At 51.7% G+C, this 70,253-nt stretch overlaps 2 protein-coding genes across 2 annotated transcripts; both read left to right on the forward strand.

The window, feature by feature from the left end:
- Window positions 1-19,324: 19,324 nt before the first annotated feature.
- SCN4A (sodium channel, voltage-gated, type IV, alpha subunit) lies at window positions 19,325-49,315 on the forward strand. The gene is made up of 25 exons (XM_006886283.1): window positions 19,325-19,597; window positions 19,680-19,798; window positions 19,918-20,007; window positions 20,722-20,850; window positions 21,218-21,309; window positions 23,857-24,171; window positions 25,116-25,179; window positions 25,417-25,558; window positions 27,148-27,357; window positions 27,836-27,989; window positions 29,957-30,195; window positions 31,744-31,917; window positions 33,139-33,495; window positions 38,133-38,609; window positions 40,742-40,877; window positions 41,303-41,457; window positions 42,176-42,349; window positions 42,849-42,971; window positions 44,346-44,624; window positions 44,913-44,966; window positions 45,224-45,361; window positions 45,904-46,008; window positions 46,766-47,036; window positions 48,000-49,148; window positions 49,239-49,315. Exons 1-25 carry the CDS (start codon window positions 19,325-19,327, stop codon window positions 49,313-49,315), a joined length of 5,496 nt encoding a protein of 1,831 aa, XP_006886345.1.
- Window positions 49,316-57,104: 7,789 nt separating this feature from the next.
- Window positions 57,105-60,175, forward strand: CD79B (CD79b molecule, immunoglobulin-associated beta). Its single transcript, XM_006886409.1, has 6 exons — window positions 57,105-57,174; window positions 57,728-57,778; window positions 58,833-59,144; window positions 59,422-59,540; window positions 59,933-59,974; window positions 60,077-60,175. The coding sequence occupies exons 1-6, from the start codon at window positions 57,105-57,107 to the stop codon at window positions 60,173-60,175; spliced, it is 693 nt and encodes a 230-aa protein (XP_006886471.1).
- Window positions 60,176-70,253: the final 10,078 nt, after the last annotated feature.

Here is a 70,253-nt window from a genome sequence, read left to right on the forward strand (position 1 = left end):
GAGTAGGGCAGTCCCATCCCACTGGGTGCCCTTCATAGTAAGGGGAAGGATGTGTGTTTCCTGATACAATCTGAATAGAAAGGGAAAGTGTGCGCCCTTCTACAAAGTAGACAACAAAGCCCCAACCCCACCCCACCCCCCTTGAGGACCTGCCACTTACAAATTGCTATGACAAGGACCGGGAGGACCCTGGGGGGTCAAAGCGGCAAACCAGGCCCCCACCCTGCACCTCAGTCAGGTCCACTAGTGATCATCTTCCTGAAAGTTGCAAGTTCCTGATGGACCTAATCTTGGGGAAGGATCTGTTTTCAGACTAGCTGGTGAGTAGTGGGGAGCAGACACCCACTTTGGGTGAGAGCAAAGTGGCCCATGAAGTGTAGGGCCTAGGGTCCTCCAAGGGCCCACTGATGTCAGAGCTGGTGAGAAGGCCCCTAGTCTTTCCTGGAGAGGTTTTATCCTAATGCCATGACCCCAGCTCTGGGGGCCTGGCAGGGGCCATGGGCTCCAAACCCCACTTCCCACTGGTGGCCGGAAGAGGAGTGTGTGTGTGTGTGTGTGTGTGTGTGTGTGTGTGTGTGTGTCTGTCTGTCTGTAGGTCGCAGAGAGGCTGAACAGGTCAGCTCAGGCAGGAGGCTCTGAACAGCTCTCCTCTTCCCTTGATGGGAGGACAAAAGCTGTCAGCTATGGGTGGACGAGTGGTGGTGGGGGAGGGGTGCAGGGAGGATGTAGAAAGAGCAGAGACCCCAGGTGGGACATCTCTGAGTGAGGCTGTCATAGGAATGGGCAGGGGAGAGGAAGGCTAGGTCGCATTCAGGGGTGCGTCTGCCCAAAGGCAGCCTGGTGAGCTCAGACGGGGAGAAGAAGGGGTTCACACTGTGGGAAGGGCTTTGCGTGTTCTCTCACTGCCATCAAGTCGATTCTGACTCCAAGTAATTCTCTGTCTGGTTTCCAAAGCTGTAAATCATTACAGGAGGAGACTGCCTGTCTTTCCTGATTTTCCCTCAGAGCAGTGGGTGGATTCGAACCACTGAGCTTTTGATACTGACATGTCGTCACGCACTTTGCCACGTTGTGGGGAGCTCCCTAGGAAGAGCTAGCCAGCTAGCCAACCTCGGGCAGGAAGCACCAGGCCTGGGTGGAATGAATCAGCCCGGGGTCCCCACCCTTTGGAGCAGCTGAAAAATGACTCATAGCAGCAGTGTGTGTGTGTGTGTGTGTGTGTGCATAAGAGGGCAGCGGTGGGGGTTGGGGACAATATGAGGGTCATTTGGTGCTCGGGGGAGGCTCCTTATCAAACTGTAACCCACCACCCCCAGCCCAGACTCCCAGGGGGGCTGACCCGATCCTCGAGGGCTGCCGTCCTTCACCCAGCCCACACCTTTCTTTCAGGGGCTTGGCCCAGAGACTGTGATCTCTTGCAATTTGGAAAGGACAGAGGGGGAATGCCAGGGAGTAATCAGGGCTGAAGAAGGGCTGGGTCATGGGCAAGGGGAGGGAAGCCATGCCCAGCTTAGTTCACCCTAAGGGTTAGCAGGAGGAGGTGTTTAAAGTGACCAACACGTGGTGTTGGTATCAGAGCACCTGCGTTCGAATCCTGGCTTTCCACTTGTGAGCTGGGATGATGAACAGGAAGCACCTGGCATCCAGGAAGCAGCAAATGCACGTACCCACTCCTGTTTATAGTCAAGAAACAGCTCATAGGCCTGTTTGCAAAAACGCAAGGGCGTGAACAGATTGATATTTGGGTACCAGAGAGTTGAACCCTTCCCATCTGAATAGGCTCTTCCCCAGCTGACTGGGGCCTGGAGTTCTGCATCGTGTGATCGAGTGCTTTGATTGAAAGCTCTTTCTTGGAAAGGGAGGCCTCTGATAGTGCAGTGGTTAAAGCATGTGGCTGCGAATCAAAAGGTCAGAAGTTCAAACCCACCATCCCCACTGAAGGAGAAAGCCGTAGCAGTCTGCTTCCATGAAGACGTGTCGCCTTGGAAACCCTATGGGGCAGCTGTGCTCCATCTTACAGCGTTAGCTTCGGCTCCGAGACGAATGGCTTTTTCTGGGTCAGGAAACCCAGTCTTGGCAATTTACTCCTGAGGGGAAAAAGCAGATGGGTTGGGAAGGGGTTGGGGGAGGGGCTGCAGTATACAAACCGCCAACTCAGCCCATAGGGTGGATTATTTCATCAGACCCCGAGCCTAGCAGGTTCACACAGGTAAAGTGGTGGGAGGACAGCTGGCAGAAGGCAGAAGGATGGAGGGAACCAGCCCAGGTTCTTGGAGTGGCTTCGCCAAGGGGCAGAGCTGGTTGTGGGGGAGGGGTGCTGGCTATATGCTACCCAAGAATCATCCTTTAGCAAAATCAATTGGCCTCCGCTATCATTCTCACTAGGGAGCTCTGGTGGCTTAGTGGTAAGGAATTGTGCTGTCAATGCAAAGGTTTGAGGTTCAAATCGACTAAGTGCTCTGTGAGTGGAAGATGGCCAGTTTCCTCCCACGTGATTTAGTGGCTCTGAAAACTTGCTGGAGGGTCAGCTATGTATGGGTGAGTTCCAACTCGACAGCACGCAACAACAGTCATTCATTCTCATTACGAAACTCTGTTGGTGTAGATGGTAGGGAGTTGCACCGCCAGCAGCTCTGTGGGAGAAAGGGAATGGTTTTCTCCTGTGTGATTTAGATGCTCTGAAAGCCCGTTGCAGGGTCAGCTGTGAGTTTGTTCTGAGTGAGCTATCATTCTGGTGAGGAAGCTCTGGTGGCCTCGTGCTCCCTGTGTGGGCTCAGGAAGGTGGGCGGTTCCAACATTCCCACCAGTCTTTGGGAGAAAGAGGGACCCTGGACCCTCATAAAGATTTACAGCCTTGGAAGCTCAATGAAGGATCATTAGGAGTCAGAATTGGTTCAATAATAGTGTGTTGAGTTGAGCTGATTTGATCATTCTAGTTAGAGGTCTCGGTGTGGTGGGTAAGGTGCTGTGGTTAATGTGCAAACCCAAAGGTTAGTGGTTTGAACCACCACCCTTTCTCCACAGAAGCAAGATGTGTCAATCTGCTTCCATAACTATTTATCACCTTAGGTGGGTCAGAGACCTAGAGGTACAGACCCAAACCATAAAGATCATAAAAGACAAAGCAGGACCAAGCTTAGAAGGCCTTGCTCATGGTATAGAAAGGCTGACAAATACAGCCAGAAATACACAACCAGGAGAGGATAGAATTGAAGAGTGGGACCTTCTAAATAGTAAATCCATGTGCACATCAAAAACACTTACCAACAGAGTGAAAAGAAAACCTACTGACTGGGGAAAAATATTTGGCAATACCATTTCAGACAAGGGTCTCTTCTCAAAAGTTTCCAGAATCCTTCAAGGCTTCCACAAGAAAGACTGATAACACAATTACAAAATGAGCAAAAGACAAGGGAAGACTTTTAACAGAGGGAGATATTCAGGTGGTCAACAGACACTTGAAGAAATGCTCAAAATCACTGGCAATGAGATGCAAATCAAAACCACAATGAGATACAATCTCACCCCAGTAGCAGTAGAAAAGTTTAACAGAACAGCAAGTAATAAAGTTGGAGAGGGTATGGAGAGGTAGGAACTCCTATACACTGCTGATGGAATAGTAAAATGGTACAACCCCTCTGGAAGGCAGTTTGGCGTGTCCTCAAAAAGATGAACTTAGAAATTCCATATGACCTAGCTATTCCACTGCTTGGAATATACCCCAGGAAATTTAGAACTGAGGCCCAAATGGAGATTTGTACAACAGAGTTCATAGCAGCATTATTGACCTTCACGAGAACATGGAAACAGCTCAAATGTCCAACCACAATCGAATGGATTGAGAAATTGTGGTACATTCACATGATGGAATACTATGCAGCATGTAGGAGCAATGATTTTGAAAATAATTACCTAACTTAGGAGGGACTGGAGAGTATTATGCGAAGTGAACTAACTCAGTCCCATATGGACAAATACTGTATAAGACCATTATTGTAGAAATAGAAAGATAACTAATAAAACGTGTATGAGGATCCAAGGGGAGGGAGAGAGAAGGGGTAGAGGCGTGAGGATGGGCAGGGGGCGTTAGTCATAGGGTCACACAATTTGATGGCTGGAGGGAGGGTGGCAAAGGAAATGGGAAAGATATGGTGTGGAAAACAATGTATACGAACTTTGTAAGCAAACCGATATAAAATGAAAATTTTCTTTTAAAAAACAGTTTATCACCTGGGCTGTTCTTCTCTGTCTGCCCTACTGGCCTGCTAGGAGTTGGAATCTAGTCAATGTCCATGGATTTGGTTTTGGGTTTGGTTTTTTATTTTTGTTATTTTTATCCCTTGAGCAGGACTAGTATCAGAGTGGTTGAATCAAGAACCAAAACAAGAAGGCTTGTTCTGATCCAGGGAAGCCCACGTGGCGAGACAGTCAACACAGCCCACCCCTCGCTTCCGCTGGTTTCTGAAATTCTCTGGGCCCCTGAGTGTCTGAAGAGTTCCACTCGGAGCTTCCAGCTTCCGGCCACCCTTCAAGACCTCAGGGAGCAGAGTTACTCTGTAGAATGATGGGCCAGAAAGGGGGGGTCCAGCTGGAGTGACTTCCTCCCAGCCCCTGGCCTGCGAAGGCCACAGCCATTTTCCCTCATCAGACCCAAAGGGCTGGCAGAGAAACGACGTACGGAAAGGCCTGGGGTCATGGGCATTGACCTCCCAATCCTGGATGCGGGCCATGGCAGGAAGGCAAGGATTTGGGGACTAGGACACCAGATGTCCGGTGCTGTCTTTGCTTAGGAACAGAAAAAGGTGGGTCTGTTTAAATCTTCCAGAAAGTTCCAAGTCGGAACTTCAAGGCCTACTGGTGAAGTTCTAAAGAGAGGCTGACAGGGGCTGCATGTCATGCTGGGTAATTTAGCTGCCAGTCCACAGAGACATGAAGTAGCCAGACTGTGGCAGGTGACCAGTAGTTTTGCTAGCAGAGAAGGGCAGCCTTGGTTAGCAGGACAGGGACTGGAGGCCGAGCTAGGCCAGCTAGCTGTCACCGTTTCTGCATCCACACATAGAGGCCCTGGACTGAGCAGGAAAGACTGTGAAGAGGTCACAGCCACTCACAAGACAGGAGAGTTTGTCTCTTGGGCTTTTCTATCCAGACCAGCAAGACAGATTGGGATCACTTAGAACATTTAAAGTCTATCTAGTAGACTAGGTGGCTTTCTGGATGTCTGAAGACCCCTCCTGAAAAGTGTGTCCTTCTTGGGACACCTGAGGAAAGACGTGCCAAGAGGGAAGGATCTAGCAACATGTGAGGGTTCAGTTCTGAGATTTGCCTGGCCAACAACTGGGGACAACCAGGATCAACTTTGTTGTTATTAATTAGGTGCCATCAAGTTATGTACAACTCACAGTGACCCCGTGAACAACAGACCTGAATCCTCACATCCCTGACATACATGAGCCCATTGACGCAGTCACTGTGTCAATCCGTTTTGTTGAAGGTCCTCCTCTCTCTCCTTGACCCTCCACCTTTCCATGCATGACATTTCTTTCCTTCTTACAACATGCCCAAGGCATACGAGATGAGGCTTCCTCATCCTTGACTCTGTGGAGAAGTTTAAAGACGAAGGTGTGCCTTATTCACGTCATGGTCTCTTTCAATCACTTGCTATGCATCTGAGAGCTGGACAATGAATAAGGATGACAGAAGAAGAATCGATGCCTTTTGAGTTGTGGTTTTGAAGAGTGTTGACATCCCATGGGATCACAAAAGATGAAGTAGATGAAGTCTTGGAGAAAATGCAGCCAGAGTGCTCCATAGAGGGAAAGCTTCGTCTCCCATACTCTGGATATGTTTTAAGAAGAGACTATTCTTCGGAAAGGGACATCGAGATTCCCTTAGTTAAAGTGAAATTGAAAAGCCAGCTCACACATTGCCATCAAGTAGGAAGTGATGCATAGCTGACCGCCCTTCGGGTTTCTGAGACTGTAAATTGCACAGGAGATTTCTCATCTTCTCCCATGGAGTTGATGGTGGATTGGAACCACCAGAGAGATGTAGTATTTGAGCTGGCAGCTCAACTCCCTTCAGAGCGAACAGAGCATCTGCAAAAGATCGGCAAGGAAGAGGTCCAGTGAACACATAAGTGGAAGTAGGCATAAAATCCAAGCCCTGGATTAAAATACAAAAACCAAATGCAGTTGATTGGCTGGGGAATTCTCTAATTTGGCCACAACTCAGAAGAAAAAGACTCAATGATTAGCTGATGCAAACTGTACCCTGTAGTCGGACGGCTGAAGGTATGATTGGCATTTGGGGATGAATGGATTTTTACGAAGGGTGTCCAGGCCGGGGAGAAAGGCCTCTGTGGTCAGACTATATCTGGAATTGGGCGTTCCGATCTGGCAGCTCCACAGACGGGGACAATGCTGGCTGGACGAGATCCACAGAGAGGCTGCTCACCCTCCAGTGTCCTCACCCTCGGCTCCCTGCCTGCAGACAGCTGGGCCCCGCCTGGCTCCCCCACCCCAGAGTCTTCTGAATCCCACTTACTCCCTCTGGGCCCCCAAGACAGACTTTACCCACCACTTCCGCCCAAACTTCCGTTCTGACCCAAGGTCCGTTGAGGCTTCTCACTGGCCAGAGGCTCTGGCCCCGGCATCCAGGAAGCAAAGTTTTAGCCCTGGCACAGCCTCTCATTTGTCATTCTCTAAAATGATCCCATTTGCTTCCCTACTTGTTGTCTGCCTTCCACCTCTGGAATGCACACTCCATGCGGACAGGGGCTCTTAGCCACCCGGAATGAGTCTGGTACCTAGAAAATGCTTGCTGAGCCCACCGCGACTGCTCTGGAGTGAGTGGTTACGCAGCTCTAAGACTCAGTTTCCCCATGTGTAAAAGTAGAGAATCGAAATTGTTCACTTCTCAGGTCCTTGCAATTTCAAAAACGGTGGGAAATGGTGCCTAGAACTCCCAGGCCAATAGCTGCCACATCTCAAGCCAGGGCAGGGGCGGGAGTTTCTCTCTGGCTTTTGGAGGAGAGAAACTCTCACTGGTGGTATTATCAGTGAGAAGTCATTTGGACTTCTGTGCTGGTGGCACTGTGACACTGTGGGTGCCTTACCATTCAATACAGCCCAGATGCTATCTCATTCCTCCCGCAGGACCCACTGAAAGCTGCACAGCCGTCCCATCTATAGATGCTGTTGTTGTTGTTATGTGCCATCGAGTCATTTGTGACTCATAGCGACCCTATGTCCAAGAGAGCCCTAAACGCCGTTCTATCCTGTGCCAACCTCGCTGTCTCAAACACATTCATTCCCACCACTCCACTCACAGAATCGATCCATCTCATCGAGGGTCTTCCTCTCCTGCGCCATCCCTCCACTCTCCCAAACATGATGTCCCTCTCCAATGGGATCATCTATTCTAGATGCACACACACACACACACACACACACACACACACACACACACACAGTGAGGGAGAAGTAGATTTCCCAGTTCATTATGGTCCTCCCACTCAACGCTCCTCCCACGAGGAGCTCTCAACAGCCACAGGATGACAACCAAAGTCCCAGACTCGGCATTCAAGGCCTCAGTCCAGCTGCCCAGGGCAACCTCCCTTCTCTGTGTTTCATGTAGACTGATGATGTAAGTTTCCCTGTGACCTCCCTCTACCTTTGCTTTGTTCTCTGTACCTGGGATTTTCTTGCCGTCCATTTCTCTCTGTTCATAATTTTTCTTATCCTTGCAGACCCAGCTGAAAAGCCACATCTTTCCTCTCTAAGCTCAAAGTAACTGCTAAACCTAAACTCCCACAGAAGTAAACTCTATGTAGAGCAAGCGTCACTGAGCTTTATGTCACAGTTGTATGTATCCATTAGGACACCAGACTGATGCATCTTTGTGTGCTATCCAAGCCTAGTACATGAACTTACAAAAGAATGAACTGGTTAGAATGCACTTTTAGTCCTCAAAAGGCCTATACCCAAGGCTTCGCCTATTCATCTAGGCATTCATTTCTCGAGTGTTTATGTATGCTTCAGGGAGCTCTGGTGGCTTAGAGATAAGCAATTGTACTGCAGCGTCAAAAGTATGTGATTGGAGCCCACTGGCTGTTCCACAGAAGGATGAGTCATCTCCTTCCTGAGAACTCCAGCCATGAGCCTCTGAAAACCTACTGGAGGGTCAGCTATGGGTCTGCTGCACCTTGATGGTGCCCAGTGTGCTCCCCATTGAGCTTGACCTTGGCCAGGATGATCTTGACCAGCACAGTTCTTGCTCTCTGGGAAGTTTGTTCTAGTGAGGGAAACAGACAAATTAATCAAATAAGCAAACAATTACAAATTGTGAGAAATTGTGTCAAGGATATGGAAACTGATAGAGAATCAAGGAGATGGTCTTCTGAATGAGACAATGAGGTGGCTTAGACCGGGCAGATGAGAAAGAGCGGCCTGTGTAAGGAAGGGAAAAGAGAGTTCTGTAGAGCAAGGGAGGGGCGAGCTCAGTGGTCAAGGAACCAGAAAAGGAGACCAGAAGGCAAATCTGTGAGGGCAGGCGGGGGCTAGATCACCAGGGCCTTGCCGGCCACTGTAACAAGTGTTAAAGTGCAACAGGAAGTTGTCGGACAAGTTTAAGGAGAAACAACGTGACTGCTTCCTTGCTTTTCAAAAATGGTCTGCTTTATAGAAATGGCTGGGAGGAGCAACAGCAAAAGCAGATTGTAGGAAACTGGCAATGGTGAGAGATTATTATGAAAGGCACTAGGAGACATGGGGGGAAATGGAATATTTTGAGGATGGTATTAACAGAAAAGATAGAATGTAGCTATGTTTTGAAGACAGTGTTAGCTGTTGTTGTTGTTGTTAGGTGCCTTCGAGTCATAGACAACTTATAGCGACCCTATGAATGAATGGCCTGAGCACTGTTTGTACATAGAGTTTCCGGAGGCAAGTCATTTCGGAAGTAGATGCCGCTCCTGCTTCCAGATAGTATTAGTAGGAAACAAAAATCCTCACTACTGGTCCATTAAGCAACATGATGACAAATAGAGACAATACTGAAGTTGCCAAAGATTTAATTTTTCATAGATGCACAATCAACACCTACACAGGCAGCAGACAAGGAATTAAGTGAAGTTTCTCTTTGGACAAATATGCTGCAAAAGATCTCTTTACAGTGTTCCAGAGAGGTTACTTTGAAAAGTACTTAGTTAGAGGTAAGAAGCTGCGCTGCTATCCCAAAGGCGCACGGTTCGAATCCACCAGATTCTCTGCTAGAGAAGGAGGGGCAATCTCCTCCTGTGCCAGTCGGATCTGACTCAACGGTACTCAACAACCAGAACAACAAAGAAGTAAATGTAGATAAATAGTCGATATTTCCCTAAAAAAAAAGAAATCCATACTTGATATAGTCTTTTCAGTTGCCTCGTATATCCAGAAGCTGGGTAATGAATGAGGAGGAAAAAACAAAGAATTGATGGCTTTGAATTATTATGTTGGGGAAAAAATATTGCATATACTGCGGAGTGCCGTACATGAGCAAGTCTGTACTGGAAGTATAGCCAGGGCTCTCCTTGCAGGTGAGACCCACGTGTCTCACGTGCTGTGGACATGGTATCAGCACGAGCCAGTCCTTGGAGAAGGACAACAAGCTTAATAAAATTGTGGCTCAATGAAAAAAGAGGAAGAGTCTCAATAAGATGTCCTGGTATGCTGACTCCAACTATGGGCTCACACAGCAAAGATTGTGAGGCGACACCTGACAGGCCCGTGTTTTGTTTTTATATTGCGTCAAAACTGATAAAATGACACGTAAGAATAGCAACACTGATAGAATGTTGAACAAGCTGGACATGTAGGGTGACAGAACTGGTGAATTTAAGGAGACAGTCTAGTCTTTTACTTGACAACTAGGTGGTGACTGTTGTTGTTGGGTGATGAATCTTTTCCAACCTATGGCAAATTCATGGGATGAGTAGAACTGCACCAGAGGGTCTTCTTGGTTGTAATCTTTACAGAAGCAGTTCATCAAGTCTTCCTCCCACATAGCAGCTGGTGGGTTTGAAAAACTAGGCCTTTTGGTTAGCAGCCAAGCACTTACTTGTGGTCACATCAAGACTCTTGAATTAGGTGGGTGAAGGTGTCATTTCTGAGTTGGGGAAAAACTGTGGTATTAACACAAATGTTTCATTCCAGACAGGTTACGTTGAGATATCTGTTAGTTACTCATGTGTAGTGATCCACTGGGCATTTGGTATTATAACTCTAGAGTTCAAAAAAAGAAGACTGAAGAATTGCTATCTTTAAGTTGTAATGAATGTTGAGTATTCCAACAACTTCCAAAAGAACAAACAAATCTGTCTTGGAGTGAATGCAATCAGAACGCTGCTTTGGTGCAAGGATGGTGGGGCTTCATTTCAGCCACTTCAGGCATGTTGTCAGGAAGGGGAACTTCCCAGAGAGAGAGACAGCAAAAAGAGGGAGATCCTCAGTGAGATGTCCTCACGATGGTGAGAACACGGCGGAGTTTGTGAGGATGGCTCGGACCTGGGCAGTGTTTCCTTCTACTGCACACAGGTTGCTACAAGTCAGAATTGACTCAACAGAACCTAATAACAACATAGCATTTTTCACCATCAGAGGAACGATGCCCTCCAGGCTCTGATAAAAGCCCAGGAAACAGAGTTTGTTTTGAGAAAGCAGGACGAGCCCAGGAAATTGGGGAGGCACAGCCAGAGAGGCAGGAGGGAGACCAGGACTGTGATTACGTGGACGCTGAGAGAATAGAGCATTTCTGGAAGGGGGCTGTGGCCAACTGGGTTGAATGCTTCTGAGAGGCTGAGGGAGGTGAAGACAGAAGGATGTTCATTGAACTTGGCAGCAGGGAGGGTGTTAGTGACTTGACAAAAGCCATTTCAGTTTAGTGGGAGAAACGGAAACCAGGTTGGAATGGGCTGAAGAGTAAACAAAAGGTGAGGATGTCAGGACAGCTGGTGTAGACACCTTCCAGGAAGTTTGTTCATGAAGCAGAACAGGAAAAAAACAGGGCAATAGAAGAAGGGAACTATGAGGCAAGAAGGGTAGTTTTTATCATCACTGGTGCTATTTTAAACAAAGCTGGCACAAGAGACTGCTCATAGATGGGGTGAGACAGATGAGCCGCTGAAAAGAAAATTGGAGAATGTGCTCCTTGAGAAAGCCCGAGAGATTGGAGTCCTGAGCCCGATGAGGGGAGGCTGGTCTTTGATGGTAATTACGGTTCTAGCATAACAGGATGAGGGCAGAAAGACAATAGAGGCAGTAATTCTGTGGATTTGAAGGCGTTCCTGTTTCCTCAGTGAAAGTGGCATGAGACCACCTGTTGGGAGCATCATGGGGAGAAGGATCATGAGGGAGAGGGTAGACAGTGGGTGAGGCAGAGCCTGGGAGTGGTGATACTGGAAGTGATAGGACTTCTGGTACACTTAAAGAAGAAAGGGGCTGAGGTGGGCTGTCCCTCTAGTTTAATTTCTCTATTTGTATAATAAATAGCAGATGTTATTGTTGCATGCCGATGAGTCGCCTGTGACTCATAACGACCCTGTGTACAAGAGCCCTAAACCCTGCTCTATCCTGTGCCAATCTTATTGTCTCTGACACACTCCATTACCCCAGTCACTGAATCAATCCATCTCATCAAGGCTTTTCCTCTCCTGCACTTTTCCTCCACCCTCCCAAGCATGACGTCCCTCTTCAAGGACTGGTCCCTCCTTGCAACACGTCCAAAGTATGTCAGACGAAGCTTCAGAATCCTTGCCTCCAAGGAGCTGCCTGGTCTCACCCTCTCCAGGACAAACTTGCTTGTTCTCCTGGAAGTCCATGGTATATTCACTACTCTTCTCCAGTACCACAGCTCAAAGGCATCAATTCTCCATCTATCATCCTATATTTTTATTTGTGGTCTGATATTGCTGTTGACTGAGCACTGGGCACGTGGGTGGCACGAAGAAGGGAGTGTCCCACTTGCTGGAGGAGGTCTTTCTCGTGTAGATTGAGCCTGTAAGAAAGATGGTCTGTTCTTCAGAGAGGCAAAATGAGGCACTGGAGGTCAGTGATGGAATTCTCACCTTTCACAAAGGAGACCCAGGATCAATTCTTGGTCCAGTGTACATCAGGAACATCTTGTTCTATCACAGCTTATCAGTCCGCAGAAGCTGACGTTGCTCTGACGCTAAACAGGCCTAGCTGAGGTTCTAGCCTGAGGCAGACTGGAAGAAAGGCCTGGAGATCTACTTCTGAAATACCAGCCAATGAAAACCCTCAATGACTCACAAAAGTCCATTCAGACAAAGTTCTGTTTGTTTACATGGGGTTTTTTTTGGTCTGAGATTATTGCTTTTATTCCTTTAAGTGAAAGTTTACCAAATCCTACTGGGTGTTCATTCACTCATTTTGCTTTATAATACTAATTACAATTGATATAATTAAATAATTATAATATCTGATCAACCCTATTGAATATTGCCTTTCCCTTCACCCAATTTACCTATTTATTAATTTTTTCCCCTCTCCCTCCCTACTCATCCCTGTTAACCATCTAAGACTGATTTTATGTGTAAACTTCTTTAGCTCTCACCACTGGACCAATTGGCAGCATCAGGATGGATGGTGAAGAGATTGAGATTGTACACAGCTTTAGTTTGCTTGGCTCCATAGTCAACACTCTTGGCACCAGCAGCCAGGAAATTAAAAGGCACATTGCCATGGGAAAGTCTGCTGTTAGGGACCTCTCCAAAGTACTGAAGAGCAATGGTGTCTCTCTGGAGAATAAGGTGCATCTGATACAGGCCACGGTCTTCGCAATCACTTGTTATGCATCAGAGAGTTGGACAATGACCAAGGAGGATAGGAGAATTGATGCCTTTGAGCTGTGGTGCTGGAGAAGAGTATTGAGAATACCATGGACTGCTAGGAAAACAAACAGATTTGTCCTGGAAAGGGTTAAACCGGGTGGCTCCTTGGAGGCAAGGATTCTGAGGCTCCGTCTAACATACTCTGGACATGTTGTGAGGAGGGACCAGTCCCTGGAGGGGGACATCATGCTTGGGAGGGTGGAGAGAGAGTGCAGGAGGGGAAGGCCCTCTATGAGGTGGATTGATTCAGTGACTGGGATAATTGGGATGGGAGTGTCAGAGGCAGTGAGATTGGCACAGGACAGAGCAGAGTTTAGGGCTGTTGTACATAGGGTCGCTATGAGTCGCAAGCGACTCGACGGCACATAACAACAACAACAATATAATAATTGTCTTTTTGAGACTGACTTAAGCCTATCAGCACAGTTTGTTCTAGATTCATCCATGTTGTGCAATATTTCTCCAATTCTTGATTATTCAGTGATGCATAATACTCCATGGCGTGAATGCGTTATAGTTTCTTTAGTCATTCATATTTTGATGAATGACACTTGGGTTCCTCCTCCAAACCCTTTGATATTGTAAATAATTCATTAACAAGCATGGGGGGTGGGTATATCAGTTTGTGTGACAGCTCTGATTTCTTAAAGATATATACCTAGTAGTGTGATCGCTGGATCAAATTATACTTCTATTCCCTACTTTCTAAGGAAATGTCAAACTGCTTTCTATAGTGGTTGTACATTTTACAGTCCTCCCCAGCAGTGTATAAAATTTCCAATCACTCCACATCCTTCTAGTATTATTTGCTGTTTGCAGTTTCATTCAACATTGCTATTTCTACTGGGGTAGAGTGTTGATACCTCCCTAATGAACTTGAGCATTCTTTCATGTGTTTATTGACCATCTGAATGTCTTCTTTGGCAAAGTGTCTGTTCATGTTCTCTGTAAGGACACGTTCTGGCCAGTGATTTGTTCCATTAGGGACCATGAGTTGGGGGCCAATTCAACTGCAGCTCTAACAGGGAAACAGAGACAGGGAGTACTGTGGCTGCATGGAGCCTGTAAGCACAGTGGTGGGAAACAGTCTGACCCACTTCTGAAAACAGAAGTCAAAAGTGGGTGCATATGCAGGAGAAATGGTAATGAGGTAGGGATTGAATTATGTGAGGCCTTCAGGCCCAGGATGAGGGATTTGGACCTACTGCTGAGCAATGGTAAGCCACTTCTTAGAGTTAAACAGGAGGATGACATGACTAGATTTGTGATTCTAGAAATGTAGAGTGTGGGCTGAAGAGGAGTGGGGCTTCAAGCCAGTTCTTCCCTGTTCAGTCAGTCATGGCTGACAAGGTGAAAAAGGAGCAGAACCTAATTTTTAAATTTTGAAATTCAGCCAGCCATTGTCATCAAGTCAGAATTGACTCATAGCTGATCCTTCAGTGGGTTTTCAAGAGTGTAAATCACACAGGAGGAGATTGTGGATTCTAACATTTGAATTATCAGTACAACTCCTTGCCCACGAGGCCATAAGAACATTCTAAATTCCAATAATTGGAATAATAACTGGAATAGAAACAATTATTCATCAAAGTCCTGCAATGAAAGATTCAAAAGAAACCCTTTTCTGAAGTACGAGATTGAATTCTTGCAACAGTTAGCTGCTGTCTTTGATCAGGCCACCGTTATTTCCATCTCTGTTAGTTAAGAAATTTGGGCACAATGTGATAGGCATGTTGTTGTTGTTGTTGTTTGCCTTCGAGTCAAGCATAACTCATAGCGACCCTATGAACAAAAGGCCTGAAGTCCCTCTACACCTATGGACATTTATCAAAGTTCATAGAGTTTCTGGAGGCATGTTGTTTAGGAAGTGGAAGCCACTCCTGCTTCCAAACCTGTCATAGAATGATATTGGTTGAGTGGCCTGCGATGCATAGTTACTTACAGCAACAGGCATACTGCCCTTATTTTCTCAGAGAAGTTTCTAGCAAGGCCTTGGCCTGTCATTTTTTCCATTCTGTCTTTTACACATTTGAGTGCAGTCTAGGTTTGCTTCATCATCCATAACTAAACTGAGAAGATGTAGTTAAGTGCCATCAAGTCGAGCATGATTCATAGCAACCCTACAGACAACAGATCTGAACCCTGTCCTGTCCTGTCCCTTCCTCATCATCTCTGCCGCACCAGAGCCCATTGTTACAGTTACTGACTGTGCCAACCCTTCTTGTTGAGGGTCTCCTCCTCCTTCACGGACTCTGCACCTTTCTGAGCACGTGTCTTTTACCAAGGAAGAAGTGGTTCAAAGTCCTGTAGAGGAACCAGGTGGGAGACAGAGAGGAGGAGGAGGTTGTCTGAATGGAGCAGACGAAGGTGAACTAAGGCAACAGGAGCTGTGGAGGGTAGAGGATGAGGTGGGTGCTGGGGAGGACTTGTCAGCCGACTGGGGGACTTGATCCGATGTACCACTCCAGATACTTTTGGAAGCCAGCAATCACAACCATGCCTCGATCAACCCAAGAAATGAACAATTATTCCTGCACAGATGAAGAATTCCTGGCATCAGGTGGCTTCAGAGTTGGTGAAGAGGGTGGGGAAAGAGGTATTCAGAGAGAGGAGTCCCATTTAGGATCAGCTGAGGAAGAACCGAGTCCCTGGGTGATGCAAATGATTAAGGTGCTTGACTGCTAACTGAAAGGTTGACAGTTTGAGTCCATTCAGGGATGCTTCAGAAGAAAGTTGATCCACCTCTGGAAAGTCGGACACTGAAAGTCTATGGAGCACAGCTGTACTCTGTCGCACAGAGGGTCACAGAGGGCACTCTCTCTGTATTCTGTCGCACAGAGGGTCACCATGTGTCCGAGCTGAATTAACAGCAACGGATTTTCTCCAGGGAACAGCAGGAGAGGCAGATCGGCTGTGACATATGTGGGTCTGAGCCAGAGTCTGGAGAGATGTGTGTGGGTCTGAGCCGAGGAAGGCATGGGCAGGAGAGACCTGGAAGCACTGGCATGTAGCAACCCCCGGCCTCTAGCTGAGGGACAGTGGCAGAGAATAGACACTAGCAGGCAATCACACTGCTACAGCATTAATTACAGGTTTACTAGGGGCTACCCTGGTGGTCTAGTAGTAAGGCGCTGTGCTGCAATCCAGATCCTGGGGGTACGTAGTTCAAATCCACCAGGTGCTCTGCAGGAAAAAGATGGGCAGTCTCCTCCTGTGTGATTAAATAGCCTCTGACAACCTGTTAGAGGGTCAGTTATGATCGGTTCCAATGTGATGGTATACAACAACAAGGGCTGTGGTGGTCTAGTGGGTAAGGAGTTTCATTGCTAAGCCAAAGACAGGCAGTTCAAATCCACCAGCTGCTCCTCGGGAGAAAAATGGACAGTTTCCCACTCACACAATTTTCAGCCTCTGAAATCCCAATCCCACTGGAAGGTCAACTATGAGTCGGTTCTGGTGACTGGATTTAGGTTGAGCTGAAGGACTGTGAGGTTTGTGCCCTACCCAAAAGGGGGCTTGACTTGGTAAGTCTGGGGCCATCTGGGAAGTGGGAACAAGTGTGGCCAGGACATGCAGACCATGAAAAGGCCTGGGAGGTCCCATGGCAGGGAAAAAGATGCACAGGTAGAGGGTCCATGCTATTAAATGGATGCAGGCGTGCAAAACAGGTCCGGGGAGCAAATGCCTCCAAGGGGCAGTGAAGGAGGTACACAGGGGTCAGGGCATGGAGCCACACTCTCCCTTCACACAGAAAGGCGGTGAGAAGTGAGAGACATGGAGGGATGGCCAGGAAGGCTGGCTGAGAAGAGCCCCCTGGATCTGTCACAGGAGCCCTCAGTGCTTGGGGAGGGCGGTTTCCAAAAAGCTCTGAGATCAGGAGCTGGACTGTGCACCCTGGTGTTTTGAGTCCCACCTGGGCTCCAGGGGAGGAGGGCTTGTCAGAGAGTCACCAGCAAGCAGAATTGTGAAAGGAGTGGTGGACAGCAGTGTTGGGGTCCCTCTAAGACCATCTTGCAGGTTGATGTTTTCTGTTTGGTGACAGTGAGCTTGGGTTTGAGAGTTAGGCTTTGTAAGGGTGTGGGCCCTGGGGATGAAGTGGGTGACAGGGCTGTTCCAAGTGGTGGGGACACAGCTGTTAGTGTCTGTGTGAGGGGTCATCCCAGCTGAGAGCGAGTGAGTGAGAGAGTGAGAGAATGAGAGTGTGTATGTGTGTGTGCTGGATGTCATATGTGCGCTCCGTGTGGCATGTCTGTGTGTGTTGTGTACTTATGTGTTGTGTGTTGACTGGGCTACTTGTGCATCTGTTGTGTGTATACTCTGTTTGTTGTGCATGTACCATAAGAGTGTGTTATGTGTGTACATTGCATTGTGTGTTGTGGTTTTTGTGTGCTGTGTGTATCATGTGTGTGCTGTGTCGTGTGTGTGCATTGCATGTATATATTCTGTTGTGTATGGTGTATATTCTGTTTGTTGTATGTGCTGTGTGCTATTTATTGTGCATTTTTGTTGTCTACTCTGTATATATGCCTCTGGAAACTATGAACTTTGAGAAATGACGATAGTTACAGAAAGGCTTCAGGCCTTTTGTTCACAGGGTTGTTATGAGTCATGCTCAACTCAATGGCAATCAAAAACAACTGTGTAGATGTATTCTGTTGTATATGGGGGGTCCCTTGGTTGTGTATGTGTGTGGGTGTTGTGTGTGCTGCGTGTATATGGATTCTGTTTGCTGTGTGTGGTGTTTGTGCTGCTTGGTGTATGTGTTTGTGTGTTTGTGTGTCATTTGTTGTGTACCATGTGTGTTAATGTGTTCTGTTCGTTATGTGGTGTGAATGCTGTCTGGTTTGGTTTGTGTCTGTGTGTTGTGTGTGTATTCTGTTGTGTATGGGGGGTGTCCCTTTGCTGTGTATATGTATGCTGTTTGTTGTGTACAGTGTGTGTGCTGTTTGTCGTGTGTGGTGTGGGTGGGTGCTCCGGCACACCTGATGTGGCCAATGAGCCGCTGAGGGACAGGGTCAGCAGGAATGAGCAAAGTCATCCCGTGGAAACACGACTCCCGGGGTGACAGGAGGGAGCAGCTGGGAGCAGGCACGGGTGGGCGTGGTCAGCTCTGCCCAATGGCTCCTGCCTCTCCCTGGGCCACCCCTCCCACCCGCTGGCCAAGCCTGAGAAAGTAGCCACGCTGGGCAGAGCAGGGACACTTCTGTGGGCATCTGGGCCTGCTATGAGGGGGCTGCCCCCTGGGGTAGCTGTGACAGGGTCTAGGGGTGGGATAGGGTCTTTCTGAGCATGCGACAGGACCCAGGGGCACTCCATGTTTACCTGCTGTTGTGGGCCATTCCTCCAAGGACGTTTGTGATACATGTGGCCACTCCCCCTCCTCTTACAGAGCTGGGCAGAAGGAGAGAGGGGCGGGGTGGCCTAGGGACTGACCCGGGACAGTGGCAGTCCCCACAGGCTCCTGGTGGTTGTCTCCCTTCCCATGTCTAGTTCACGTAGGACCACCCACCACAAGTTGCAGCCTGAGCCTCTGAAATTGTCTCTTTGTCCCCCTGTCTCTGTGAGGCACCCTCTCTCTGTGAGCCCCCCTGTCTGAGTTCTCCTAATGTGGCCCACACGCACCCTGTATCTTCTGGTTCCAGCTCTCCCTCCTCCCTGCTGGTCAGAGCCCACATGCCCTGCAGGTGGGTGTGCTTGGCAACCTGTGCAGGGCCCAGGGCCCTCTCATCCTCCTACTCCCAGCCCAAACTTCCCTAAAGTCCCACATCTTCCTTTTCCTTCCCTCCCAACCCTGGGATGGTTTATACAGGCACATGTGCCTTGTTTCTTTTCCTGTGCTGCTGGCAGACATCACTAATCGATCCCAATGGTCTTGGTCTTTCCCCCTAAAATGGAAAGCAAGTTAAGGTTTCCACTCAGAGTTCCAGATAACCAGCACTGGCCTACTCAAGCTGAGCCTCAAGATGAAATTCTTGTCGACCTCATTCACTCATTTCTTCCTTAGCTCTGCCTGCAGAGTTGGGGTAACTGTGGGCACACCCAACTGTATAATTAGTTCTCTTTCTTCCTGTAGGCTGAAGCCAAGCAGTTCCTGGAGTTCAAGCCAAAGAGGTGCTGGAAGACACTAGGGCTTTCTTTGGCTTCAAGTCTGCAGGCCAAAGAGCCTCTAGCTTGGTTGTTCCTGAGGGCAGCCGTCCCTGCAGCTGGGGACCGTGCATACAGGGTCCCAGGAGGGATGCTCTTGTGTCTGGCATCTGGACAGCACCAGCAACCTCACTCTGCAGGCTCCACTCCAGCTCCAGGTGGGGCCTGCGTGGCCGCCCCAGCCCTGCCCCAGGCAGCCAGGAGGTGAGTGGCGGACAGCACCGTGGGAGTCTGCACGCTGCAGGTGCCCCAGCCACCCGCGGCCCTCCTGGCCCCTGAGCGCAGGATGCAAAGATGGCCAGCGTGTCTCTGCCCACCTTGGTGCCTCTGGGCCCCGACTGTCTGCGCCCCTTCACACGGGAGTCCCTGGCAGCCATAGAACAGCGGGCCAAGGAGGAGGAGGCCCGGCTGCTGCGTAACAAGCAGATGGAGATCGAAGAGCCAGAGCGCAAGCCACGCAGTGACCTGGAGGCCGGCAAGAGCCTGCCCCTCATCTATGGGGATCCCCCGCCGGAGATCATCGGCATCCCCCTGGAGGACCTGGACCCCTACTACTGTGACAAGAAGGTTCGGGCCTGGGTGGGGGCCCGCTGTCGGTATCTGTCTGTCTGTCTGCTCCCCGTCCTCATGGCTTCTCTCCCTGCCACAGACCTTCATCGTTCTGGACAAGGGCAAGGCCATCTTCCGCTTCTCCGCCACGCCTGCGCTCTACATGCTGAGCCCTTTCAGCCTCGTCCGGCGCATCGCCATCAAGGTGCTCATCCACTCATATCCTGCCCGAGTGGGGCCAGCGTGCGGGCAGGGGGGGCAGGGATGGGCAAAGCCGGGGACTCCATGTGCCTCCCCCTCCCACCTGCTCCCTCACTTTCCTTGACCTTCCCCCCAACGCTGTTCAGCATGTTCATCATGATCACCATCTTGAGCAATTGCGTGTTCATGACCATGAGTGACCCACCACCCTGGTCCAAGGACGTGGAGTAAGTAGCGCCCCACCCCCAGCATCACAGACCTGCGCGCAGCCCCTTCCACGCATGCGCACCTCTGAGGCTGGGTGGCGTGATGTGGCTCTAGTCTCACAACATGTCACATACTATCACCCCATCAGTGTCCTTGACCTCCAGGGTGATACACACTGTCATCTGTTGCAGACCGAGGGTCCCAAAGAATGGAATAATTTTATAATTATTAATAATGAGACAAACAGCCAGGAATGAGATAGAGCAGAGAGCATAAAACAGGGGGCCAGCAGCTCTCGACTGAAGACCCCAAGCCATGTTTTCTCTGTGTATTTATTGATAATCTGGGGAGGCAAATAACAAAAGGAATTCCTTGTAAGTGAAGGCGAATTTTTCTCTATTGTCAACCTAATGCTCTAGCTCAGGAAGTATTTCCCAGGAAGTAACACTTACTCTGTAGGGGGGCGCTAGCTGTCTCCTGTCTGCAGGGAACAAACAGCTCATTTTCTGGGATCTGCCACAAGAGAAATCCTAACTTATAAATCCGTGATTCCTTTAATTCCTGAACAAGGGTTTTCATATACTATTTGGCATAAAGTCTGGCTTCACATAGTCATCGCATCAACGTCCTCAGCTCCCTCAAAGTCACTTGTCACTTCTGAGAGGCCCACCCCTGCGCACACACCTGTACCCCAGGCGTGACATAGCTGGTCCTGGCGGCCGTCTCCCTGCCAGGTACACCTTCACAGGGATCTACACGTTCGAGTCCCTCATCAAGATGCTGGCCCGGGGCTTCTGCATCGATGACTTCACATTCCTCAGGGACCCCTGGAACTGGCTGGACTTCAGTGTCATCATGATGGCGTGAGCAGGGGCCCAGGGGGAGGAAAAAGGCCAGAACCCAGAGGGCATCTGGCTGGAACAACCCTCATAGAGAGGGCAGGCTGCAAAGGCTTCCTGCTCGGTTGCTCAGGTTATAGGCTGTGCAATTGCAGGAGCTGCCACCCCAGGCCCTGCACCAACGGCAGGAGCTGGGCTCCTGTCACCCTCTACCCCCAGCAGCAAAGCTCCTGAACTTGAATCCTTCCCAGTCTTGGGCCCTGGTAGGAATCCTGGGGTCTCTGGACTGCCCCCAACAACTACAAGGTTTTCTGAGCCTAGAAAAGTCTGGTTTCTGCCCTGCCACCCCCTCTGGTGCTGACATAGCTGCCACCCGCACCTGTCCACCCAGGTACCTCACAGAGTTTGTCGACTTGGGCAACATCTCAGCCCTGAGGACCTTTCGAGTGCTTCGGGCCCTGAAGACCATCACGGTCATCCCAGGTATTGGGGGATGGAGGGACTTAAGGACCCTGGGCCAGCAGGCCACTTGCATGCTCAGGCCTGGATCCTGACACTCACACCCCAGGATCCTGCCCCAGGATCACATCACAGTCCCAACAAGAGGGCATCGTGGCCAGAGAGGAGAATGGCCCAGGCTAGAATGCCGCCTGGCAAGGCGATTGTGGACACAAGCCCCAATCTCACTGTGTGACCTTGGACAAGTGGTTAACCTGTTTGTAACTCAGTGTTTTTGTTTTTTTTATAATCTGTAGAAAAGAAAAGAAACAAATATAACAAAATCACACAACCATAAACCTATTGCTGCTGGCTCACAGAGGCCCAACAGGATGGAGTAAAATGACCCCAAAGGGTTCCTAATGCCTTCCATCTTTATAAGAACAGATTCCCACGTCTTTCACCCACTGAGTGGCTGGTGGGTCCAAACCACCGCCAGGTGTTTTACCCACTGTGCCGCCAAGGCCCCATTTGTCTGTAAATGATACGATGCCCACTGATTGGGTTGTTAAGAGAGTCAAGTGCCTTCCTATCCACAAGGGGCTTACAATAGTGTCTGACGTGTAGGCTGTGTTATGTGCGCATGCTCAGTTGGGAACGCACCACCCAGCTGCTGAGCTCGGAGGCCGGGGCAGGTCCAAAGTAATGCATCAGGAAGCATGAAACAATAAATAGCATGTGGTTCATCTAGACCCTCAAAAAAGCCTGTGGAGAAATTAGAGATGCTGCAGTTAAAGGAGGGAAAGGGGACAGGAAACAGATGCCAGGAGGAGACGGAGCCGTTGAGTCTTAAAGCAAGATGGACCGCAGCGCTTACCTGTGGCCATTGAGTCACTCATGGCAGCCCCACGTGGATCAGAATGGACCTGCTGTCCATGATGGGTTTTTCAGAAGGAGATCACCAGATCTTTCTTCTGAGGCCCCTATGGGTGCACTTGAACTTCCAACCTTGCTGTTCATAATCAAGTGCAATAAATATTTGCACCACCCAGAGACCCCAGAAAGTGCCCCAGAGTCATTCTAGTCCACAACCTTTAGGTTGGCTGAGGCAGGTGAGACGCTGAGACGGGATGTGCTTCCCAGGGGCCATGCAGCACAGAGAACCTGGAGCCAAAGACACAACTTCCATCCCAGGGCCGGGGAAGGTGTTTAGGGGGAGGCTGCCAAGCGTTTGTTTCCCACATCAGGATAGAAAAGGAAATGAACTCAGATTGAAGAGGCACCAGGATTTGGCCTAAAGAGGAAGTTATGGCCCCTCTGCAGAGGATATGACCCTGCCACTGGACTTCTTGAAGCATTTTTGTGTTTGCACAGACTTTTTGCAGTCTGGTCAAGGTCATCATGAGCTTCTTGGAGCGATCCCCACGGTTTCTCTGGAGTCAGTGGACATTGTAAGATTGATGCAAAAACCACCACAACTGACTCAAACAGTAAAAGTGCAGAACTGGGCAGTGTGCTGTTGTGCTGCACACAAGGTCTCAGGAGTGAGAAACAACTCCAGGGTTCTCAATTAAACACTCAATTAAACAAAGTTCAACAGTGTTCGTTTCTGCAGGACTTTGCAGAACCTTTGATGAGATACTCTAAGTGACCATTCTCCAAGGATGGACTAGAAAGCACAGCCTTTCCTAAAAACGCTGAAGCCCCTTTATTCCGCAAATAGCTTGAGGGTTCTGTGTCCTACGGAGCATTGTGAGTGCCGACCAGCGCCATTGAGTAAACTTCACTGAGTGCCCTGGGAGGAGTCTCTAGGTGGTGCAGACGGCTAACACGCGTGGCTGTTAACCCAAAGGTTGGAGGTTTGAGCCAACTGAGAGGTATTCTTAAAAGGAAAAAGACCTAATGACCTGAAAAAATCAGCTGCTGCAAACCCTATGGAATATGGTTCTAATTCTAGCATTCATGGGTTGCCATGATGAAATCAACTTGGTGTCAACTGGTTTTGTGTATCTTTGTGGGGTTCTAAAGTCCATTCCTCCAGTGGCTGAGACACTTGACAACTTGAAGGCTCTCCAGTGAGAACAGGGAGCCCTGAGGATGGAGTCAGCAGTGAGCTGCATTGCTAACCCTAAGGCTACACATCAGTAGTTCAAATCCACCAGCTCTCAGGGAGAAAGACTCCAAAGGCCACCTCCTCCTGTTATGGTTTACAGCCTCTGGGGTCGCTGTGGGTCAGAACTAACTCCAGGACAGTGAGTTTTGAGTTGGAGAGTGAGAACATAGAGAATGAGGAGTTGTTCCTTTGTTGTTATTATTTTTTGACAAAACATATACAACCAGGCATTGCACAGTGCACTGACATTGGTCATATGCTTCCAGCTGTGTCTTCTTTCTCACCAATCTTTTCTGAACTGCTGCAGCATCCTGACCCCAAACTCACTGCAGGAGGGCGGGGTTAATTTAGGAAGGCTTCTGGGAAGTGGTGCCCAGTAAGCCGAACCTTGGAGAACATGGAGGGAGGGAGGAGGGAATACATTTTCTACCCTGTCTTGTCCTCTTGTGACTCGAGTCCCTTATCCGGTCTGTCGCCAGGGCTGAAGACGATCGTGGGGGCTCTGATCCAGTCGGTAAAAAAGCTGTCGGACGTCATGATCCTCACCGTCTTCTGCCTGAGCGTCTTTGCGCTGGTGGGGCTGCAGCTCTTCATGGGAAACCTCCGACAGAAGTGCGTGCGCTGGCCCCCGCCCTTCAACGACACCAACACCACATGGTACAGCAATGACACGTGGTATAGCAATGACACGTGGTACAGCAATGACACGTGGTACGGCAATGACACGTGGAACACCCATGAGAGTCTGGTCAGCAACTTCACCTTTGACTGGGATGCCTACATCAACGATGAAGGTAAGGGTGGTGGGTGCACAAAATAGACACAGCCTGTCCCAGCCTCTAGGGCAGCCTCCTCCTTAGTCTCTTCTGAGACATATTGGACCCAGGTTCTTGACAACACAAGGTTGGTAGTTCAAATCCTCCTCCATGACACAGTGGAAGAAAGGGCTGGCAATCTGCTTCCATAAAGATTCAAACCAAGCAAGCTCCATAGAGCAGCTATTTTATTATTATTATTATTATTAATATTATCATCATCATCATCATCTGTGCTGTCAAATTAGATCCGACTGGTGCAGGAGGAGATTGCCCCTCCTCCAGCGGAGCATCTGGTGGATTCGAACCACACGCTTTCGGGGTTGCAGTGCAGCTTCTTGCCACTAGGTGACCAGAACTCCCTGAGCAGCTGTATGTTAACACCTGGGGTTACCATGAGTCGGGCTTGACAGCAAAGTTTTTTGTGATCCTTCATCACACTATTTGGTGACCCCTGGTAGGGTCACCACTAGGCCCACATCACAGGCCCACAGCATATTCACGTATCCATCACAGACACACACATGATTAACATCCATTCTCACACAGCCACTGAGTCCACACAAGTTAGGAAAAGGCAGCCCTTCTCAGCCCGGCGTCCTGCATTCCCCAGACTCACCTCCAGTCAGATGTCCTGTGCAGGTTCATGGCAACGCCATGCACACATGGACATGACCTGCCCATCTCATTCTGTGCCCTAACTCAGCAGTCACACTAGACACTGGGCTTGAAGCTGAGCGACCTATCATGTACCCAGAGGCCAGTCCTGTGCATGGAACTAGGGGCTGCCCTAACAGAAGGGAAAGGGGCCCCTAGGGATAGGTGGTCCCCACAGACCTGCCCACAGAGAAGCAATGGGTGTGGGTGCGCATGGTGTGTGCATGGAGGTAACACAACACCGTTGTGGCTTCTGACTCCCAAAGCGAACTTCTATTTCCTGGAGGGTTCCAACGACGCCCTGCTTTGTGGAAACAGCAGTGACGCTGGGTGAGTGACGCCAGTGAAGGGACACTCTTGGGGACCTAGGGAGATAAAAGCAGACTCAGGAGAAGGACTTAGGTGTTTGGGAGTGTAAGAAAAGTGTCACAGCTTTGATGAAACACTTCCCTGCTTTCAGGGGTATAGACTGAAATGGAAAGCTTTTTCTTTTGGGATTCCCCATCTCTGTCCACCAGCTGGGTGTGTCCCCTCACATCCTAAACTCAGGCCCTCTCCCTTCCCTAGGCGCTGCCCTGAGGGCTACGAGTGTATGAAGGCTGGCCGGAACCCCAACTACGGCTACACCAGCTACGACACCTTCAGCTGGGCCTTCCTAGCCCTCTTCCGCCTCATGACACAGGACTACTGGGAGAACCTCTTCCAGCTGGTACAACTGCCCATACCCTGCCCCCAGCCCTACAGCCACCCACTTCCCAGATGGCCAACCCCCCAACAGGGTGGCCCATGGAAATCATTCCCAACTCTGCCATTCAGAAGGCAGGCAGGTCAAGTGGGGTCCACCAGGCACTGTGGCAAAGCTAAGATTCAAGCTGACCCCCAAACCCATGTTCATCATTTTTCTATCCTGATTCTCCAATCTGGGGGTGACTGGCTGGGGTCTTCCAGATTCTGAGCTAGGTTATCAGAAAAGCCTAGATTCCAGTGGGACAGATCATTCAATAAGCCGGGTACACAGGGCTCATATGTGCATACTTCCTAGTCTGTAGTGGACAATCTCACATGGATTTGTTTCATTACATGCTTTGGGATTGTTGGGTTTTTTTTTTTGTAAGTTGTTCATTTTTTAAATTTTCTACTAGTTTGTTTATAAAATTCTAATACATTATTTTCAAGAACAAATTCTTTCAATTTCCCTCACCCCAACCCATCAATTTGTACGATCCCATGATTAATTCTCTCCCTCTGCTTCCAACCTCTCCCACTCCTCTTGGATCCTTATTCTACAATAATGTTTTTTTGGGGGGGTTTTGTTTGTTTGTTTGTTTTAATGTGTGTACCGTCAAATTGGATCTGACTGGTACAGGAGGCGATTGTTCCTCCTTCTTCAGCAGAGCATCTGGTGGATTTGAACCACGCACCTCTGGGATTGCAGTACAGTTTCCTGCCACTAGGCCACCAGAGCTCGCTACAATAATGTTTGTATACAATATTTATCCTGGTGGGACTAAATTAGTTCACTCAGCATAATCCTCTCTAGTCCCTCCCAAGTTAGGTAATAATTTACAAAATCATTGCTCCTGCATGCTGCATAGTATCCCATTGTGTGAATGTACCATAATTTCTCAATCCATTCGTTTGTGGTTTGACATTTGGGCTGTTTCCATGTTCTTGCTATGGTGAATAATGCTGCTATGAACATTAGTGTACAAATCTCAGTTTGTTCCTCAGTTCTCATATTCTCAGGGTATAGTCCAAGTAGTGGAATAGCTGGGTCATAGGGAATTCCTACGTTCAGCTTTTTGAGGAAGCGCCAAATTGCCTTCCAGAATGGTTGCACCACTTTACAATCCCACCACCAATGTGTAAGAGTTCCTTTCTCACTATATCCTCTCCAACACTTATTATTTGCTGCCCTGTTAAACTTTGCCACTGTTACTGGAGTGAGATGGTACCTCATTGTGGTTTTGATTTGCATCTCTCTTATTGCCAGTGATTTGGAGCATTTCTTCATGGTGGAAAAATGTGAAAATATTCACTACAGGTTAATAAGCACAAATAAAACCATTACGTACCTTGTTTATTGAATAACTCAATAAGCAGATTTGAAGCTCCCTGCAGTGCGGCTGAGCCTGTCAGAGATGGTCACATTCTGCCCCAAGGGTCCTCAAATCCCCATGCTCTGTGAGGGGCCCTCTGTTTACCCATCTGGACAAGGGATATGTGGAGAAGAAAAGTGAGTGAAAGGGGACGGGACAGAAGCGGTACCGTGTGACTTCCCCTCATCCCCTCCCCCAGACCCTGCGAGCGGCTGGCAAGACCTACATGATCTTCTTCGTGGTCATCATCTTCCTGGGCTCTTTCTACCTCATCAACCTGATCTTGGCAGTGGTGGCCATGGCGTACGCTGAGCAGAACGAGGCCACGCTGGCCGAGGCCCAGGAGAAAGAGGAGGAGTTCCAGCAGATGATGGAGAAGTTCAAAAAGCACCAGGAGGAACTGGAGAAGGTCTGGTCCCAGGGAAAGGAGGCCCAGGACCCAGGTCTCCCACCCTTCAGCCACAGCTGCTCAGCCCCAACTCCCCACAGGCTGAGGGTGAGGGGAGCAGGATGTAGGGGGTTGACAAGTAGAAGGCCCCAGCTGGACGCCTTGATGCCTTCGCTGGCATCCATGCAGCAGAAGGGGCATTTCCTTGCTCCATGGTTCAGCATCTAGGAAGCTGGGGTTGAGCACGCTTAATTCAAATATTAAGGCTTTGTGATTCTTTCTGACAAGTGCATGGGTTCAAGGATGGACAGGCTGGTCCTGGTGAGGCCCAAAGGGCCGCTGCCCATTTACTCACTGTCTCAGAGCATCAATCCAGAGGTCAGTCCCTAGCCCTGGCCCCGGCTAGGCTTGGCACAGGCCAAGAGGGGCCCGAGTCAGGAAGCTCAGCCCCCTGGCTCAGAGGTGAATGTCATGCCCACCTGTTTTTACTGGTCTTCAGGCCAAGGCCGCCCAGGCCCTGGAAGATGGGGAGGCAGATGGGGACCCCGCCCATAGCAAAGACTGCAATGGCAGCGTGGACAAGGCACCAGGGGAGAAGGGGCCCCCGAGGCCGAGCTGCAGTGCAGACAGCGCTGTGTCAGACGTCATGGAGGGTAAGTCCCCTGTGCCCTAGCCCGTCCCACCCAGTCTGCCTGCTGGCCAGGCCGCTGGGCTCTGCAGGGCAGGGTGGGACCAGATTTAGGATGACAGTAACTCAATCTTGGCGTCGAAGAAACGCCATGATAAATATAGCACTGGCTTCACCTGCAGCTCTGGCTGTTAGGCCTGGCCACGGTAGGAACTGGGGGCTTCCGGGAGGGCTCGGGGATGCCAAGGCAACGGGAAGGACAGGCTAATAATACTAACCAGGAAGGCCCGGCCTCCGGGCACCGGAGATGCCACTCAGGCATCTATCCTCTGGGTACACTAAATGTCAGAGTCCCCCCAGGTCGAGGCACACACGTCCCCCCACGCTCCCAGCCCCAGGGTCAGGAGAAGAATAGAATGACGTCATACAGGAAAGACAAACACCCAGGAGACTGAAGGAGAGAGACGTGGGTGTGTCTGGACAAAAGGGAGGAAAGAAGGAAGCATGGAAACAAGGGAGGGAGGGAGGGGCAGGAAATGAAGGCGAGCAGGAAAGGTGGACAGTCTGACCCAGCCACACCCCTGCTCCCAGAGTGGGGTGATGGCCAACAGCTTCTGTTCCCCTCCCCCAGGCCAGCTTGCCTCACCTCAAGAAAGAGTTGGGGTCTTACAGTACTCTGTGCAAACCTCCCAATGGCACCATCCTACCTGACCCTGACCTCTTCTCTCATCGAATGTCTGTCTGTCTGTGTGCCCTGAACACTGAGGCAGGGCTGGCCATGACTGGAATCTAATGGGGTGTCCCAGGCCTCAGACACTGGGCACCTGCAGAGGCCCTGGCAGGGAGCAGAGCAGGGTCACAATCAGATCAGTAGGCCTGCAACCTTTCAGAGAGGGTCCTGCCACCCCGAATTTCCGGTAGGGATGGGGTCAGCCAGCCCCAGTCTCCTGCTCTTTTCAACCCTGGGCCTCCATGGGTCCGGCGCTCCCGGGCCCACTCCATTGGGATCCATTGGGAGGTGCTCACCACACACTTTTCACCCATGTGTTCTCATTACATGAGGCCCCGACACAGCAGGGCAAGGCTCCCACTCCGCAGGGTCCCCAGACTGCGTGGGAAGGAGCGTGGCTTCCTGTTGGCCTTCCTGAGCTTCCAGGGCCTTAGAGTTGGGAGCAAACACAGGGATGTTTCTCAAAAGCCACTCTGGTGGCAAAGGCTGGACTGGTTGGGGCAGTCAGTCTGGAGGGACAACAGTGAGATGGGAGAGGGCCATGGGGGCTGGTGAGGTTTCAGTCTGCCCCTGAGGGGACCTGCCCAGGAGCAGGTAGAAGTGGGGACCGAGCCCACCGGGCTCCCTCTCTCACCTCTCTGAGGGAGGCTCAAGGAGCCAACCTGAGGTCAGGAGCTTTGGTGGCCTAGTGGGTAAGGAGTTGTGCTGCCAACCCACAGACACATGGTTCAAATTCATTAGCTGCTCTGTGGGAGAAAGATAGGCAGTCTCCCCCTGTGTAATTTACTGCCTCTGAAAAACTGTTGAGGGGTTACCTATAGTAGGTTCCCGTGAGGGTACACAATACCAACACAAGGCCAGGATCACAGGCCCTGGGGGAGGTGGGGGAAGTAGAGTTCATCAGGGGCGGGGCTCTGTGCCAAGAAGGCAGGTCTGGGGCGGGGCCTTCAGGATTAGACCCCCATATGGGTGGGGCTTATAGGGGCGGGGCTTTGTGGGGCTTCCCTGAAAGTCTTGGCTTGGGCATCCCTGCGAGGGCGGGACTTTAAGGGATGAAACTGATGGACAGAGCACGAAGGAGTGGGCCCATCAGGACAGCCCTGGGGAGGGGCTGGAGGTAGACTTACCTGGCTGAGGGTTGGGGGTGTTGGCGTGATGATGCCAAGGGATGGGGTTTGGGAAGTGGGACTGAAGGTGGGAGCGAGGGTCGTGTGAAAGCACTGGACCCCTGATCCGTGTCTGCGTTGTGACCCCACTCCCAGAACTGGAAGAAGCCCACCAAAAGTGTCCGCCGTGGTGGTACAAGTGCAGCCACAAAGTGCTCATCTGGAACTGCTGCACTCCGTGGGTGAAGTTCAAGAACATCATCCACCTGATCGTCATGGACCCCTTCGTGGACCTGGGCATCACCATCTGCATCGTGCTCAACACGCTCTTCATGGCCATGGAGCACTACCCCATGACGGAGCACTTCGACAACGTGCTCACCGTGGGCAACCTGGTACGCTGGGCACCTCCAAGTGGGCGATGATGGCTAGGCTGTTTGGAGAGGCAAGCCACCGCTGGGGGACATGCGGGATGGGTGGAGGGATGGATGCATAGGGGACAGGAGTTGAGGGACTAGAGGCTTATGAGTAGACATAGGGGATGTGGAATGGGCATTTCAGGGTGTCTGGGAGCAGGGAGAGTTGGGGTGGACTTCCAAAGGTCAGGTCCTTAAGGGTGGGTCTTGAGCCAGAAGACAGAGCTCCCTACGTCCAGAGGTTGTCCTGGAACCTGGAGGTGAGGCTGCCCAGGCCCATGAAGCCCAAGCTCACCCTGGAGGCCTCTCCCACTGCTGTTGCCACCCTTTCCGGGAGCCCCAGGCCAGCTCGCCCTGCAGCCGTCCTGCCCCTCTATTGTTGACATGCTCTGATCCTCCCGTTTATCCCGGCCCATTAGGAGCATTAGCACCTTGTTTCCAGCCCCTGGTGGAGCCGACAAAGGGAGAAAGCTACCTCCCCAACAGCCTGCCCCTGCCCAACCCTGCCCTACCCTTCCATTTCCCTCTGCAGTTCTTCTAGAATGACAAATGAGCGTGTTTCCTCCCCCTCCGCAGGCTGAGAGGAGCCTGACTGGGGCTTGGGCAGGACCACTGGGGCTTGGGCAGGATGACTGCAGATGGTGGAAGGGGACTGAGGCCCCTGGACTCCCTCTGAGCATCAGGCCGGTCCATCTGCAGCCAGGAGGAGCTGGAGGGCAGGGGTGGGGCTGGACTGGCACAGCTGCTGGGGTGTGTGATGGGCCTGGTCTCCCTCCACCCGCCCCCTGCCCACACTGCACTGCAGTCTGGGCACCTGCTGTGGTCAGGGACAACTCTGGGAGGGGCAGGGACCCAGTATGTGCCCAGGCAAGCTGGGGCCATGGGGCAGCTGGGGCCTGGCAGAGGGGGGCTGTGCCTCCCTCAGATCCCAGTAGCCAGGGCTGGGGGCAGCTCAGGCCTTCTTCTCATTGATCACAGGCTTTGACCCCCTCCATGTCCACCAAGACTTGTCGGGTTCTGAGACTCCCCTTCACCAAGGTAGAGGTAGAGCCAGAGCACTAAGCACACCAAGAACTGAGTTTGAGGCCAACTCATTGTCTATGGTCTGCTTGAGGTAGAACTGGCCACAGAACTTCTCTGAGCCTCAACCTCTCCACTATAAACCCAGAACGACCATCTCATCCAACCTCACAGAGACTGAGTCACAAATGAGGTCACAGCGTGAGCCATAGTGAATAAACGTTGACCGTTGTGATTACATGAGGCCTCAGGAAGCTAAGTGACTTGCCCACGGTCACAAGGCCAGAAATCGGTGGCTACATGTCTGCGTTGCCCTGACCTCTGTATTGTGACATTATTCCACCCCACCCCCGTATGTGGCCTGTGGGTACCACTCCTTGCTCCCTTAGGGCTCATCTGTCACCCCTTCAAGCTCTGCCAGGAGGCAGGAGGGAGGCAGGAGGCAGGAGCCACCCAAAGCCCTGTGCTCCCCAGGGCTCTGTGACAGGCCCCCTACCTACCCTGCAGGTCTTTACGGGCATCTTCACAGCCGAGATGGTCCTGAAGCTGATTGCCATGGACCCCTACGAGTACTTCCAGCAGGGCTGGAACATCTTCGACAGCATCATCGTCACCCTCAGCCTGGTGGAGCTGGGCTTGGCCAACGTGCAGGGATTGTCTGTGCTGCGCTCCTTCCGGCTGGTACTCGGGGAGCCCCTGGGGCCAGGCTGAGGGGGGTGGGCTCAATACGTTCAAAGAGTGGGGTAGGAAACCTCAGGAAGCCAGAGTCCTGGGAATTAAGGCCCCTCTACATGTAGGTGGACGAGGCCATTCCTCAGAGACATAATAATGCTTGGAAAGGTGGAGGGAGGAAGAGGAAGACCCAGATGAGATAGACTGACATGGTGGGCTTTGCTGTGTCAGAGATGATGAAGATGGCACAGGACAGGCATGCTCAGGTCAGGTTAGGTCAGGAGAGGTTCAGGTCAACTCTTCAGAGGGTCGCTAGGAGTTGTACTCAACTCAACAGCACCTAAAAACCACAACAACAGCCCCGTGGCTGGAAATGAACCACCTCTCTGGCCCTTTCCTACCCGAGCACCAGGGAGAAAGGAGGCCTCCCCCTCATCACACACGACTGCTGGGCTGGGGGTTGGGGGCTGAGGGCAGTGAGAGCCCCAGGAGCTGACACTGGGGTTTGATTCCACGACTGTCCTTGGACAGGAGTGAAACAGGGACTTCAGCCCCGCAGCTGCAGTTCCAGATGCTCGTCAGGAGTGGGGTTCTTCCCATCACCGCACAGGGCACTCCTAGCCCTTTCCCTCTATCATGCGAGCTTTCAAAGTATAGACAAAGCGTCATTCACCTCCACGGACTTGTAACCCCACTTCGACACCATCCACATTCTACAGTGCTTATTTCATCCATCCCCAGACTTGTTTTTCATATTAGTTCTCTTTATTTTCCATTTTTTTTAGCCTCTGAATTTTCTTTTATGTTATTTATTTAATATTTTTTTTCATTTCCATTCATTCATTGTTGCACACTTTCCTCCCTGCTCGCCCCTCCCCCCCCAGTTTGCTTTTCTCTTTGACAAGTAAAAAAAAAAAATAATTTTTTCATTGTTATACAATCCCCCCCTCCACAGTCCACTCCACTTATGGGCAGTAAAAGCAAATATCAACATATCATTTCTCTCACAAATATTGCAATCCGCCTCTTTAACCAAAAAGGACTTTCTTTTTTTCCCTGAGCTAGAAAAGGTAGAGTCTGACTGTTCTCATTCATGGAAAGGCAATCTGAGGCCTCAGCTCAGCTCACTTGGGGGCCTGGTAACTGAGCTAACTGAGCTAGTGGGGCTTCCTCGAGCTGGGCCTGGGTCCCTGGGCCTCCCTCACCCCTCCCATCCCCCTTGTCGGGCAGCTGCGGGTCTTCAAACTGGCCAAGTCGTGGCCGACGCTGAACATGCTCATCAAGATCATCGGCAACTCGGTGGGGGCGCTGGGCAACCTGACGCTGGTGCTGGCCATCATCGTGTTCATCTTCGCCGTGGTGGGCATGCAGCTATTCGGCAAGAGCTACAAGGAGTGCGTGTGCAAGATCGCCTCGGACTGCAGCCTGCCCCGCTGGCACATGCACGACTTCTTCCACTCCTTCCTCATCGTCTTCCGCATTCTGTGCGGCGAGTGGATCGAGACCATGTGGGACTGCATGGAGGTGGCCGGCCAGGCCATGTGCCTCACCGTCTTCCTCATGGTCATGGTCATCGGCAACCTTGTGGTGAGTGAGGCCAAGCCCTGGGGCACCCACATATGCAGGCCGTGGCCCCCTGACTTTATTTCCTTTAAACCCAGTTCTAGGGTTTGCTTTCTATGAGGTTGAACTGTGAAATTGTCCATGTTTGATGTTTTCAACAACCTCCGTGCCTCAGATGGCAACTCTATATGGTTTAACTCAGTGGGCTTTCCATTTCCTATACTTAAGAGTGTCCTGAGGTCCCTGGGTGGTGAACTTACTCTCAACTACTAATAAAGGAGAGCTGTTCAACCAGCTCAGTGTGCTGAAGAAGAAAGGCCTGGTGGTCTGCTGCCACAAAGATTACAGTAAAGAAACCTCTCACCTCATTGAGTAGGAACCGACTGAGAGCTGACCCTCCAGCAAGTTTTTCAAGGCTCTAAATCATGCAGGAGGAAGTTGCCTGTAATTTTCCCTCAGAGCCCGAGAGACACTGCCTTTGGGTTCGCAGTGCAGCTGGGGATCTCAACCCTAGGAACTCATGGGGTTGTTCATCAAGCGTTGGGATAGATTTGATGGTGGTAGGTTTGGGTTTTTTTATTTGAAAACCACCCAGGAGCTTCTCAAAAGAGACTGTTTCCTGGGCCCTGGTTTGTTGATTCTGGTGAGGACCCACGTGTGTGTACAGCAGACCTGCCCTGGAGGACCTTCAAGCCTGAGACCTTTCAGAAGCAGACCACCAGGCCTGTCTGAGGCTTGAACTGCTAAACTTTCAACTAGTAGTCAAGCGCTTAACTGTCTGTGCCATCCAGGGACCTTCCAGAGCCCTCCCTCCAGAAGCTTCAATGGGGCACCTCTGGGATGGGGCCTGGAGGTCTGCATTTCTAACAAGCTTCAAAATGACGATGGTGGTGCCACTGGTCCAAGGCCACACTGAAGTTAACCCTGTTTAAAGGAGGAGGGTGGTTGGAAGACCCTTAGTGGCAGAGTGGTTAAAGTATTTAGCTGTGAACTGCAAGGTTGATGTTTTGAATCCGTCAGCTGTGCCAAGGGAGAGAAGACCTGGCAATCTGCTCTGATAAAGATCTCAGCAAAGGAAACATGAGGGCAGCTCTGCTCCATCCGAAGGGGGTGCTGTGAGTTAGAATCAGCTCCACACACACAGCAAGCTGATGGCTGGAGGCAGGTGGATTCATTTTCTCATTCCAGCACCTTCTAACCCCAGTGCTTCCACCATCAGCAGCGTGATCTTGAACCATGGCTGCTTTCTTCTGAGAAGAGCCAGGTTCTGTAAATGTGAGTGGAGATGATGGTGCCTTATGGGGTCCCTGGGAGGACTTGCCAGGCTCGTATAGAACACCCTTGTCCCACCTAATAACCTTCCCCTGAGATTCTAAAAGGAAAGAAAAATTAAAGAAGGAGAAGCAGGCTCAGGGCTTTGGAGAATCCATAGGTGGCATCAATAATGCCCGTCTTGCCACCTTCTCAGGTTCAGGGCTCGGCATGTGGGGCATGTGGGGCTGGAAGGCAGGGAGGTGAGGGGTAGGGAGCAGAGCTGGGCCGGTCCAGCTAGCAGGCTTTTCTGTGGTCAGGGCCCTGGGGGCTTCGCTCCTCCCTCTGATGACTGTCCCACCCCCTTCCTGAGGTGGGAGGGTCGAGGGCCACAGTGCTGTGCCGGGCTGTCCCCCTGTGGTGCTGGCACTGCCCTCGGCAGTGGGGGAGGGAAGATGCCTGTGGACACTGGGCTGCTGGCTCAGCGCTTCTCAGATGTCGGTAAGCTCTGGCTGTGGCCAGGGGTGAGCAGTGACTTGGGGTCACCTCGGATGCAGGAGATGATGGGAATTGCACCCGACTCTGCAGAAACAGTGAGGGAGGAGAACTCAGACCAGCTGTCCCTGAGGAGGGGGTCTCGGGCAATGGGAGGGGGGAGATGGCCAGGCAGAGCTTTGAGGAAGGATTAGGGTGGCAAGTGGGAGTCCCAAGAGTTGAACAGAAGGCTGTGGAAGTATGGTTAAGATTTGGGGGTGACCTGGAGGGTCTCCGAAAGGCCTCTGACTCTACATGTGTGAACACGAAAGCATTTCAAGCCCCTACTTTGCCATAAGCCCTGAGCTTGAGCCTTTATTTTCTCATCTGGAAAATGGGGGTGATAATAGCAGGGACCTACTTCACTAAGTGGTTTATGACCCATATGGTTGAGAAGGGGCCCATATGGGCTCATATGTCCCCTGTGGTCATGTTGCAGGGGTGCTGGAGGAAGGCGACAGTGCAGGGGCGTCCTTTAGCACCAGCCATTGGCGTAACTTCACCTGGATTGGGGGCTCCTGCCACGTGCTTGGCTCTGTGCAAGAGCTTTAAATGCCTCATCCCTTAGCCTCTCAATCCCACATGGAAATGTTGTCTGCACAATCCACATGCCCCTGCCCAACGCCACGCCATAAGGGAGACACGGACCTGGGACTGGGACCCCAGTAACAGCAGCAACAACGAGAGCAGTAACAATAGTCATGGTCAAATCCATGTCACCCAGAACCAGGGTGACAGCTGGCATTCCTTCAGCCTTTTCGCCAGTGTGCTGAGCACTCTGTGTGCATTGATTCACCGTCCTTGCGGCCACCTTACGGGAGACGTGCTCTGTGATTCGTTGAGGGCGCCAAGATCTAGACCCAGCATCTGCTCCATAGTCCATAACCACTGCCCTGCCCTGCCACTGTGTGTGCCAGGCCTCCGCCCCTGCCCCCCTGTCACACACACATGCAGATCGCTGATGCCCCTTTCAGGAGGGCAAGGAGTGGCCACGGGAGGCAGCACTGTCTGCTCCTTGGGCACTGAACCCTGTCCCCACCCCCAGGTCTCAGGGAAGCAGATGACTGCCAACGGGTAGCAGGGCGGCCAGCCAGGCAGTGTGGGGACCCGTGCCCTGAGCATCCATGGCACTTGGGCACTTCCTGCAGGCTATTGTGAAGAAGAAGAAGAGGAAGTGGCTGGGCCACAAATACCCTCCTCACAGAGCCCTCAGGGGAGCTAATGGCGCCTCCCTCTTCTCCACCCCCCACCCCCTGCCCTGCCTGGAGTGGCTATTTCTGTCCTAGGCAGGAGCCGTGCGCAAACCCTGCTGACCCTGAGAGCAGCTAATTCCCATCTCAGATGTGTTTCTGGCAACTGGACGCCTCCCCCCTTAGAGAAAGAGAGACAGACCAGAAAACTTTGGTTTGGTGGGGGGGCAAAGGACAAAAAAATAGCCAGAGAGGCTGGAGAAGGAGTCACCCCCAGAGGGCTTAAAGGTTTTTAAAGGTTTTATGCTATCATAACAGTTAAGACAACAGTGACAAGAACTTGGAGGACACCGGGAAAACCCTGCAGGTGACAGATTTGTACATACCAGCCCCCCACTCCCTTATATCCACTCACACTGGAGCCCCATCCTACACCCCTTCCCCAGAGGGACTCTAGCCAGGGCACCCCTCACCCCAAATACCCTTCATACTTTTTCCCCACTGCCCAGGAATGAGCAGACTCGCGAGAGGCAAGGCAGGTGTGTTCAACACCTCTGGGAGTACCATTCACACTTTAGTCTAAGTGCAAGTTATCCCCTAAAAACTCCAGTAACTGGAAACCTGAGCCCTGGTGCCGTAGTGTATGGCGTATTGAGCTGCTAATAGAAACGTCAGTGGTTTGAACACACCAACTGTTCCACAGAAGAAAGACGGGCAGACTTCTCCCATAAGGACTTACAGCCTTGGAAAGCCGATACAAAGTCATCGTGACTGCAGCAAGAACAAACACGTCTGTCCTAGAGAGAGTGCAACCAGGTGCTCCTTAGAGGCGAGGTGGGCATGTTGTTAGCAGGGGCCGGTCCCTGGGAAAAGACATCATGCCTAGAAAGGTGGAGGGTAAAAAAAAAAATTAAAAAAGAAAGGTGAAGGGTCATCAAAAGAGAAGGCCTTCCACAAGACGGATTGACACAAAGACTGTATCAATGGGCTCAACTCTGTCAGAGATACTGAGGATGATACAGGAGAGGACAAAGGTCACAAGGTCACTGTAAGTGGCAGTTGACTCGATGACACTTAACAACATCACTTCTGTCTGCCAGCCACACTTGTGTTGATCGTTTACTCTCACGACATTCAGGAGATGGGTACCACGGTTATCCCCGTTTTACAGATGAGGAAATCAAGACTGAGGGAAGGGAAGTGACTTGCCCCACGACACACAGATAGTAAACTGGAGTTCAACGCCAGGCAGTGTGGTTTCAAAAGCATATGTACCCCACCCTAGGTTGTTAGGGTTGTGTACCATTGGGTTGTTGCCAACTCAATAGAGACCTGAAAGGACAGAGTAGAAGTGTCCCCTGGAAGCAGATTGCCAGGCCTTTCCTCCCATAGAACCACCAAGGGGTTAGAAACCCTTCACCTTTTAATGATTAGCTGAGTGCGTAACCACTTCTCCATCAGAGCCCCTTCCCCGGCCTTTCCTGCTGTCCAAACACACTGAGTTGTATTCTGCAAAATGCAGAATGTATTATTATGCCTGATAATAACAACAGGGGTGCTTGTGAAGAATCAGCGAAGTGGCGTCATCCTTCACACGCTCTGGCAGGAGTAGGTCTGACCCCCCTCTGCTGGCTCTGAGTGGCGCCTCCTGGGCCCAGAGGCTGACTCCCCAACCTCTGCTCACAGGTTCTGAACCTGTTCCTGGCGCTGCTGCTGAGCTCCTTCAGTGCGGACAGCCTGGCGGCCTCGGACGAGGACGGCGAGATGAACAACCTGCAGATCGCCATCGGCCGCATCAAGTGGGGCATCGCCTTCGCCAAAGCCTTCCTGCTGGGGCTGCTGCATGGCAAGGTCCTGACCCCCAAGGAGATAATGCTCAGCCTCGGGGGGCCATCGCAGGCGGCAGAGGCTGAGGAGAGTGCCCCCGAGGACGAGAAGAAGGAGCCACTGCCCGGGGAGGATGACAAGGACTTGAAGGACAATCACATCCTGAACCACGTGGGCCTGGCTGACGGCACTCCCACCAGCATCGAGCTGGACCACCTCAACTTCATCAACAACCCCTATCTGACCATCCACGTGCCCATCGCCTCTGAGGAGTCGGACCTGGAGATGCCCACGGAGGAGGAGACGGACACTTTCTCAGAGCCGGAGGATGGCAAGGCGAGTGTGTCCCAGTGCCCGCTTGGGGTGGGGCCAGAAAGGTCCAGGTTCACATTTCCCAGTGAGTTTGGGCGAATCATTTCAAGCTCTCCAAGGCCTCCATCTGTAAAGTGGCTTGGTTGGGAGAGGGGACAAGTTGTGTATAAAACTCAGGGTAATTGCTGTGTAAATGTTGTTGTTATGTGCTGTTGAGTCAGAGCTAACTGATAGCTGACCCTCCAGAGGGTTTCCAGAGCCTGAAAATCACAGGGAACGTGGCCCATCCTTCTCCCACAGAAAAAAAATTGCAGGGATGGTGGCCCATCTTTCTCCCACAGAGAAGCTGGTGGATTCAAAACTGCATGCCTTTAGAGTAACAGTGCAACTCCTTACCACCAGGCCACCAGAGCTCTCTGCTCCGTGAATAGTTCTCACTAACTGTTGTTATTGACATGACTGTTAATGTCAGCCCTGCCTGCCTGCAATACTCTGGTCTCCTTCACTTCAGTCCCCACGACTTGGGCTCATCCAGGCCCTGGCGGCCATTCTCACCAGCAGATGGAGCCCTCTTGACGAGGGTGCTCTGACCTATGGCATCTCAGCCCCAAGGACCCTGGGCCTTAAAAAGCCAACTGATTGTTGAGTGGATTCTGACCTTGTGTGTGTCAGCATAGAACAGTGAGCCGAGCTCTTTCGCAAGCAGACTGTCAGGGCTTTCTTACAAGGCAGATTCGAACCTTGACATTTAGCCTCCAAGTAAATCAACCATATATAACACCACCGGCCTCTCAGATGCTCCTCTGGGGTTTTAAGCTTCCACTAAATCCATGCCATTGTCACCAGGTCCTGTCTAGATTCACTCAGGCCTTGTCCCCTCTTCTCGGTGTAGGTCCAGGTGCCAGACCTGGGGCTCTGAAATGTGGGGGTCGGGGCAAAGGCAGCAGCGTGCAACCTCAGGGTCCTGGCCCACCCAGCCCCTGTAAGTCCTCCTGGGGGCGCTGCCCTGGGCCAACTTGGTCCCCTCCCGCTCTGTAGGGACAAGAGGTGCACACAGCCGTGTACAGACCCTGGCCGCCTCACTGAACAGCTCTGAGCCTGCCTGGGACAGGAACCTCAATGAACTTTGCCCTGAAAACTCTTGACTCCTTATTCCCCCCAAATATGTGGCATGCGGTACTGACCTACCAGAGAGCAAGTGCCTGCCAGGCTATAAATACCCACAGAAGTGTGGCATTTGGCGTGGGCCTCGATAAGAGGAGTGGGGGGGGAGGGGCCAAAGGCTCTGGGAGGGGAAGGGGCTGGGGGACTCTTTAAAGGGGGCAAGGATGACTTCAAGGGGAGTTGTTTATGGAATTTCGGGTCTATAGGCAGAGCAAGCCGCTCAGGGAATGTCCTAGGTGACCTAACACTGTGCCTCAGTTTCCCCTTCTGTCAACTGAGAACAAAGACACCTCCTCCCACCACCACCCATTTCTGTTCACCACTCGGGACCCAGAGTGGCCCTGAGTACTCTTGACTTGCTCCTTCTCTGTCTCCATCTTGGGGGGGGTCTTTCTTTAGTCATGAAGGGGTCCCCTCTGAGTGGAAGCAGGAGGCAGGAAGTTGGCCTGAGACCACCCCTACAGGAGGAGGCCGGGTCACAGCGAGCTGCAGCCTTCCCACCCAACCCCCACCCTGATCGGGTTCCCCTGGCACCCATCAGACCTCTGGCTGGGAAATTTTCCATCCTAGGGGTGAGAAGGCTTAGCTCTTCAGGACACCACATGGCCATTATCTGCAGGCTGTAGCACCCAGTTCCATCTTGACTCCTTCTGCACACCTTACCCCCTCAAAGTAGCCCTGCCTCCCAAGTCACCCCAGCCCCCTCCAGCCCCTACTCCAGCCTCCTGTAGTCCCTGATGGCCTTCCTATCCTCCTGCCCTCCCTGCCCTTTCTCAGGCCTCGGCCCTGCCCCCTCCGAATGGAAGCCACATGAGGGTGGCACCCACCCACCCTGTTGTGGTGCTGTTTCCACACCCAACACAGTGCTAAGCGCTATAGAGAACATAGGGCCTGGGGGTGAAGGGAGAGCAAGACCTCCGCCCCGCCTCTCTTCACCCTTTCCCTTTGGGGGCTCTCCATCATGGTTTCCCTCTGTACCCCCTAACTCACAGAAGCCGCTGCAGCCCCTCTATGACGGGAACTCCTCCGTCTGCAGCACAGTCGACTATAAGCCCCCCGAGGAGGACCCGGAAGAGCAGGCCGAAGAGGACCCTGAGGGGGAGCAGCCTGAGGAGTGCTTCACTGAGGGTGAGTGCCCCATGTCGGACCCCCACAGCGTCCCAGCCACACCCACCTTGCATGCCAGGGGCTGGAGGGGACCACATCCCTGCCCACTGCCACCTGGAGACAGGTGCTTCCCCATCACCAGGGAGAACACAACGCTGGAGTTGGGGTGTCAGAACCCCAAGGAGTCCAAGCCCCTTCCTCACCTTTACCGAGACCAGGAGGACAGGGACAGTGGATGGCATGGCACGTCCGATGGAGTGGGCCTGAGGCCCCGAGGGGGGAGCCAGCACCCCCACATGCCCACCCCTCACCACTACCAGTCTCAACTAGAGCAGGTCTGGGGAGAGATGGGATCCTGGGTCTGGGGACCTCCAGGAAGGCTGGCACAAACTGGGCACCGTGGGGCAGCCCCCGGGCCTTGATGAGGTACCTGCCCCGCCCCCCAGCCTGTGTCCAGCGCTTCCCCTGCCTCTCCGTCGACATCTCCCAGGGCCGTGGGAAGAAGTGGTGGAACTTCCGCAGGGCCTGCTTCAAGATAGTGGAGCACAACTGGTTCGAGACCTTCATCGTCTTCATGATCCTGCTCAGCAGTGGGGCTCTGGTAGGCACCACCCTGGGAGAGCGCGGGGGCTGGGCCCCGGCAGTTTCTCTGGGGCACAGTCCTTCCCACTCCATGGGAGGGGTGTGGCCTGGTCAGTCTCAAACCCAGACCTCTGGAAGGAGTTCCAGGCTATGGCCTAACCTGAATCCATTCCTGTGGGTTCGGCTCTCGGCGACCCTACAAGACAGAGCAGAACTTCCACATAGAGCTCCACGCTGTTCTCTTTAGAGCAGCAAGTTGTCACAACCTTCTCCCGAGGAGTGGCGGGCGGGTTTGAGCTGTTAGCAGCCAAGCACTTTACCTGCTGTGTCACCAGGGCTCCTCAATATGATCTAGAATGTCATTCATTCTCTCAGTTGGACAGGTGGGCCTTCCTTGTTCATGGGCTCTGAAGGCGCGTGCACCCCGCCATTCCAGGGGGGATTGAGGGGAGCCCTGGGAAATTGAGGACATTGGGGACCAGGATTAAGCTGCACCTCTGAGGACCCCCCCTTAAGCAGATGACTGCGTGTCATGTTGCTGGTTTTAGCCTGAGGGAGGAGAGCTGAGAGACTGTGGGGGTGTCTTTCACCCCATGAAGGGGGAAGGAGGGGGCCTGGCGATGCTAACAGCCTGGCCCTGGTCTGACCCCATGCCAGACCCCTGGAGCCAGCAGCATTGGGCAGGGGAGGGGCTGTGTCTGGGGCGGCCGTCCCCCTGGTCATACTGGTGCCCCCAGGCCTTTGAGGACATCTACATAGAGCAGCGGCCCGTCATCCGCACCATCCTGGAATACGCCGACAAGGTCTTCACCTACATCTTCATAGTGGAGATGCTGCTCAAGTGGGTGGCCTACGGCTTCAAGGTGTACTTCACCAACGCCTGGTGCTGGCTCGACTTCCTCATCGTGGGCGTGAGTCTCCGCCCCCGGGCCCCAGCTGGACCAGAGACCCTCAGTGTGGCCAGGGAGGGGCAGGCCCTGCCCGAGGCCGCACAGCTGGCCAGAGCCCCCTGCATCATCCCTAACCCCGCACCCTGGCCTCCTGGCTTCCCCCACTCAGAGGTGCCCAGGGGTACAAGGGATGAGACAGACTTCCTGAGGAGTTTCACTTTCTTCTGTGGGGATGGGGTGGGGCATGAGCGAGATGGTGAGTAGGGGTCACTTTTGCTACCTGCTGGTATTTTTGGATCATTTTTGTGTCCTGTCTGACCACCCTTCCTATCCACATCACCCCGAGTTAGCTGATAGCATTGCTGAGACAGGGCTGCCCAATGGTGAGAGGCCTAGAGGAGATACCTGGGGGCAAGGAGTTTTAGGAAGACCTCCCATGAAAGTCTTGTCCCCCCCAGACTGTGCCCCAGGATTACGGGGCCTTGGGGTCCTCACTCACAGACCACTCCCCACTTTTCAGGTCTCCATCATCAGCCTGGTGGCCAACTGGATGGGCTATTCGGAACTGGGACCCATCAAGTCCCTGAGGACACTGCGGGCCCTCCGTCCCCTGAGGGCACTGTCCAGATTCGAGGGCATGAGGGTGGGTGCCGAGGGGGACACCTGCAGGGTTCTGGGTTGAGGGCATAGTCACACACAAACAAGGTGAAGGGGACGCGTGTCGGTACTCTAGCCACAGTGAGGGGGCAGAGGGCTTAGATTACCCTGAGAAAGGCCAGGTTTGGGGCCCCTGGAGACGTCCTCGCTCGTCCAGGGTGTGGGGGCCTTGGAGACTTCCTGGCACGCCCCCGCTGCCCCAGGGCTCCCTCACCAGACTGGCCTTAGCTCATCTCTACCACTAGGGAGCAGCAGAGGCTACTGCAAGACTCAGGGCACTGTGAGCGCCCAGGCAGGGCGGAGGAGGGGAATAGGAGCTGTGGGTTCTGGGTGACTGTGGGTTTATGGGTGTCTATGGGTTTACAGGTATCCCTCCCCAATCTTAGACAGGACCCTCAGGGCTCTGAGGCCTAAGCAAGTGGGAAGCTGTTTGCACTGGGCTCTGAGACTCTGGGCCTGACCCTTTGAGCTGGGTCCATGCTGAGGCTGAAGATCTCCTTAGGCCCTTTAGAGCGGGAAGTAATAGGTAAAAACACTAGGTTGCAGGAAAATCAAGGGGCTTCCCGAAAGGAGGAGGGTACTGCTGGAAATAGACCTGCCTGGGGGACAAAACCTGTGAAGCAACAGGTTATGACCAACAGTTGTGACCAAACAGGCTCCTTCCCGTCCCTTGAGGAGGCAGCCAAGGCCTGAGCCTCTGACATGCAGAGCCAGGGGAGTCTCCCTGCGAGGGGAAATGCCCTGCCCACAGCCAGGCACCTGGTTAGTGCCCTAGCCCAAAAGAGAACCCCCCAGGGCATCGCCTGGCGGTGCAGTGCCACCCACTCTGTCGGGAGGCTGTGAAAAGGCCTCTCCTTTAAAATGGACAATGCTTCAGCCCAGGCCGAAAGAGTGAGGCTGGCCTCTGTGCCCAGCGGCAGGAGGGCCAGGGCTCCATCCCTCACTGGCTTGTTTGCTCAGCTTGAGTCAGTGTCTCCTGCTGTGTGTGAGCAGATGAACTAGGGCAGGTCATGAGTGCCGAGTTTCCTACGGGGGCTGAGACAGGAGTGTTTGTCTCCTGCCCAGTGACCCATGGCCGAGTTGCTTCCAGAGAAGTGTCCAGTCAAGCAGAAAAGCCTCCCAAACCACCAGGCCATAGCCCAAACGTGCCCCAAGCTTTCTCTCTCTCTCTCTCTCTCTCTCTCACACACACACACACACACACACACACACGGAGGCTTCTCCCCTTGGCTCGGGCTGACCCTCCTCCAGGAAGCCTGCCTTGAGTAACAGGGCCCAGTTGTGTCTGGTTCCTGGTTGGTGTGTAGGTGGGAGCTCCCCTCTCCGAGGAGTCTGACCACAGCCCCACCGCGGCCCCCAGGTGGTAGTGAACGCGCTCCTCGGAGCCATCCCCTCCATCATGAACGTCTTGCTCGTCTGCCTCATCTTCTGGCTCATCTTCAGTATCATGGGCGTCAACCTGTTTGCTGGCAAGTTCTACTACTGTATCAACACCACCACCTCTGAGAGGTTCGACATCTCCGTGGTCAACAACAAGTCCGAGTGCGAGAGCCTGATGTACACGGGCCAGGTTCGCTGGCTCAACGTCAAGGTCAACTACGACAACGTGGGCCTGGGCTACCTCTCCCTCCTGCAGGTGGTGAGTGCCGCCTCTGACACTACACAGAGCTGAGATGGAGGTGCCTGGTCTCACCCTTAGCTCCTGAGTCCACTCCCACGCCTTGTCAGAGGTCGTCTGCCCTGTTCCCAAAGTTGAGAAGCCTCTGGTCGCTAGGCCTCTCTGGGTTTTATTTGTCACCCACCTGGGGGGGGGGGGCTGTGGAGGCAGCTTCTGGAGAGACTTCAGACTGGAGAAGGGGGGACAATTATTGGATGGTGGAAGCCAGGAGCAGAGTTGCTCCCTCACACCCCAACTGCGCTCTTCCAGGCCACCTTCAAAGGCTGGATGGACATCATGTACGCAGCTGTGGACTCCCGGGAGGTGAGTAGGGGTCACTGACATGTGGCCGCTGAGTGAGCACAGGGGGTAGACTCAGACATGAGATCCAGCAGCACGTTCTGCCCTGTGTTCCCCCACCATGTGGCCTCCACAGGAGTCCTGAGACCTGGACAGCCTGAGGGTGCGAGGGACCCACCTTCGGGGCCCAGGCATGGCCAGCCCAAGTGTGATGGGGAACAGGGAGAGGCCAGTGTGTCCCCTCACGCCCACTACACGCCTCCTCCCCTGTGGCCCAGCAGAAAGAGGAGCAGCCACAGTACGAGGTGAACCTCTACATGTACCTCTACTTCGTCATCTTCATCATCTTTGGGTCCTTCTTCACCCTCAACCTCTTCATCGGCGTTATCATTGACAACTTCAACCAGCAGAAGAAGAAGATGAGTATCCGACCCGGGCCGCCCTTCCTCCCCGCTCCTTCCTGCTCCATGCCCGCGCTCCCTTCCTTCCTTCACTCGTTCCACTGGACTTCAAAACCGCTGCCTAAACACCTACAGTGTTGTTGGCTTCAGGCATGGTTGAACGGCTAGCCTGGGTTCAAATCCTCCCAGGTGGCCTTGACCATGTGGTTTGGTCTCCCTGAGCCTCCATTTGTTTGCTCAGCTATGAAATAGGGCTGATACCCCCATCTCTTAGAACCCAATGAGACTGTGGTGGACAGCGTCCAGCCTGTAACAGGCATGAGACTGAGTTGGTCTCCTTTTCCCTTGTCCATCACCCCCACCTCCCTTCTCCCTCCCTCCCCCACCACTTCTTCTCAGCCCTCCATCTCTGCCTCTCCCCGGGACACCCTGCCCCTTCCTTCTAGGCTCCTCCATGAGGGTGAGGGGACTGCTCTAAGGGTGGCCCCTGAGGTGGAGAGGTCTTAGAGACCAAAGAGGGACTTCCACACCCCAATCTTACGGACCCCATCCCATTATACTTTGGAGGGAAAGACATCTTCATGACAGAGGAACAGAAGAAATACTACAATGCCATGAAGAAGCTAGGCTCCAAGAAGCCTCAGAAGCCGATCCCTCGGCCCCAGGTACCACCGCTCTGCACCCCTGTGCCAGGCCATAGTCGGTCTGCACGCTCACCTGCACACAGGGACAGTGGGGTCAAATGGGGTCTGTCCCTGCCTACCAGACTGTCCGTGTTGGGAGGCTGGTGCACCTGTAAGAGGGGTGCTTCTTTGTAATCTACACAAAGGCACCTCATGGGCTCACAACAAACACTGCTAAACTCCAGTCGCTGGTTTCCCTTCTCCCATTCCTGCACAGACCCCCACTATCCACCCATCTCCTCATCTGGGATCCTCAGTCTCTGGGGAAAGGGCTTCTGGAAGCAGAGGAAAGAGAATCACTAAACAGTGAGCACTGACTGGGAGAAGGACACAGGAGAGAGATAGCTAGTCCCAGACCCATGAGAGGGGCCAGCCATCCCGCTTTCCCTGGAAGACTCTACCATAAGCCCTGACACCCCACTCCTGTGTCAACTCTCTCTTCCCTCTGTATCATGATGAGGCCTGACACCCCACTCCTCTGCTGACTCTCTTCTCTCTGTGTCATGATGAGGCCTGACACCCCACTCCTCTGTCGACTCTCTTGTCTCTCTGTGTCATGATGAGGCCTGACACCCCACTCCTCTGTTGACTCTCTTCTCTCTGTGTCATGATGAGGCCTGACACCCCACTCCTCTGTCGACTCTCGTCTGTGTCATGCTGTCTTCGCCTGTCCATATCCTGTCTGGACCTGGACCGTCCTCCTCATTCCCATGCATGTGCACTCCCATCCCCACTGCAGAACAAGATCCAGGGCCTGGTTTATGACTTCGTGATGAAGCAGATGTTCGATATCACCATCATGGTCCTCATCTGCCTGAACATGGTCACCATGATGGTGGAGACAGACGACCAGAGCCAGCTCAAGGTGGACATCCTATACAACATCAACATGGTCTTCATCGTCATCTTCACGGGCGAGTGCGTGCTCAAGATGTTCGCTCTGCGCCAGTACTACTTCACCGTCGGCTGGAATATTTTTGACTTTGTGGTTGTCATCCTGTCCATCGTAGGTGAGGAAGGCCAGGCTGGGGTGGACAGGGCAACACTCAGGACCACCAAGTTCTTTCTTTTCATGCGACAGACACCTAATCGTGCACCTGGCATATGCGCGCACGCGCGCGAGCGCGCACACACACACACACACACACACACACACACACATATTCAAATTTACAGCCACATACATACGCTTCACAAAACATTTACCTGATCAGTAGATATACACATATGTGATGTGTGCCAATGGAAAAACATAAGAAGACCATTCCACTTCCCATACACGCTGTAGAAGCCACCTTGTGATAGAGACTCATATCCATTGGTTGAGAATTTACTATATGGCTGACACTGTGCTATGCAATTCACGAGTACTCTTTAAGTAACTGTTCCTAGCTTTGCCATGAAGTAAGAACTGCTCCCAGTCCATAAATAAGGAAACCGGTCACAAACAAGTGAAGTGGCATGCTCACAGTCACATAGCTGTATTGACAAACACACACATACCTAAACAAACATACCCACCCTTCTCTTGTCTGTGTTGTTGTTTTGTATCATCATCTCCTTGCTGACCCTTCAGAGGGCTGACAGAAGCAGTAAATCGAATGGGAGTTGATTGCCCATTTTCCTCCCATGGAGTAACTGGTGGATTCAAACTGGGTACCTTTGGGTTGGCAAGGCAACTCCTTAACCACCAGAGCTCTCTTATCTATGGTATCTGGAAACTGTTTTAGAATGAGCTTTATCTTCTCCTCATTACCTTCTGCATTTTCCCCTTTCAGCCCTTGTGGTTAAGATGCTTGGGAGAGGCCCGCACATCAGTCAGGTCATTTGGGGGAGGATCTGCAGCTCAAGCCTGTACGGCTGGCTCCCTTTTGGGGGAAGCACCCCAGGGAAGCCCTCGCCCTGTCCCTGTCCCTGTCCCCAGCCTCCCCTCCGAGGCCGAGGCCGCAGTTCTCACCAGCTCTCCCCTACAGGCCTAGCGCTCTCCGATCTGATCCAGAAATACTTCGTGTCACCAACGCTGTTCCGTGTGATCCGTCTGGCCCGGATTGGGCGCGTCCTGCGGCTGATCCGCGGGGCCAAGGGCATCCGGACGCTGCTCTTCGCCCTCATGATGTCGCTGCCCGCGCTCTTCAACATCGGCCTGCTGCTCTTCCTCGTCATGTTCATCTACTCCATCTTCGGCATGTCCAACTTCGCCTATGTCAAGAAGGAATCAGGCATCGACGACATGTTCAACTTTGAGACCTTTGGCAACAGCATCATCTGCCTCTTTGAGATCACCACGTCGGCGGGCTGGGACGGGCTCCTGAACCCCATCCTCAACAGTGGGCCCCCAGACTGCGACCCCAACCTGGAGAACCCCGGCACCAGTGTCCGAGGGGACTGTGGCAACCCCTCCATTGGCATCTGCTTCTTCTGCAGCTACATCATCATCTCCTTCCTCATCGTGGTCAACATGTACATCGCCATCATCCTGGAGAACTTCAACGTGGCCACGGAGGAGAGCAGCGAGCCCCTCTGTGAGGACGACTTTGAGATGTTCTATGAGACGTGGGAGAAATTTGACCCTGACGCCACTCAGTTCATTGACTACAGTCGCCTCTCTGATTTCGTGGACACCCTGCAGGAGCCGCTGAAGATCGCCAAGCCCAACAAGATCAAACTCATCACGCTGGACCTGCCCATGGTGCCAGGCGACAAGATCCACTGCCTGGACATCCTTTTTGCCCTGACTAAAGAGGTCCTGGGGGACTCTGGGGAAATGGACGCCCTCAAACAGACCATGGAGGAGAAGTTCATGGCGGCCAACCCCTCCAAGGTGTCCTACGAGCCCATCACCACCACCCTCAAGCGGAAGCATGAGGAGGTGTGCGCCATCAAGATCCAGCGGGCCTACCGCCGGCACCTTCTCCAGCGCTCTGTGAAACAGGCGTCTTATATGTACCGCCACAGCCAGGACAGTGATGGGGCAGGGGCCCCGGAGAAGGAGGGGCTGATAGCCACTGCCATGAACCAGATGTATGGCCACGAGAATGGTGGTAGCGATGTGCAAAGCAAGACTGAGGAGAAGTCCTCGATGGAGGACACTACACCTGCCCAGGGACTTCCACTCATCAGCCCCTCAGACACTGCCCTCACCCCCATCGGCCCTTCAGACACTTCCCTGCCTTCTGCTAGCCCCTTGGACACTGCCCTCCCCGTCACCAGCTCCTCAGATACTGCCCTCCCTCCCTCCCAACCCCCAGGACAGACAGTGCGTCCCGGAGTCAAAGAGTCTCTTGTCTAGCAGGAAGCAGTGAGGTGACCAGCTGAGCCTGGCACAATCCTGCAAGTGCCTTGTGGTGCCCACATGCTGAAGAAGAAGGCTTTGAGTCTGGGGCTGTGCCTGGCTCCCTCATAGGGGACAAGATTTGGCCACAGCCGTGCTGACTGCACTCCACCCCCCAAGCTATGGGATAGAAGGATTGCCCCCAGGGGCTCCATGCTGGGCTTGAGGCCCCTGCCACCATGATTTTGACTTCAAGTTACTCTAACCTCTTTGTGGGCCATGAACCCTCACCTTGGACCTGGAGGAGGCCAAGAACCTCAAAATCAGAATCTGTGCCCCGCCCTGCCCAGGGAGGAGTCCACCTACACTCTCCTCCTTTCTCCAGAGTCTTAAGGGCTACCAGCCTCTCCCCATAAAGTGGCTCAGGACCCCCAACCCTACCACGGATGAAGACGTCTTAACCCTAGGGTGCTGCCCACTCAGGGATTCCCTGGAGAAGGGAAATGCTCCACAAATCCACAGAAACAGCTCCATAGATCTGATCGGACACTGGATCCTGATGCATCGCGCTGTGACTATGGCCCCGGAAACCGTTGTCCAGGCCTTGTCCAGTCCCAAGGCTCCCCTGGCTGGCCCCTGGGGGGTGGACAGGAGGAAGGATTCCACTTGGCAGTTGTCTTTTTCTGGGAAGCGCGGATGAGGGGTACAGCCTGGATCTCCATCCTTGTGTGACCCTTGGTTCCAGCTTCCAGATCTGGAGCGAGGATGGGGACCCTGGTCCTCTTTAAGAAGATTCTTGCTCCTTTCCTCCCTCCCACCTCTCTTGCTTCTCAATTAGCACCTGTGGAGCACCGGGAAGCCCCCCCCCAAAGCCTCAGAGAGCTCTTACATCTCCTCCCATGCCCATCTCTTCCTCCTCTCAAATCCTTTTGTTTGTTTTTTTGGTTTTTGTTCTCTTTCATCAAAGTGATCCTAAGAATGTTCTGGTTGGACTCACATTCGAGATGTTTGACACCCGGGCATGCGGCAGGAAAACCTCACCTGGCTCAGGTTCAGTCTTGCCACTTCCTGCCGTGTGGAAGGCCAGTTAGGCGCCAGGCCTTCACTGGCTCCTGGAAAGCAGAAGCTGGGTTTGAAGGAGAGGCGGAGAGACCTCAGGGGCTGCTGGACTGATCCACTTGTGCGTGCACTTGTGCGGCTCCTGTTTCTATGTGCATGCCCATGTGTGCACCTATAGTGAGAACGTGTGTGTGAGCCGCTGGTACCGTAGAGCCTGTGTGTGTGAGTATGTGGGTATAGTTGTGTTAGTGTGTGTCATTGTTTCCCATAGGCCTGTGTATGAAGGCGGGCTGGTGCATGGGTTCCTCTGTGCAGGCCTGTGTGGGTGTGAGAGCCGAGTACGTAGACGGACCCTTTATGTACACATGTGCCACTGTATTCTGATCACGTCTGCGTGTCCCCGGGTGAATGCAGGCTCGTTTGTGTGTACGGGAGCCTGTGCCGTGAGTGTGTATTCGTGTATATCGTGCGTGTCGCCACGTCCCGACAATGTGGGGAGGGTCCTGTGTGAGCGCAGGCCGTGGTGCGCATGCATCCTTGTCCGTGTGAGCGGGCCTGGAATCGGGAGGTACAACGAGGTCGGATTTGAGGCCTGTGTGGGCTTCAGTCCCTCCTTTTTTTTCTTCTTGTGTCACGCGAGCAGTGTGATTAAAACTCAGGAAGCAGCAAAACCTGCACCCCAAGATGTGCGTGTGTTTGTGTGCACACTTGTCCGCTCTCCGGCCGCCTCGCCCTCCCGCCCGGGCGGCCCTCCCTCTCGCTCCCTGTGGGTCTACCCTCTCGCTTTCTCATCATCCGACCCCTGCCCTGGCCTGACTGCTCATCTCCTGCCTGTGTCTCCTCTGTGACGTCTTCAACTCTTCCCATGTCTTCTCATGGTGATTCTTTCTCTTCCCTCAGAAGACTCATCCAGTCGGGGCCACCTCCTCCCTGCCCAGCATCTGTCCCACTGCCTTTCTCCCCCAGGCCTGAACAGGCATGGCCCTCAGATCTTCTAAAACCTCTTGGACTGGACCTTGTCCACCAGGCTGTGCAGAGGAAGAGTGGACGAGCAGGGCCCAGGCCTCCCCCCGTCCATAGCCCTTTGTACAGTTCTCACAATAAACCCACCCTTAGTGCCTCTGACTTGTGGGCTCCTCCCTTCCGTGCCTCTGTGGGTGGATGTGGACCAGGACCAAGGCAGAGAGACTGATGGCTTTGGAGCCAAGTGGGGAAGATATGGGGAGCTGGCTGAGGGCTGGCCCAGTGTGACTCTGTCCTCTCCAAAAGTCTCTAAGCTGGAGACCAAGAGGCCAGAGGGAGTCAAGGGTCACATCCCTCCTTCCCCAACAAACGGCATCATGTACTTGCTTCCCATCCATGATAGCACCCAGGAAATATGTTATAGTGACCTTGCCACAAGTTCCTCCTTTCTGGGAACCCTTCCCTTCTCCCTCAGAGACTTGTGGGTACCTGTGGGGCGCCCTTAGCACCCTCTCCCCTCAGAAGTATCTACCCCAGCATTGCCTCTGACCATACAACCCAAGTCAGGTGGGCCCATGACACAGAACATTACCCAATACACTCAGCAGTCATGTGGGTGAAATGTCATTTTATCTCCCCCCGCCCCCATAGCTTGGTTTCCAGTTTCCAAAGCTGTCTTGTTCCAAATACGTAAACCATCTTTTTTCAGAGTTCCTGCAAGCCCTTCTCCAGGAACCAAGGTGCTATGGTACCATGTCGGGCATGACGAAAGGTACTCCAAGAGCCTTAGACAGCAGGATGTCCCCAAGTGTCCCTCAGCCTTGTCCCCACGGCCACTTCTCACCTTTCCGTGCTCTTGTCTTATTGGTGGGAGGAGGGATTTCTGAGTCCCCTGCCCCCACAAGGGGCAGCTTTTTCTGCTCGGGTACCAGCTTCCCTCTCTAATAGAGGGCTCCTTTCAAAGGTCACCAGGTCTCTCTCTGGCCCTGAAGGCAGAATAGCTGGGGTGTCCACTCTTCCCCCTGACCTTTGAATGGTAGGAGGAAAAGGTCATTTGTCTGGCAAACAGGCTAAAATTTCGACATATCCCACCTCACCTCTCTCCCCTGTGCTCCTCAACTGCTTCCCTAAGTGGTGAGCTGTCTTTCCAGGCACTACCTCGTGTCTTCTATCCATGATCTCAGCTCATGGGACATTTAACGATTGTATGCTGTACACAAATGAGGACAGTTAGTCTCTGAGAGGTTAAGAATGGAGAGGTTAAGGAGGGTGCTGTTGGCCTCATTGCTGCTGTTATGTGCCATCAAGTTGCCAACGACTCATAGCGACCCTTTGTACAATAGTTCTGAACTCTGCTCTATCCTGAGCCAATCTCACTGTCTCTAACACACCTATCCTCTGCGACGCCAGTTACTGTGTCAATCCATCTCATCCAGGGTCTTCTCCTCCTGCACTGTCCCTTCACCCTTCCAAGCACGGCATCCTTCTCCAAGAGCTGGTACCTCCTAGCAACATTCCCAAAGTATATAAGATAGAGCTTCAAAATCCTTGTCTCCAAGAAGCAACTAGGTTTCGCAATCTCCAGAACAGACTGGTTTGTTCTCTTGGTGGTCCATGGCATGTTCAAGACTCTTCTCCAGCACCACAACACAAAGGCATCAATTCTTCTATCATCCTTAGTCATTATCCAGCTCTCTGATGTATAGCAAGTGATTGTGAAGACTGTAGCTTGGATCAGACTGTCGGCCTTGTTGTTGTTGTTATGTGTCATCAAGTCATTTGTGACTTATAGTGACCCTATGTACAATAGCCTTGAAACCTGCTCTATCCTGTGCCAACTTTACAGTCTCTGACCCACTCACCCTCATTCTCCCAGTCACTGAATCAGTCCATCTCATCGATGGTCTTCCTCTCTTTGTTCTTCCACCCTTCCAAGCAAGATTCCCTCTGTTCTTCCATCCTTCCAGGCATGATGTCCCTCTCCAAGGTCAAGACAGGAAAATTCTTTGTCGTATATGTGGGACACTGTCCCTCCCATTCTAGGGTGTTTGGCACTCCATACCCACAAAGGCCGGTACCCCCCGCCCCCAGTCATTGCAATCATCACAATTGCTCTCATGCATTACCAACATGCATTACTTCAACGATCAAGGGACCACCCTTCGTACAGAATCACTAGTGAGGGGCTTTCTAGGTGGTACACTACAGCATAGAGATTTGAACACAGGTCCTTCTTAGCTAGCAGGCCTCCTTTCCCAGCAGCAATCCCAGGTGGGCCCTGTGAGGCTGAGCTGGGGAGGGCCGGAAGTCTGAGCCTTTGGTCCTGGGATGCTTGCCCTCCCACTGCTCCCAGGCCTGCCAGAGTCTGCCTTCTTGCTTCCTCTAGACTCCGAGCCTCTTATCCCCCCTTAACCCTTATCTCTTATTGTAATGCTTCCTTCCCAAAAAGGTTAGGGGCTGCCAGATGTTGGGGTGTGCGGCCCCGGACAGCTGGAAGCAGAGTGTGGGTAGCTTCTGATGCCTTTTGTTCAGGGGGAGGAAAGGGCCTCAGAGCTCGGGCTCCTGTTCAGCGTTGTTGACACCGGGAGGGAACATCACGTCCCAGGTGTGATAAATAACCTGTGGGTGGCGGCCCCATTGGCCCCTGTCACTTCTCCTGAAAACAGATCCCTCACAGCATGAATGGGGATGAGATCCAAAGACCACATCTGCATCCCGCCGACAATGGTGTGCGCGTTCAGATGCCAACCACCCCACCTCTGTGCCCACTGGCGTCACTCTGGGTCCTACGACTGCCTTCTGAACCACACAGCCAGGAGAGGCACATGTACGTGCACACACAGATAGTAGCATATACACACATGACAGCTCACATATCCATGTGCACACACACACACACGCTTGTGAGCGCACACATGCACACACTTGCCCAAGTCTTCCCTAACCAACCTCTCAGCTTTGGGGGAAACTCCAGGGTCTGGAGCTAACAAAGGTCTCCATTACAAGGACTTGGGAAGACTAGAAACCCCTGAAGTTTGCCCCCTCCGGGGCTCTCATCTCTCTCTCCGCCTGACTCTTTTGCCCTTTCCAGCCCCAGCGGCTTTTTTGGTCTCACACCGACCTCAGGTGATGTTTATCTTTCTGGGCTGTTATTTCTGTGAACGGAACAGCTGACACCTTTTCAGAGAAATGTTATGGGTGGGTTTTTTGTTTTTGTTTTTCTTTACCTGGAACACCTGGAAACAATCAAGTACCTAGAACGGGCTGTTCCTTGGATGAAACCTTAACCATCACCACCACCACAGCCTCCACCCCGACACGGCAGATTTCAGATGCTGGCCTTTGTCATCCCACTCCCATACATACTCTGCCAGGCAAGTCCCATACCCAGAGGGGCAGCCAGGACCCTCAGCTTCCTCACCATCCTAAAATGAGAATGCATATTCCCCTCTTTTCTCGTTACTTAAAATCAAGGATCAGCAAGAAGTTTCTCAGTGGGATGGGGTAACCCAGAGGCTGTGAAAATGGACTATGACAGTGGTTCTTTTTTTTTTTTTTATGACAGTGGTTCTAATGACAGTGGTTGTGGTGATGATAGAGGCCATCAAATCAAGCATGGCTCCTAGCGATTCTATGAACAGCAGATCTGTACCCTGTCCTATCCTGAGCCATCTCCACACTTCCTGACACACAGGAGCCCATTGCAGCAGTCACTGTGTCAGTCCACCTGGTTGAGGGTCTTCCTCTCCTTCACTGACCCTCCGCTCTTCCCAAAATCATGTCCATTTCCCAGGAACAGCCCCTCCTAGCAACGTGCCCAAAGTATGTGAGGTGAAGCCTCACCCTCTTTGCCTCCAAAGAGCATTACGGCTGCACCCTCTCCAAGACATAGTGGTTCTCTTGGACAAATATGGGATGTTCAATGCTCTTCTCCAACACCACAGCTCAAAGGCATTAATTTTTCTTCTGTCATCTCCGTTTGTTGTCCAGCTCTCAGAGGCATAGCAAGGGATCAGAAAGACTATAGCCTGGATCAGAAACACCCTCGTTCTCTGATTGACATCATTACTCCTCAATAACTTGATGATGGCGTGGGATCAGGCAATATTTTATGCTGCTATATTTGGGGGGGTCCCTATGAGTGCCTGCTTTATGGCACCTAAAAACAACATCACTCACTCTGTGTGTGTGTGTGTGTGTGTGTGTGTGTGTGTGTGTGTGAAAGAGAGAGAGAGAGAGAACTACCACCTTCCTCACTGTGAGAGTGAGAGAGAGGACTACCATCTCCCTCACAGAGAGAGAGAGAGAACTACCACCTCCCTCACTGTGAGAGAGAGGACTACCACCTCCCTCAGTGTGTGTGTGTGTGTGTGTGTGAGAGAGAGAGAGAGAGAGAGAGAGAGAGAACTACCACCTCCCTCACTATGAGAGAGAGAGGACTACCATCTCCCTCAGTGTGTGTGTGTGTGTGTGTGTGTGTGTGTGTGTGAGAGAGAGAGAGAGAGAGAGAGAACTACCACCTCCCTCACTATGAGAGAGAGAGGACTACCACCTCCCTCACTATGAGAGAGAGAGGACTACCATCTCCCTCACTGAGAGAGAGAGAGAGAGAGAGAACACTACCACCTCCCTCACTGAGAGAAAGAGAGAGGAGAGAGAGATGACTGCTACCTCTCCTTCCCTCCAGGGGCTCAGGGGGAAAAGGGTGAAGGGACAAGAGAAAAGACAGGTTTGCAAGGAGACAAGCCCCCTTAGAGTGGGTCTGGCTAGTGTTTGCCACTTGCGGTTGTTCAGGTTGTGTCCTGAACAACCCGAGAGTGCATCTGACCTAGGGGCAGGAGCACAAAGCTGAACTTAGAAGGCCTCCTAACTGCTAGGATCCAGGGCAGCCTTCCTTCCTTTTATGGGAGGGTAAAGCCAGTGTGCCCTGAAGGGCCCCAAGACCAGCCTCCTCCTGTCCTGGAGCTGTGAGTCCCTCTTGGAGCTCAGCAGTGAAGAATTCTGTGAGGACATGTCTTCCCCTGGGGCTGCCCCCTTTGGCTGCCCCCAGCCAAATCTCCTCCCACACGAGGAAGGCGGCCCACGTGGACCAGATCTTCTTACAAGTGGCTGCCACCCTTGACCTTCCTTGTTCCCTTCCTCCAACATCAAACCCCCATCAACTCCCAAGAGGACCACTTGCACTGCAAATAACATGCATACTCTGTTCTTGGTCGGTGATGACCCTCTCCCGCACCTTGGCTCCTCTCTTCTAGAGTGCTCCTCCCTTGGTGGTCCTCCCTCAGTGGTCTTCCTTCAGTGGTTCTCTTCTTGAAAGCTGTGGACTGGTCCAGGGCGGGAGAGGGCACCCTTGTTTTCATTCAGGGACCCACGTGCCAGGCCCTGGGCTAGGTGTGAGAGTAAATGAGGGACTAAAAGGCTTGCAGGAGCTTGCAGACTTCACCATGGTGAGGGGGGGGGAGGCTCTGGGCCCCAGGGAGTGACCAGCAGCAGGGTAGGGAGCTGGGGGGAGGGAGAGGCTGCCCTGAGTCCCCACTCCAGGATGCCTGCCTCAGGCTTGAGTTGTGGTGCCCAAGCCAGGTGATTTTCAAGCCTTGGTGGCCCAGCTGACAAAAAAGCCTGCCCTCCCCCAGCCCCCGCGGGTGGCTCCCCTGGGTGCTGATTTGCATGGCAGGAAGGGGCCTGGTGGAGAAGTGGGGAGGGAACAGGCTGTAGCAGGGCAGTTCACGTTTCCCCCCAGGAGCTCAGACGTGGTCACTGTCAGGGTCGGGACAGAGCAGTGACCATGGCTGCTGGGCTGGCACTGTCTCTTGTGCCCAGCAACTGGCTGGTGGTGGTGCTGGTGCTGTTTTCAGGTAAGGCCCCCCCTAAGCCCTGCCCCGAGCCCCACCTTCTGCCTTGTGTTTCTTTCTTCCTCTGAAGGTCTGGGGCCTAAGTCAGCCGGACCAGGTGCTGTGCTAAGCTCAGAGGTCTCCTGTATGCAGGATGGCCAAGGGTGGCCCAAGCAAAGCCTATGTCTGGGGATGAGTTAGGCCTGAGGGGTGCAGTGGAAGTGATGAGCAGGGAGAGGTACAGCATACCCCCAGGGTCAGGGGTCTGCTCTGTGGTCTTGGGAGAGACAGTTCCCCAGAAGACAGAGGCCCCTAGGACTGGGAATTCCCTGCCCCTCTGGTCACTTCCTGCTGGTCACAGAAGATGGCATAGAAATCAGACTTCTCAGTGTTCCCCCCCGCCCCCCAAATGTCTCACAGTACTGGATCCAGGGAAGAATGGAGGGTCTGGGGCCTATGCTCTGGGAGGTGGAAGTGGGTCTGGGGATGTGGAGGGCGCACAGGGATGCAGGGGTGCAGCCACCACTCAACAGGAGGCCTGGCCGGGCCCGCCCACTTCCGCCCTCCCTCCTCACAGGTCAGCCAGTGCCTGCAGCCAGAACAGAGGAGCTGTACCCAGATCCCTCAGGTTGGCAACCCTACCCACTCCTTCTGGCTTGTTTGTGTCACTGTCTCGTGGAACTGTCCCATGGCTGCCCCTTGTCCTGGCTTTGCCCATGTGTCCCCACCCAGGACACCCTGCCCCAGCCTCCTTAGTGTCTAACTCCCCCTCGCAAAATGTCACCCTGATTATACACAGCACTTCAGTCCCAAGGATGGAGGGGATAAATCCCAGAGCTGGGAGAGACCACCTGACCTAGGAGTAGTGAGGGAGCTGGACTCACCTCAGAAAGAGCCTGGAGACTCGCTCTGCCCTGTGAAGGGCTTTGAGATCCCAGGGGGCAGTGCCCTTGGCCAGACGTGGGAGAAAGGCTTCTTCGAGGAGGTGGGAGGGGGCAGCCTGGAGCATGTGACAGGGTGAAGAGGACAGTTCATGCGGAGAAAGAGGGCTTAGGGAACAAAGGGGATCAGGCCTGTGTGGAAGAGGAGAGGGGGTGACAGAGCAAGGCAGGCTGGGGACACTGTGGGTCGCCTGCATTGTTGAGGGGGGGGTGCTTGGCCTCCACCTCTTTAGGACTTCAGAAAAGGGCCTGGCAGGAGGAACATCTGGTAGGATACTTGGAGGAAGGTTGGGGAAGTTCAGGGCTACCCCAGGTTGTCTTGGGGGTTGCTCATGCCTTGGAGGTGAGACTGTCGTGGGACCCCTGTGCGCTTGGGGTAAGGCCTAAAGGCTGTCCTGCATTCCCACTCTAGAGCCTTTCCTGAGGACCCCCTCTGTCTTGGGAGGGGTGAGGCCTGGAGCCTGTCTTGGGGTAAAAGCCTGTATCTGACCTTTGTAGGAGACTGGACAGGGTTGGGACGGTTCAATCCTTCTAAAGAAAAGTTCACCAGATGTCAGGAAGGGGCGGGTCAGTGGCCTGCCCTGTGGCCTTTCACATGGCTCCATTTCTCACGTGATTTTGTCCCCTGCCTGTCCCCACACTATGTGGAAAGAGAGGACAGACAAGGAGGCTGACCCCAGGAGGGGCTGAGGTCAGGAGGACCCCAAAGCAGCATTTTGAGCCTGGCCTTGGTGCCCACAGGAAGCCCTTGCTCCCGAATCTGGCAGAGACCACGTTTCGTGGCCCGAAAACGGGGCTTCGTGGTGGAAGTGCAATGCCACACACAAGGCTCAGGCACCGTGAAATGGTTCTGGAAGCGAGAGATGGGCCAGGAGGCCAAGGAGCTTTTCCAGGACACAGACCACATCGTGCTGAGCCAGAACAGCACTGTCTCGGTCCTCACCATCCGGGACATCCAGTTCAAGGACAACGGCATCTACTTCTGCCAGCAGACGTGCAAAGGGCCACCCGAAGTCGTCCACTGGGGCTGCGGCACTGAACTTCGCGTGATGGGTGGGTCATGGGCACTGGCTTCAACCATGGGGGCAGGGGGTTGGAGGCAGGGACCCTCTGCCAGTACCATGGGCTGTTTATCTAGCGTCCATTTGCCATGCCCAGCCCAGCCTACCCTGCCTATCCTTGCTGCTACCAGAGGGAGGAGATGCCCATGGTCCTGCGAGCTCCCAGGAAACAGGTCCCGAGTCACCACCAGATTGTGGCACTGCAGGCCTGAGGTGTGAAAACGCGCTCAAAGCTCCATCTCAGCCTCACCCGCCTTGTGCATTCCCAGGGTTCAGCTCGTTGGACCAGTTGAAGAAGCGGAACACGCTGAAAGACGGGATCATCATGATCCAGACCCTCCTCATCATCCTCTTCATCATCGTGCCCATCTTCCTGCTGCTGGACAAGGTGATAGGATGGGAGGCAGGCCCAGGGTCACCAGGCAGGGGCAGAGACCCAGTGCCCCACCCCTGTCACCATCCACTAGGCCCTGCCCAGCCTCAGAGTTCATCCATTTATCATCCGCTCAGTCACAAATTCACTCATTCAGACACTCATTCTTTCAAAAACTATCTGGTAATACCTGAGAGCCAAGGCAGGCTGGGTTTGTAGAGGCAACACGGGGTGATGGTCTTTCTTCTTGACAAAGGAGTGTATTTCACTCTGACCTCTGACTTCTGACTCCTCACCCCCTGGGCTATCTGCCAGGACCCCTAGGCCTTGCCCAGGAACAGATAGGGTTGGAGAGGTCAAGTCTCTGACCTTCATCTAATTCTGCCCTCACCCCGCCCCGCCCCTAGGATGACAGCAAGACTGGAATGGAAGAAGATCACACCTATGAGGTACGAAGCAGGGCAGCTCAGGTGGCCTATGAAGGCAGTGGTCCCCTTCGGGGGTATGGTCAGGCATGCGACCGACACCTAAATGCCATTTCATGTCTCCAGGGCCTGAACGTTGACCAGACGGCCACCTATGAGGACATAGTGACTCTGCGGACAGGAGAAGTGAAGTGGTCGGTGGGTGAGCACCCGGGCCAGGAGTGAGGGGCTGCCCACTCTTGGACACAGGCTCCTGGGTCCCGTGTTGATGTCTTCGGAGACTCCTGGCTCCCAGCCTGCCCCCTGGCCCCCAGACCCCACATTGGCCTCCCAACTGGCCTGCTGGAGCCTCCTCCCATTTCAACCCCTGGGTTATAGCTGTTGCCCAAGGGCCTTGACTGGGAAGGGCCACAAGGCAGTGATTCAGAGCAGAAGCTCTTGAGACAGACCAGACCAGATTCTGGGGAATGTCATGTGGGTCGCACCTCATGTTTGGAACGGGGAAGGCAGAGACTTGTCTGGAACCTGGAAATGAACTTACAACAGACCAGCTCCTTGAGGAGCCAAGGAAGGGCCTTGACCCTGAACTCTTCCCCAGACCAGCCACCGAGAGAGGTGTCCCTGTCTCCCACCCTCTCCTACCCAGGGTTCCTAGCCTGGAGCCCGTCCTCCCATGGAATAAACAGAGTGTCTTGAGAAAACACCTGCAGGCTTGTGATGTCTTCGGTCTGTGGACAGGGGAAGGGGTTTGAATGCAAACCCCCACAGCATTCAGGGGTATGGAAGGGGTGGCTGCTAAGGGCTCATGGTCCTCTCTGAAGACCCAGCTGGGTCCTGTAACTACATCTCTCTCCTGTTCCCTAAGCTGGGCCTACATCTGGAGACTGATTTGACCAGCCCATGCACTCAGCAGGGACACCGTCACCTATCCATTTAACCCACAAGCATCAATCCAGTCCTGCTCTCTGTGGTCCTGGAGGGCCTTGCCCTCCCCCACCTCTCTTTAGCATGTTTCAATCCTGCTATCTTTTAAAGCCCTTTGCCTACAGGAAGCCCTCTTGAAGTGCCCCAGTCCCTTCCCCAGCCCTATTCAGAAAGTCCTCATCTGAGCTTCTGCTCCTGCAACCCACACTGGCCGTGGTTCTCTACTCAAATTGGAAGCTCCCTGAGGGTAGAGGCCTCCTTAGCTCTAACAAACCCATATCTCATCTGTCCCCCAAACCTGGCAAGACTGAGTTTTAGTTTTTCTTAAAGTGTAATGCAGATTTTATGGGACTACAGCTCAGAGGTTCCTTAATGGAGTGACCTCTCCAAACCTTCCCAGCTTCTCCTCAAGGCTCCCTAGGGCCCAGTACCTCTATTAATGGTCACTTGTTATGTTATTATGTGCTGTCAAGTCAGAACCCACTCGGCTGACCCTCTAGAGACTGTTCAGAGGATGTAAATCTCAAGGAAGAGATTTCCCATCTTTCTCCTCTGGGTCAGCTGGTGGATTCAAACCACCTGCCTTTGAGTTGGCTGCACAACTCCTTACCACTCACTACTATTTTTTTATTATTATTTTTATTATTATGTCCCTTCAAGTCGAGTATGACTCATAGCGATCCTATAAACAATAGATCTGAAACCTGCCCTACCCTGTGCCAACCTCACAGTCTCTGACACACGCGACCCCACTGCCACAGTCACTGAGTCAATCCACCTGATTGAGGGCCTTCCTCTCCTTCGCCGTCCCTCCACCCTTCCAAGCATGATGTCCTTCTCTGAAGAGTGGCCTCTCTTAGCAACATGCCCAAAATATGAGAGAAAAAGCTTCACCATCCTTGCTTCCAAGGAGCAATCTGGCTTCAACCTCTGAAAATTCCTGCCCTAACCTGCCAGCCTCAGGAGTGGCTGGGACACAAAGGCCATGGCACCTCCATGTGCAACCCAGGCTGCCTCAACTCCCCTGTGTCCTCTAGGGGACCCCGAAGCGCCTCTCTGTGCTCGTGCTCTGAATTCCTTAAGTCACCTCAACCAGACTTCCCTGGTGGGGAGTGTTGGGTAAGGTACCCTGTGGGATTGTCAGGGTCGTCCCGCCCAGGTTGAGGGGTGCCCGCTCAGCGTCCCCAGCTGGCTGCCAGGGGGAACTGGCTTGTTTTGGCATCTGCCTCCACTGAGCTGAAGCCTTTCTTTCCTGCTGCTTTGCATAGTGGCGCTAATTCTGTCCTCCCAGTTCAGAGGGGCCAGGGTGGGTGGGGGGAGTCTTCACTTCTCCCCCCAGCAGGGTCTCCCCCTACTTGGGCTTCCCTAGACTGGGGGAGGCCTTGGCCCACCAAAAGTTTAATTTATTAATATCTTTGAACAGTAAGGTTTCACAAACACTTTGAAGAGTTAATGGACAGAGAACAACCGGAGCAGCTAGGCTTGAAGCCCCCTCTGCACCTCATCTAATCCATTGGGCTGTTCTAGGGTCTTACACTGTGTTGTCATGTCTATGTCACAGGCCGCTGGCCCTTCACTGAGTTGAGCCAAGAAACAAAGTTGGGGGAGGATCGTGTGGAGGAAAAATCTAGCAGTTGCCCCCAACTCCTAGTCATTCCCTGAGAAACCTGATGGTTTCAAGGGCAGCCAGGACAAAGACCAGACCAAACAATAAATCATGGTAAGACTCTGGGCCTGATCAGAGAGTCCCAATCTGAGTTAATTAACAGCCCCAAATTCCAAGAGGTAACATCTTCCCCAGTCCTCCCCAAGACCCCTATAAAAGGAGACTACTCCTAATTGTGAAGTACCATTCTGACTTTCTTTGCTCCTAGTCAGCTGGTGTTCCTCTCAGACCATGCAATAAAGGCCTGTTCGTTTCTTGGGACCAGTTTCTTTCTTTCTCTCTGTTCTAACATGGTGGGAATGATGAACGTCTTGGGCCTCAGTTACCTTATCTGAAAATGGGAGTCATAAAACATATATGAGGAATTGAACCAGGTAGTTTTTCCTTTATAGTGTGTTGTATGGTGAAAATGACTTTTTCTTTAGTGCACAGTCCTATGAACTTCAGCACATATATAAATTGAATATATAACCAGTGTTACAACTGAGATACAGAACACAGACCAAGTGGTTTGTTGTCACAAGTATTTCTTGAGCACATCTTAAATACCAGTAAAAGCAGATTGAGCACTTCCATGTTCATTTATGCTATCGTGCCTAAACTCCAGGAAAAAAACCTGGAAGGGAGTCACATAATCCCCATTTTACAAATGAAAGTAGAGACAGAGGAAGGTCACCATGACACACACACAGAGCTTCTAACATCAAACCTAGCCTCCTTTCCACAATACCACTGCTACCTGTCTTGAAGGCAACAAGGCTTTGAAGTAGAGATGGAGGAAGGTGAGAAATCGGGGGCAACTTTGGCCATTATTAAAGGTTTGTGCTTTGAAGAGGTTTGCTCTTCCCATTGCTCATGAATTCCAAAGTTTGGGGACACTGGCCACTCCTGTCACAGTCTGGATGAGAAGTCAGGTCATTGGGCATCCTTCTGGGAGCCCAGCCCTGGGGCCCCTCTTCCCTTCCCCTCCCAGAGTGCAGCCCTGAGGCCCCCTGGGTGGGCACATGCCCCACTGCCCGCTGGGGGGAATCCGGCCAGGTCCCCAGGGGCAGTGGTTTAAATACAGGCTGGTTCCTCCTCCATTCTAGCTTGACTTCCGGCTGCTGGCTGCAGGTGCTGTTGGGGCTGGGGTGTTCTGAACCCAAGGGTTTAGGTATTTTTCCAGAAAAAAAAATATCAGAGGTGAGAGAAAAAAATAAAACATGAAAAGAAGCTGCTTTGGAATCACAGACAGGTAGTGTTCATCCCTTAGTGTGGGTCTGGCCTGGCCGTGTCTTCTGTGCCACCTCAGATCCCGGTGTCTGGATCCCAGCTCTCACACATTCAGCTCTCATTACTCCTCCTCAGTAGCTGGATTCAAGCCTGTCTCTGCAACATGACTGGACGTCCCAGGCCCCACACTGCCGCGGGGGCTAGCACTCTCAGGTTCCGCTATTGACTCAGTTGCAAACAACAACAAACCTTCCTCTTGGGACATCCCAGCTGCATCTCCCCACCTCGAAACCTTTATTTAGAAACTTAAATGACTACAGAGAATAAAAGTTAATGAGCATTAAATCCTCAATCCAATCAGACTGTGGTTTGTCCCATTCAGGCTGCCCTCAATATAACTCAGACTGCCCTCAATGTAACTTTTGAAAATGGCATTTTTCTCAGACCTCTCATTACTTTCTTCTTCATGTTGCTGGAAGGGTCCAGGGGAGGGTGCGGTGGTGGGAGGCACAGACAGCCTGGAGATCCCACTTCGGGCTCAGTCCTCCATGTTCTGAGCTCACACAGAATATATGTTTGTGCTCGTAATCTGCCTCATTCTATTTTTTGTCATGTACAGTGAAGCCTCTGAGAGCTGGAGCTTGATGGAGCTGTCTTGTTTTTCTGAGTAGCCACCTTTGCACACAAGTTCTCCCCCTCTGCCCTTTTCTTTCTCTACTGTTGTTGGTATGTGTTGTCAAGTGGGAAGTGGCCCATAGCTGACCCTCCAGTTGATTTTCAGAAGCTGTAAATTGCACAGGAGGATATTGTTCATACTTGGAGCAGCTAGTGGATTAGAACTGGTTGCCTTTGGCTTGGCAGTGCAGCTCCTTACCACTAAGCCACCAGAGCTCGTTAGCCTTCTCTGCTGGTAGAAGAGCTCTCTGGTGGAGTAATCCATAGGGTGTGGCATTGTTAACCTGTTAACCCCAAAGCCACACCTTTCTGGTGGTTCAAATCCACCAGCTGCTCCTTAGGAGAAAGATGGATCATTTCCTGTGCAATTTTCAGCCTCAGAAACCCATTGGAGGAGCAGTGATGAGTTGATGCTGACTCAAAGGCATTGTGGGAACGATTGCATTTCCCTTCCCCAATGGTTTCTGTCTTACATAGATTCTGTCTTTTGCAAGCTTAACTTAATCCATGGGCATATATATGGCTTTGCATTGCAAGTCTCTAAACTATATTCATTATTTTTTTCCAATTTATTTCCTTTATATTGCTATTATTGATAATACATACCAGTTCAATTTCTACATATACAATGACAGTAACTACATTCTTTGAGTTGTACATTCACCCTCCTTTTGTGAGTTTTTCCACTCCCTTTCACATAAGCTTATTGTTCCGTGAGGCTTACTAGTATCGAATGTTTCTCTTATGATTCTGATCCTATATGTAGTTGTTGTTATGTGCTATCGCGTAAGCTATGATTGATAGTGACTCTATGAACAAGACCTCTGAACCTTGCCCTATCCTGAGCCAACCTCACCATCTCTGACACACCTGACTTCATGCATAGCGTGCCAGCTTGGGAAGCCCAGAGTAACATCTTTGCCAGGGAGCACCCAAATAGATGATGGACAGGTGTGACTGGCGCCTGAGACATCGTATTAAGGGTTTAGAGGCTTCGCCTCGTGGTTCCTCACAGGCAGAGACTTCCACACCCACTGTGGACCAACGCCAGACAACCTTCAGGCCTTCTGGACCTTGGGCTGACTTCCTTGTTGTGGGAATCCCTGCCACCTGCACTATTATATCTGTTTGTTTGCTTCTCCATGTGGTTTGCTCTTATGGGTATCTTTTAGCTATTAAGTGTTTTGTTTTTTCAATTGGGGAAGTATCATTACCCGTTGCTGGTCTTAATAGCTTGTATACGTATATTTTTACTTGTCTATCATCTGCTCTTTTGAGTGCAGTGCTTGTCTGCCAGATGCTGTATTAAAGTGGGGCTCACAGCTAAAGACAGAATAGAAAGAAGGAATGGCTATGCACTTCTGAAATAACGGGCATTAGAAAACCTTAATAGAGCACACTTAGACTATTAGCTTTGATCCCATATATGTAGTCATTAAAAGAGCAGAATCCTCAAGATAAGACATTTCTTTCTAAAAGTTAAATTAGAGTTTGGTTTTAGGAATATTTCAGGAGACTTTTTATTTATTATTTAAAGCTTAGGATAATAGTGCCAGGAGTTTACCCAGTCCCTTAACTTCTGAAAGTCTTGAGTCTATACAAATTTTAAATTCTATTCTGCCATCTCTCCCCTTTTGATAAAATTTTTTTTATAGACTAACTGATTAAAATGTTTAGGAATGATAGTCGGGCACCATCTAGTTCTTCTGGTCTCATGGTAAAGGAGGCAGTTAGTTGTTCATGGAGACAATTAGCCACACATTCCATTTCCTCCACCTAATCCTGATTTTGCTTCTTCCTGTGTTGTTCCAAATAAAGACCAAATTTCATATCTTGATGGCATCTTTCACATTTTTAAGCCCTTGACATTACAAAATTAATTGAAGCACTGCTGTAGCATATGCCATCAAGTCAAAACAGACTCACAGCTGACCCTCCAGTGGGGTTTCAGAGGCTATAGATTTTATAAGAAGAGAGTTCCCGTCTCTTCCCACGGCAAGGCCAGTGGGTTGGAACCACCTCTCTTTGGGTGAGTAACGCACCTCTTTACCAGTAGGCCACTTGATCTCTGTACACACATTATTTACAAAGATAAGCCATGAAGCCATGACCTTAAACCTCTAAACCAAGAAACCAAATCCCATGAGGCTTTCAGCTGTACACAATTAGCCTCAGCAGTGGCTCTTCGTTGGTGTTGTTAATAGGTCTGTCACATAACTTTGGCCAGTTCAACTTTTCAACAGTAATTACATTAGTGGGCTGTGCAACCCCCTCTTAATCAGTGTGGTTTTCTCTCTTTCCCCTTCCCTCCTGCCCCTGGTAACCACTAGTAAACTTTGTTCTCTATACATTTGCCTATTCTTGTCTTTATAAACGGGAAGTCATTCAATATTTGTCCCTCTCTGACTTTTTTTCACTGAATATAATGTCGTCAAACTCTATCTATATTGTAGTTATGTATCAAGGCTTCATTTCTTCAACAACTATCTAATATTATTACATATTTGAAATTGCTGTCAGTTTGATCTGATAGTTGCAATTAGATGCCGTCGAATATGACTCATTGCGACCCTATGAGAAAATATGAATCCTGTCCTATCCTGTGCCGTCCTCATCATCTCTGACACACTTGAGCCCATTGCTGCAGTCTCAGCATCAATCCATCTCGCTGAGGGTCGTCTTCTCTTTTGCTGATTCTTCACCTTTTCAAGCATGACATCCTTTTCCAAGGAATAGCCTCTCCGAGCACCATGTCTAAAGTATTAGAGATGAAGCTTTGCTATCCTTGCCTCCAAGCAGCACTCTGGCTGCACTCTTTCCAAGACATATATGTTTGTTCTTTTGGTAGTCAATGGGATATTCAATACTTCTCTCCAAAATCACAATTGAAAGGCACAAATTATTCTTCTGTCATCCTTATTCACTGTCTAACTCTTAGATGCATAGCAAGTAGCTGAAAAGACCATTGCCTGAATTAGGCACACCTTTGTCTCCAAACTGACATCTCTGTTCTTCAGTATTTTGGAGAGGTTCCTGACAGCAGACTTGGCCAATACAATACAATACAATACAATACAATACACAATATACAATACACCATGTGATCTCCTGACTGGAGGGTGTTGATTGTAGATCCAATCCAAGTAAGATGAAGTCATTGACAATTTAAATTCTTTCTATCGTGATGTTGCCTATTGGCCCAGAGGTGAACACCTTTGTTTTCTTAATCTTAATCTTAATCTTAATATGGAATAAGGATTGAAAGCTATAGACTGATCTTTTGTAGCAATGTTTCAGGTCTTCCTCACTTTCAGCAAGCAAGATTGTGTCATCTGCATAACATAGGTTGTTGATACATCTTTCTCCAATCCTGATACCACACTCCTCTTCATGGAGTTCTGTTACACAAATTATTTGCTCAGCATACACATTGAATACGTAGTGAGAAAGGACACAACCCTGACACACACGTTTCCTGAATAGTGTTCCTTTATTTTGTTTGCACAAATGTCTTCTTGGTCTTGCTAGATTTCCTATTAGCACGATTAAGTGTTCTGGGATTCCCATTCTTCTCAATGTTCACAATAGTTTATTGTGATCCACACAGTTAAACGTCTTTGCAGAGTCAATATAACACAGATCGACTGAAGGAAGAATATGGCAGTTGCCCCACACCCCCAAGCTTGATCACTTCCTGAGAAACTTGATCACACCTGAGTTGGTCACATCAAAGACGAGACCAGACAATGGATCCTGATAAGAGTCTGAGCTTGAAAAAACAAAAGAGGCTAAAACCTAACTTAATTAACATGCCAAATTCCAAGTATCCCCAGGACTCCTATAAAAACAAAGCCCCCCAAACTGCCCATGTGCCATTTGGATCCTGTCTGCATGCCATGCCGCTGGGTCCCTTGGCATCCCTCTCAGACCGCACAATAAAGCCCTGTTCATTTCTTGGGACCAATTCTTTTATTTCTCTCCCTCATGCCCTCACACTCTTTTTTTCTATCTAACACAGACATTTTTCTGGTATTCTCTGTTTTCAGTGAGGAAGAGCCCAGTGCTCAAGAGAAACATTCTTTACTAGTTAAGCTAAACTCCTACTGGATTTTAGAAAGGGTTCAGAGGATGGTTTTGGTCTAAGGTTTAAAGATTATCACAGCAATCTCTCTAGTTTAAAAGAATTGTCCTACTGGGAGAACTTGGTGATCACGTGATCTGCTATTTGAGGCTGTTTATGATTTCACTCCTTTCCCTCATGTCTTTCCATTCATCCTGTCTACTCAGCAGACACATGTTGAGTTCCTGGACTATGACAGTTGCCCACTGCCCCACTTCCTCAGTTATCCCTCTACCTCTAGAGCTCAGTTGTTTCCTTCAGAGCAATTCTCATAATTTGAAGTTACTGAGTTGTTGCTGGGTGCTAGTGAGTGGATTTCTCGTCATTACAACTCATGTGTGACAGAGGCTTCACTGGCTTTTCTTGACTGTGGTCTTAACAGACGTACAACTCCAGGTCTTTCTCCTGACAAGCCATCAAAGGTTTTGTTAATGGCTGAATGCTTAACCACTGCACTACCACATTATTTTTTATCGTTATATTTATTTGTTGGCTGACATCGCTTTCCCCAGCAAACTGTAAGCTCCAGAAGAAAAGGAACTATTTCTTCTGTTACTGTGGAGTCATAACTGACTCAAAACTAAACCTCCAGCAAGTTTTCAGAGGCTGTAAACAGAAGACTAAGGTGCACCTGATTCAAGCCATCATCTGTACAATCATTTGCTAAGCACCGGAAAGCTGAACAATAAATAAGAATGACAGAAGGAGAATTGATGTCTTTGAGTTGTGATGTTGGAGAAGAGTACTTCCTATGGACTGCCAAGAGAACAACCAGCTTTGTCTTGGAGAAAGTGCAGCCAGAATGCTCCTTGGAGGCCAGAATGACAATACTTTGTTTCACATACTTTGGACATGTTGTTAGAAGAGGCTATTCATTGGAAACGGACATTGTGCTTGGAAAGGGAGAGGGTAGGCGAATGAAAAGAAGACCCTCAACCAGATGGATTCAGACAATGATTGCAGCAATAGGTTCAAGTATGTTAGAAATTATGAGGATGGAACAAGATAGGAGAGTGTTCAGATCTGTTGTTCATAGAGTCGCTATGAGTCATACTCAACACAGTGGCACCTAGCCCATCTTTCTCCAGAGGAGAAGCTGGTGGATTCAAACCATCTGTCTTTGGATAGGCAGCACAATTCCTTACCCACTAGGCCACCAGTTCTAGGTATGCCTTATGTCTAGTACAATGCCTAATAAGATATGGGGCAATGACTACTTGCTAAGCTAATGCATGAACAAGAGAATGTGTGAATGAATGAGTAGATGAAGTTAATGTTTCCAGCCTTGATGACTGTGCTCCATGGTCTTTTAAATGGCTGCTTTTTCAGAAATATATCGCTAGGCCTTTCTTCCAAGGCACCCCCAGGTGGACTCAAATCTCCAATCTTTTGATTAGTGGCTGAATGCTATGACAGTTTGCACCATACAGGGATAAGAGAGAGAACAATCAGGAGAGGTTCTTTGCAGCTGACAGTATGAAGAGAGCACTCTGGAAGGGAACACCTTGGAAGGGAGCTCTGATGGCCTAGTAGCAAGAAGCTGAGCTACTATCCTGAAGGCATGCTGTTCGAATCCACCAGATGCTCCACTCGAGAAGGAAGGACAATCTCCTCCTGTGCCAATTGTATATGATTCAACAGTACAAAGCAAGCGGGGAGGGATGGGGAAAGAGAGAGCACTCTGGACTTCCCACCGCTGCTGCAAA

The sequence above is a fragment of the Elephantulus edwardii genome, unplaced genomic scaffold, assembly GCF_000299155.1.
Source record: "Elephantulus edwardii isolate Elephantulus edwardi_28Jun2011 unplaced genomic scaffold, EleEdw1.0 scaffold00048, whole genome shotgun sequence".
NCBI classification, from domain to species: Eukaryota; Metazoa; Chordata; class Mammalia; order Macroscelidea; family Macroscelididae; genus Elephantulus; species Elephantulus edwardii.

Excerpts from the sequence above, each read along its gene's own strand:
- SCN4A (XM_006886283.1), top strand. The coding sequence starts at position 19,325 with ATGGCCAGCGTGTCTCTGCCCACCTTGGTGCCTCTGGGCCCCGACTGT. Across the intron at positions 20,851-21,217 it reads TTCAGTGTCATCATGATGGC|GTACCTCACAGAGTTTGTCG; the intron begins GTGAGCAGGGGC and ends CTGTCCACCCAG. Across the intron at positions 46,009-46,765 it reads AGCCGATCCCTCGGCCCCAG|AACAAGATCCAGGGCCTGGT; the intron begins GTACCACCGCTC and ends TCCCCACTGCAG.
- CD79B (XM_006886409.1), top strand. The coding sequence starts at position 57,105 with ATGGCTGCTGGGCTGGCACTGTCTCTTGTGCCCAGCAACTGGCTGGTG. Across the intron at positions 57,175-57,727 it reads GGTGCTGGTGCTGTTTTCAG|GTCAGCCAGTGCCTGCAGCC; the intron begins GTAAGGCCCCCC and ends CCCTCCTCACAG. Across the intron at positions 59,975-60,076 it reads AAGAAGATCACACCTATGAG|GGCCTGAACGTTGACCAGAC; the intron begins GTACGAAGCAGG and ends TCATGTCTCCAG.